General features: G+C 42.7%; 2 protein-coding genes across 2 annotated transcripts; both read right to left on the bottom strand.

Moving 5' to 3' along the window:
* Window positions 1-731: 731 nt before the first annotated feature.
* On the bottom strand, window positions 732-19,797 carry hs3st3b1b (heparan sulfate (glucosamine) 3-O-sulfotransferase 3B1b). The gene is made up of 2 exons (XM_074663697.1): window positions 18,969-19,797; window positions 732-3,657 (listed from the first exon to the last, which is right to left on the bottom strand). Exons 1-2 carry the CDS (start codon window positions 19,538-19,540, stop codon window positions 3,039-3,041), a joined length of 1,191 nt encoding a protein of 396 aa, XP_074519798.1. The 5' UTR covers window positions 19,541-19,797; the 3' UTR covers window positions 732-3,038.
* Window positions 19,798-23,276: 3,479 nt separating this feature from the next.
* Window positions 23,277-48,789, bottom strand: cox10 (cytochrome c oxidase assembly factor heme A:farnesyltransferase COX10). Its single transcript, XM_074662567.1, has 7 exons — window positions 48,615-48,789; window positions 47,380-47,510; window positions 46,786-47,182; window positions 46,432-46,556; window positions 27,787-27,857; window positions 25,162-25,394; window positions 23,277-24,547 (listed from the first exon to the last, which is right to left on the bottom strand). Exons 1-7 carry the CDS (start codon window positions 48,643-48,645, stop codon window positions 24,129-24,131), a joined length of 1,407 nt encoding a protein of 468 aa, XP_074518668.1. The 5' UTR covers window positions 48,646-48,789; the 3' UTR covers window positions 23,277-24,128.
* Between the last annotated feature and the right edge of the window lie 17,366 nt (window positions 48,790-66,155).

The raw sequence follows: 66,155 nt of genomic DNA on the forward strand, positions 1-66,155 counted from the left end.
TTATTATTATTATTAATATTATTTCCAAAAAAATATCCTTACAGGCTGAAAAAAGGTTTTGATATGAAGCCCAGGGTGGGGCACTTAAATATTTTTCTTAATACTTTCATACTATGTGTTTCAGAATGTAAATTGTACAATAAATTGATAAATTAAGGTAATTTTATTACCTTATAATTAATAAGCACTTACAATAATGACAAATAGTGAGAATCCAGCGTATCACTGATGTTACTGTTTCTATTTTTACTTCACGTTAGCTCGTCATCAGTACAATGTTTATGGATTTATTGTTTATCTGACGCCCCACCCTGAGCATGATGTCACAAAAAGTTGGCTGCTGTGGGAATATAATCCACTGAATTACCTGTTTTACTAAAGACATTAACATCTTAGAGATCCTGCTGGTGTCCCAAGTCTTTGGTCACCATAAATAACAGTTTCTTGTCCTTTAATTGTAAAAGAAGAGGAATAAAATGTAAAAAGATAAAAAAGTAATTTGAAATAAGGTTAAAAAGAGCATGGTGATAAAGCAGACCATTTCTCCAGACCAAATGAAAGAACAGTGAGTGCTCGAAAAAAAATGTGTCACAGCAACCAAATTATGCATGAGAGATTTTCTTTGCTAAGTCAGACGAGGAAACAAGTCAGGCACAAGAGGTTTTGGTAAAATATATACTTTTTTATTTATTTCTTCATACAAAGAAATCTTATGAATGTTCAGTATTTAATCATCTAGAAACATCTGTTCCATTTTTGCTTTTTGCATTGTGTAAAATTAATTCCTTTGATGTACATACCACAAAATACTCCATTTACATTTCTTTTCATCTTTGTACATACAGATTTGCTAGTCTAAATACATATTATATGTGTGTAAGACAAACATTTCTAACGTTTTGTTTTTTAGATCTCAAAACTGGTTGAATAAAACTCAACCATAGCTGATGTGGCAGCATGGAGTTGACCCACGAGAGCCCGATGTGTTTTTATTCTTTTTGTTTTTTCAGGTTTCCCCTCAGATGTGTGAACTCGGACAGAATTCAGATGCAGTTTCTCCATCAATTACAGGTGAAACGACAGACTTTCCTTCCAGAATGTGACACCTTGCTACGAGAGGTCATCATAAATGCTTATTAAATCACACATTGCACTAAGGAGAGGAGGGGGGATGGAGGCTTTCTGCTCTTAATTCTTGCAAGGAGATTCATCGCACATTCCCCAAAGAGAAGAGGAAAAGAAGTGACGTAGAGTAAAAAGCATCCATCTCTCCTCTGACAACCATTGGTTTGAGGCTAAACCAGGCAGCTGGTTTCAACTGGAAAACAAGAGAAATATCTGAACTAAGGTGATTATCTGTTAAAGACAGGAGCAGGTTAGCTGTGCTGGATACTTAAAGAGGCACAAAATTTCTTATACTTCAAGAAAAGAAAGCAGGGACAATCAAATTCAACTTTAAACTGTGACAATCAGATCTTAAAATGAGGGACTTTTCGTTGTGTACATTCAGTCCTCTGAAGCTAATAAACCCTCCTGCAACTCTTTAACGGCCTCCACGTTGAGCATGCATAGCATCACGTAGCACAGCATAGCACAGACGCCTCCCTGTGCCCTTAAAGAGACAGGTCTAACAACAATAGCCACGCAGTTTCTCCTTCTTGCATATCAAGAATTCAAGTAGAAAGACAAAAACAAAGAAGCAACGCCGAGGGAGGAGGGAGGAGCAGAGAGACTCAAGCTGTGTGGAACATGATAGTAACCCAAAAGGGGTTGTTTTTTGGCAACAAGTAGAAATAGAGGGGATAGATCTGCTGTGGAGAGATGAGATGTGTCAGGATGACAAGGGTGAATAAGGCATAAAGTATATCGGCCATGGATGATGGCACATGAGGCTTTCCGACCATCACTGGCGAGGTTAGACACTAAAACCCCGCCTGAGGCTAATCTTGCTGTGCTGAGAGTGCTTCACAGAAACCTTTCCTGTCCCTTTGATCTCTTAAGTCTAGGATCTAAGATGAGGCATGTGTTTGAAGGGGAGCGATTTCAATGAGGCGACGCCTTGGTCCTGTTGTCTGTCATCTTTATGCCTCTGCTACCTCACGTAAAGATTTTCCATTTTACCGTGGAAACAAGGCACACACACACACACACATGTACACACACGTACACACCCTCCCTGCTCTCCACAAATCAAATGCCTCTCAAGGAAATTTGATTGAGACTTTGTGTGACCTTTGAACCCAGATCTCTGCCAAATGCTGCTCCTAATGGGGAGCTGGAGAGCAGAGGCTCGATCGATCTGCACGTTACCTTTACCCGATTAGCATAATGTTAACACGGGCCCTTATGCAGTCCAGGATGGGGTCTGCCGTCTGATGGATGGGCCGTTCATTAGAGCAGGCAGCAGGAGCACTGAGAATGAAAGGGCAGCTGTATACTTAAAGCATGAGTGACACAATGAGGATCAATTAGACCTATTGATCAAGCTGTTATTGAGTGGAAAGGGACATAAGATCTGTAGCTTAGGCTGATGCAAGTGTAGGAAAATTGGATTGTAGAAAAGTTAACTGGAACATCGTGTGGTCGTGAAACAGACTCAGAATGACATGATTAAAGATGATGATGCAAAACGAGGATGTACATGAAAGGTGTTCTCCACTTCTCTGTGAGCACTCTGTACCCGTAACATGGTGCTTTTTTTTTTCTATATTTTTACTCATATTTCTTCTCCGGTCGACTCTGATTATCTGCATAACGAAGCACCGATAAATCCACTGAGTTTACAGGACCCCGAGGGAGGAGCAAGAGAACCAAAAACAAAATGAGGAATGTTAAAACAACATGTGGGCCGGATGTTCTGTACAAATATGGTTAGGCAGCTTAGTGAATTAATTGCTTAGAAATAAAAATAAATTATTATAAAATAGATTTCTGTACATTTTACATATATATAGCAATATCTCCACATCTTGCCATTGAGTCACAGAAGAAAAAACTTCAACAACTTAAAAAAAAAAAAGAGTCTTATGATTTTCACGTCAATCCCAACCAAAGTTATGTCCTGTCATCTGGTAGAACTTCATGTTGAAGGGTCTGTAAAAGTCCCGTAGCCTCTGCACCACCTCAGGGTCAATGTTCGGGTGGGTCCGCCCTTTGGTTTTGCCCAGGCAGTGAGGCTTGCTGCTGCCCTCGGCCTTTTTCAGGCATGGGAAACCCTTGGTCTGGTTAAAGTAAAAGTGTTTGTCTGTGATGATCCTCTTGAGTCCCAGGAAGTCCTGCACGCGGCCCAGCTCTCCAGCCGGGTCGCTGATGAGCCGCTCGCCGCTCACAAACAGGATCTGCTCCATGGGGAAGTACTGCAGCCAGTTGTCCAGGTGCTTGGCGTAGATGCCGATCTGGATGGCGCTCCATGAGGTGTCGATGAGACCCGTAGTCCTGTTTTTGAAGGTGAGGCTCTCAAAAGAGGGAATGTCGGGTTTCTTAGACAGAGTCTGAGTGTAGTCTGAGATAGCCCTGGTGACTGGGTCCCTCACCACCACGATCAGCTTGGTGTCCCGGGACATGGCGGAGATCCTCGCTGGAGCCTCCCTGGTCACAAAGTAGCTGGGGGTTTTCTCCATAGTGATCTGGCCCTCCAGGGTCTTGGGCATTAGATCCCTGGAAACAAAAAAAAGATGTTAGGAGGAGAGTAAGGTGGGGCGAAATCTTGCATAATGTAATCAAGTTGATGGAGTGTACAGAGCTCTGTAATCAATGAGTCACTGAGCCTGTTTAGCTTTATTACAGGGCTCTGAAAGCCTATTAGTACGGGCAGCTCTCCAACGTCAACATGCTCACTCACTCATAAGATATCTCACTCCTGACAGAAAACAGAAAACCTTTTTTAATCACGTAATCAAACACAGGAAATTTCTCAACTTGACGGACTCGGGATTTCACCATATTAGGGGTTACGTTGAGGGGTAGCCCACCTCAGCGCTGACCCAAACACAGCCAGGCCACGATGCCCCGCCTACCATCAGACCCACAAAATAATACAAGAATAAAAATTGCTTCATGACTGAAAGATGAAGAGGCCCAAATGGAATCTGTGTGTTTGGTTTTGGGCTCGGGCTGGCTGTCAAGCTCCACACAGATACGTTACATGCAGACGTATAATCAAGAAGCACTTGAGAACAACTGCTCTTAAAGGGAAAGTGAACGCACTCTGCCCTCGAAGCGTTGGGTTTCAGAGTTGGTGGCCGACCGCAGAGACTAGATTATGGTGGAGGCGATAAGAGTGGTTTGACTGGCATCGAGACGCGGATCGGCTTTCACACTCCCAAGAGGAGAGCTTCAAGTCAGTTTGATGTGCGTGGGATCAAATTATAGAGAAAGGAGTGGATGGAGACTCCGTGACATCACTTATGGGTTTGTGAACTCTTTATGGAGCCTCCAGTTTGGCTTTAGGATTTTGTCTTCTTGCATTTTTGAAACCAGATGGAACCATATTTGGACAAGACCATATTTGGACACCATGTTCGTATCTATCCTGGTTGACCGACCACCATGTTTTCAAGTGCTCCTCCAATTGTAGTCAAAATGGGATCATTATTAAACATTAGAATAGACTTTAAGTTAAGATCTCAGAAAATAAACTTGTAGTAAAGATATTTATTGAGGGAAAAAGCACAACCAAGAAGGAAGATTATTTTCTTATCTGGTTTTGTACCATCAACTTTCTTGTAACTAGGAAAGTCCCATCTGCTCCCCACTGGGCATCACCCATTGGTTTCTGAAGAGGTGCTTTGAAGCCCAATGATGGCGCTTGGTCTTTTAAAGATACTGACTCAGCCTAGCTTTCCATCAGTCTAAGATCAGAGACCAAGGCCTTGTAGCCAGGTATTGCCACATGTAACCGGGGGAATCTGCCGATAAGTGTGGCTCGAAGCGTACCAAACTTACACGGGGCAGTGTTTTTCAGACGCAAAACCTGTGCCAGCCAATCAGAAGCTGTGAGGTTTGAAAACCAAAAACTTTGTTTCCCATATGAAACCATCAAACCAGAGATTGCCAAAATCTCCCCTTTGGTCTGACTTTCAAATAACATGATTTTTAGAGACACGTGTACAAAATACATCCAGTTTCCCAGGTACCCTGTAACATATGGACATGGCCTAAGAAGTGAAGCTGCCACAGCCTAAAACCTACATGCAAACAGTAACAATGCACCCAAAACTGGGTGTACAAGGCTGTAAAGACGTTTATTTTTTGCTTGCAACATAGAGCCTAATGGAGACTCTTTGGCTTTCGCAACCAGCTTGAAGTGGCCAAAAAAGAACGACATTTTTTGCACTCTTATCTAGATATCTTGGCACTGGTTGGTCGCAGCTCCATTCAAATCAAAGGGCACTAAAACAAAATCCCACCTCCACCTACATCTGATCCCAGCAAAGAAGCCGTTCAGAGCACTCAACGACGGTGGAAACAAAGGGAGGAAAAGATAACAGAGGGCACTGGTCTATCAGGGTGAACACACACTTACTGATAAGGCTCTTGTACCCTGAGCCTCACTTTTGTAGTTACGACGGAGGAACCAACACGGTATTGTAGTCAACCCCATTCAAACCGTGTGTAATCCTAGACAAGAGTATTTACACACTGAGGAACCACTGTGTCAGGCCTGTTCTGTACAATCAGAGGTCTGTTATACTCAATTCATCCCCAGGGCTTCAGATATTTTCCCTAAAAGCCGAAATCTAGTTCATGTCCATCGAGCTCATGGCTAATTCATGAACCACCCTCTCTCCATCTAGAGAAGGGGATGTTAGAGGAGCGGAGAAATACCCAGGGTAACATCAGGTAACCAATAAAACGCCTCATGGAAACGCTGTTGGCAGATTTGTGTAATCCTAATGCAGAGCCAGTGATCTAATTATGATAATATCTGCTTGATTGCTGACACATCAGAGGGTGAATGCAGTCCGGGGCCCGAGCTCATTAATGGAGCGCTGGAATCAAAACAGATACAGCATGTGGTTTATGCAAGAGCCTGACAGATCCTTCCGCCGGCGAAAAAGCATCGCTAAAGATTTAAAAGCAAACACGCTATCAGCACACATTCATTTATCCACCACAACTTCAAACTGTTTATACAGCAGCTCCTGAATCTTTGGTTTCAACTGCACGCCATTCGTCATTCCTCCGATGCACAGAGGCGATACTCGTTGCAAGCTTTTTTTGTCATCCTTGTGCTAACATACAAAAAGAGTCCAGGGTCGACACAGAAGAGGCAAATGGCTTCCCGTCTAATCCGATTTCAGAATGACAATGCGGCGTGGAGATAGGGAGGAGGCCTGAGTTACAATGTGCATAGTGATAGATTATGCTGATCCAAGCTGAGGGAATCCTTGAGTGTTGGGGGTTGGAGGAGCGTAAAACAAGGAGATGGTTGGATTGTGAAGGAGAAAGAAAGTGGCGAGGAATGACTTAAAAAGGCGCCAAAGCGGCAAGACAAGACCCCCCAGCGAAGAAGAAAAAACAGCACCCCTGACTTGGCCCTGGCTTTTTGCAGAAAGGGGAACCAGAGAGGGGAATTTTAGTGGGAGAAGTAAGTGGCTCTTGGAGAAACAATGCCCATTATGCTCCTTTTTGATTTATGAGGTGCTGCTTTCAAAGATTCCCTCAGCAAACAGGCAATTCTGTGACACCGCGCTCCTCTTTTTTCCTGCTTTTCTTTGAAAGTAAGCCATTGTCCTTCGGCTGAGGGGTGAGCAGGGCAGTGGTCAGGGCACAGGGGGCGGGGTTGGGGGCAGGGTAGACAGGGGGCAGATAGAGGAGGGGGTGAGTGGAGCACTTTGACGTCCTTCTCAGGGTTGAGTGAGAGGAGCCTTTTGGAGGGCTCTTGAGTGGAACGTGTGCTCTGCAAACATCCCAACAAGACGACTCCTGGCGTCTGAAACAAACCGCTTTAACTTATTAAACACCTCAGCACAAAACTGTCCCGTTATCTCGTACCAAGTCACAATACTTCTATCCCTCTTGATTCTCTCTGCATCTTTGTCCGCTGAGAATACCCCCAAGTTTAAAGACATGCCAAAAACAGCGATAAGACACAAAGCAGAAGCCCTGTCAGCTTCAAACAGGGGGCCCGGCGGAGTGGCCCTTTGGCCTGTGTTTTAAAGAGCCCTCATCCTGGCAGAGATAAACAGCAGATAGGAAAAGGGTTATTTCTGTCTGATGCTTCTGCCTCCCTCCTGTCATGTTTGATTTGATGATAACAGGCTGCCACCGAGCCGTCTGTGTCACAGCATCCCTGACAAAATGACGGGGCTGCTCGGAGACAAAAGGAAAGAGCTATTTGGCGTCTGTGTGTTGATTTTTTCTGTTCGATACAAAAGGTTTTCAATTGTCTCACATGTCTGGAGGTTGAAAGCATTTGAATCTCAAATTAGGGTTTGTTTATTTGAATAAAGACAAATCAGGCGGCATTTTGTGTCTATGAGGAGAAAAGGGAGGGTGTGGCTTTACTCTCAGAGACCCTGAAAACTGTTTAACACGAAGCATGAGACTGAATCAAGTCTCTTTCCGAGATCAACATCAACCACACCTTTGCCTCTTGAGTCTTTTCGATTGATCCCCAAAATTCCCTTGACCCCCCTTTGACAGCCAGGACGTGAGGTCCGATAGCAAAGTGACACTTCACAAGTGGGAAGCAGGAGAGGAAGGAAACGAGTGAAGTAGTCCTGAAAGAGTCCCTTTCTTTCCCAAGAGCCTCTTAACTGAGCCCTTCACATGAACCGGCGTGGTCGACAAACAAGCAGGAAACACAAAGAAGCATCTTTATCCCTCGCTGGTGATAAGGATCTTGAAGCGTTAGTCCTTTCTCAGCTGAACATGCTCTTAATTTGGTCTCTGCAACACCAGAGGCGGTGAGAGCTTAAGTGCGCCCTTCGTTCGTGTTGGATGAACTCATGGATGATTTACTCGTAAATACACTTTATTAATAAATAAGAGTTTATTACAGCTGCCTCCCACAGAGAGAAAAGCCGACATGCTCTGTAATGGAGCTAAAGAGCGCATCCACACACCAACCAAACACACTACGAGGGAGGCAGGCGAGCACGCCTCTGCAGACCCGCTGAATATTTTCAAAGTAGCATTTACGCATCAACAGAAGCCAGACATTTTGAAATATACTCCAATGTGCCTGGAGTCTGACATTATGTTTAACCACAGAGCATGGCTTTGGCTGTAAATTAAAGAATAGAGAGGATGGTTTATGGCTCGCAGAGGGAGAAGACTCGCAGAAGCTTCATCTGGTCTTTCTATCGTGCTCTTCGAGTGGACTCCAGGTGTTAGAATGCGTCCACTTAGCGGTTTCTGACAGCTCATTTCCTGCCTGAGAAGACGCAGAGATCCTGAGTAAACCTGAGATCTTGCAGGAGTGCATTCAAGTAGGGATGGGTACCGAATTAGGTACTTTTAAAGGTAACGACCAAATTCTGTCAAAAGTACTGGGTACTGATTCATGTAAAATCAATAGGTACCATGTTTAGGTACCTAAATGCATTCTTGTGACTGAGGTAGTGGAAGAGTAGGCAATTTTCCATGCTGGACATGAACACAGCATTGCAAGATTACATATTGAAGAATAAATATGTTAAGTTGAAATCTTTTTTTTATTAAACAAGTTTATATTTTTTACCACATAAACACAAAAAAGTACCGAAAATTGGTACCGTTGAGTACCGGTACCGATTGCCAGGTACCGGGCATCAGTACCGTATCGTTTCAAAAGTGGAAGGTACCCATCCCTACATTCAAGTTTGTCCTATATGTCTCGATACGTGTTTTGGCACCAAAAGTGTCCGTACTTTCGCACCTGTTGTCGAGAAAGTCTCTACGACATCCGTCACACCTGCTGGTAACTCCACACCTCAAAAGAGTCGCCACACGTTGATCCTGAAGTGATGCAACACCTTCGTCTACCTGATCAGTTGTTTGTCAGAGCTCGTCCTGGGCCTGAGGTTTCAAATTAACAGACTGAAAACTGTGGAAGATGGCTGAGTGGGAGCCCCTCAGAGTCATCAGTCAGCGGAGAGGATTAATAATGCAGACTGGCCTAGTATCACTCTGATGGAGGGGCCCTACGTGGAGAAGGGGGGACACTTTCCAAGTCAGGATGTCATTAATAAGATTTAACCGGACATACAGAAGGAACTTCCAGGGGCAACGTTCGAAAACAGGATCTTGGGTCAAAGCAGAAGAAGCAGCGACCATTTCGAGCTCATCCAGAGAAACCTATTCTGGGTGCAACAGCCCTCGTCTTGTCTCTGTGACATCCTGACACCCCCTCCCTCGTGCTGGACTCCTAATCTGGTTGATAAATGCAGCTCCCAGACCCTGAACTCCATCACAGAGTTGCAGCATGTCAGAGCAGCCTGGGAATCCACTGACCCTCCATGTAAACAAAGCAGTTAACCCGGCCGATGCAGCCCGTCCATCCATCATTTCTCACTCATTCGGGAGCATTTTTATCATGGGCTCCTACAGTTTGTGTTTAGAGGAGTGTGTAGGAGAGAGAGAGTGGAAGACGGAGTCCGAAAAGATGGAGAAGAGGGGGAGTCGGGGTTGCGGTCACAGACCATCCAAACTGGTTTTGGGCTCGTATCCAGCCTGGTTTTGGAGGCAACATCAGACACTAGTGGAGGAGAATAAATAAATAGAGACCTAACCACCACATGGACTACATGTCAGACACCCCAACAGCATTTTCCCCCCAGCCACAGCCTCACATCCCTCTCCGTCATGTCTTCAGGATACTCCACTGAGCCCGAGACATGCTTCTCTTTTACCATTGTGGTCGCTTTGTGATGGGCAGCATCGCACAGGCGTGACAAGCACAAATTATTCAATTCAATAAGTAACTATCATTTTCTCAAGTCGGAAAATCTGTTTTTGAGTAGATCTGTTGCTGCTTGGCACCTTCAGGAAACAACGCAGGAATGTGTGGTGCCATAACGGCTTTTCTGGGGCCTGGAACCACATCGGGCTGCGGCCAGAGGCGGCTGCCTGGAATTACCGAGTGTTAATAACCCTGCAGTGAAGCGAGGGAGCCCACCATGTGGTATAAATAAAACAGAAGAAGCTGGTGAGAGGGATGGTGGTGGCTGGAAAAGAAGGAATACCTCCCTGCCTCCTTCTCGCTTCATGAATGTGCAACAGAAGCAACCTTTTCTTTTTTTTCTTGCTCAATTCTCCTGTCTGTGAGGAGGAGGTGAGAGATCTCTTTGTTTTGGTAACACTCAACTCAACATCTCACCACTTTGTTTGACATGTGATACAAGATGAGTCACCGGACACCGCCGCAACAATCGGGTTCCTCTTTTTGTGTTTCACTCAGCTCCTAACGCTCCTCAGACTCTCGCAAACACACCCCCCAGAAACCCAGCACTTGGCGATATTACCCAGAATTTGTTTAGCGCTAGTAATCCCCTCTAATCAGTGTGTTTGTGTTTGCATTTGGTGTTTGTGGAAGGTGTTAGCACAAAGCTAGGCACACAATCCTCCCCTCGATCAGAATCAGGGTGCAACTGACTGACAGCTCGGACGGGATAAACACATGAACCGTGAAAGGATGGAAAACAAGAGGCCAAACAACAATGAAGAGCTGCAGGTGGAGTGTGTGTATGAGTGTGTGTGTGTGTGTGTGTGTGTGTGTGTTAGCATTTGTGTGCGTTTCTGTGCAGGCAGAATCAGCCATTCTGACTGATTTCCTGACACTTGACATGCACCAAGAGGCGCACGACTCCTTGATCTAGCAACAGCAAGGATGAATAAAAGATGAAACAGACTCCAGAAGAACATAGATGCCACCACCCCCACTCCCCAGACACAAGCACAGTCACACACTGACTCACACACACACACACACTGGAGAAGAAGAAGCAAGCTAGCTACTTTGCATCCTGTTTGAATTGGCTGTCAGCCGTAACTGCCTGCACACCTTTTTGAAGACAGGTGAACTACAAAGTGTGTGTGAGAGAACGCGGGGATTTCCTCTCTACTGTATGTCACTCAGTGAGCAGAGAATCATCTTCCTGTGTGTGTGTGTGAGTGTGTGTGGACTATTATTCTGCTTCCATTAATCAACCTGCAGCTGTTGGTGCAGGTTAATGGTTTACAAATTCCCAAAGACAGCCTGCCTCCTGAGCTAACGTATAATTAGCTCGATTGAGCGGGGATAGCGCCGGTTCTGACAATTAACCTGCTTCCTTCCGAGATGGAGAGAGTGGCAGCTGAAATCCTCGGGCGATCTTTCAGTTTTCTTTGGATTTCAGCCGAGATGTTGTCTCAGAGCACCTCGAAGACAAGATAATTACCGCTAGGACGACGGCTTAACTTTTTCAGCTACGGCCAAACGGAGACAGGGGAGATAGAAGTTCAGGTTCAGGTTTTGGCGGTTTGAGGATTAGGATGACAAATGTTTTCACCCCTCTGCTGTATCTCTATCAGGTCGGAGTGAAAGAGGATCTGCTCTGACTCTGTTCCAGGGAGTGAAACAGAGAAATGGAGAGCAGACTCAAACCTACGTTAGCTTAATGCTATAATTCATCCCTTGGCTTTTGGAAGATTAATGATTTATAAATCTTTTCATTAAGTTTTTTCATCGAAAGAGCACAGTTAGGGTCAGAGAGTTCCCACAGAACGTACGATCCTCTTCAACTTTTGGTTTCAAATTATAAAATAACATTTTGTTCTGAAATGGATCAGAAAACAAACCAAAGAGTTGCAAATACATAAGATATAGCTACTTTTATTTTTCCTTCACAGCTAATAGGGATTAGCATCTCTGCTCGCTTTTCGGCAATTGGTCAACTGTTATTGACATTTTACAATGCCCATTCTTTGTATTTTTCTCCATTTCTACATCACCCACAGCACAAAACTACACCCAGAGACTATTGCTAACGTTTTGTTTTTGTTTCTTTTAGCAAGTCAATGCAGTTCCCATTCTTCTTCTCCAGTTTTCTGATACAGTTAGCAAACAGGTTTAGGACTTGCTGGTGCCACCCCCTGGTGGGAAGACCTTATTACAACGAGGCAACGATAAAAAAAAAAAAAAAAAACTTCTTGTTTTGTAAGATAATATTCTTGATAACACTTTGATTTGTGATATAGTAATGCTTCGAAAACCATTACCAATCCTTTATATCTCACCTTTTTTTTGTCATTCTGATGAAAGAATTATTGTACAAAAAAAAATATGGCTATAAGTGAAATAGTAAAGTTTCCACGATAGAAAAGGACAGAAATTGAGCAAGACCAAGTTACTCAAATAAAACATTAAACATGCAAACACATTTGATTCCCAGGCTTAATTTTCAACCATTTACAATGTAAAGTAAAAACTTCAACAGAGGAAAAATAGTTTAAGGTTAGTAAACAACGATGCAAAGTAATTTGCAGAGTAAAAACCTGAAAATGTTTAGGATGCCTGAGCAGCTACATTAAAATGTCCAACTCAGCCGAGTATTATTGTGTACAGAAACTAGGTAGAAGCATCAGGGCCGAACAGTGAAATCTGGGGTAGTAAATTCAAAGTGATGTCCAGAGTCACTAAGCCAGATTTTCAGCTTCCCCGTTTAAGAATTGCATCAGTTTTTCTGTTTTCAGAGATCCACAGCAGCTTCCAGGATCACCGTCTGATTCTGATCAGTAAAACAAGCAACAGAAAAAAACACTCATGGTGGAAAATAATTGGAAGTGAGTCGAGTTTGGCCAGGTTGTCTTGGAGTTGGGCTGAAGCGTTCTTACAGGTCTTATGAGAGCCCCCGGCAGCTCTGGGAGTTCATCTAAATGGAGAGAGTGACGAGTGTCGAGCAGCCGCGCTGCAGAGAGACAACTCAGGGCTTCTAATGAGCTCTGCTCTTTTACTGCCAGGCTAATGGAAACCTCAGGAGACCCTGGCCATTCTCTCCCTCCCTCTTTCTACTGTGAGTGTACGTGTGTCTTTTCTTCCCAGAGGCAGGCACACTCCAGCACCTTAATGGCCACCTCTGGGACTGGATACCTGGGACACATGAAGCCTGCAGGTTTACAGTCGTCATCACTTTCTCCTCTTCCTACTACACTTTCTTTTCGACTTCCCAGGAATAATTACCAAACTATATGAGCGTGTTTGTTTCTTTGTGTTTGTTTCTCCAGCCTCCAGGGGACACTCAATAATGTGTTAAAGAGTGTTTACTTAGCAGCAATGAATGACCGTTAACTCGGGAGGGGGGATGCCTGGTTCTGTTCTGACTACATCCAAATTATCACCTTGTTAAAAGCTGAATTCACACGCAGCACAGAGAGCGTTTGTAAACTGTTTCCGTCCTCCAAAACTGCTTCATTAGTCGTCTTTTGCTTTGAGTCGCCCTCTGCAGCGTCATTCGCATGTATTAGAAAGTGAATGAGCCCAAACAATAGCTCACAGGTTTTGTATTTCTCTGTTTGCATCAACCGTGTGAGTGTTTGACAGCAAGTTCCTGTCAGCCTCTGTGCCTTTTATCCCCAGCTCCAGCAGGAGGTTCCTGTCCGTGGCGGCCATATTGTCTCCCCCAGCGTGGGCAGAGACACTGAGGAGGTAAAGTAGGAGAGAAAGCTACCACTCCCCTCTCCACAGGTCTCCCCTTTCACAATTAACCGCTTGTAATTTGGGGGTGAAAGCTGCCTTTTCTCTGTTCCTCCAGCCCCCGTTGTCACTCTCTATTTCGGATGCACAGAGAGAGGGCCTCCGTTTTTTTTGCACGCTGACCAAAGCTTCTCGTGGTCAGCGAGGCCTGCAGAGAACCCCGCCCAGGATCAGACAAACCGAGCATGACATGTGACACTATTCTTACACACCAGCAGAGCACGAGCACAGCTGGGGAAACAGAGGGAGTGAGGATGATGCACAGGGTACCACAGGGAAACTCAAAGTGGAAGTTTCGCCAACACAGAGGCACACACTCAAACTGAGGATTGGAGCAGAGGATGTGAACCTGCTGTCAGCTGTACGGTTGGCCGGCCGGGCGCTGGATCCTCAGAGGAGCCGTGGAGTTCCAGGAATCAGGAAACAATCAGAGCGCCAAAGTATCTAATCATCTGATTTCATCTGTGTCCTCGCTACAGCTGTAAGTGGGTCAGAGCCACTGAAAAGACTCAGAGCTTCCTAAATCTGTCATATCCAGAGTTTTAAATCAGTCATTTATTGAAATCAGGAGGCTCAAAAACTGTGCCGTCATGCTTTTGTTCCTGCAAACCCCCTGTGGGACTTGTAGGATGCAGCAGCTCTGCAGATGGTCAGCACACACACTCTGTCAGCAAACAGACGAGGGTCTGACCCCAGTCAAAGACCCTTAACCCAGCTCTGCACAGTTCTTCCAATCAGGCCTGACCAATCAATACCCGAGCTCTCCCAGAGGAGCACGCCCACGGCGACATTTGTGTTTCAGTCTTTTGATAGAAAACTATCTGCGCCCTCACAGCTGAGCTTCTCTACCTGCTAGTTTGCAAACATCAGCTCTGTGTGTTTTTGACGCCTTTCACTGCAGCTCTATGGAACCAGGTGGCCTCTTTTAGCCACAGAGGAAGAGGAAGAAGGGCGAGGTCAGGGGACGGGTCACCTATGTGGAAATCAGTGCACCCCTGCAGCGAGGAGATAAAGGGACGTGCACCCATCCAGAACTGTCCCCGACACGGAGAGGAGCTGCAGTCTGGCTCCACAGGGGTTGGGGGCAGCCTTTAGATAACGGCTTCTTAAGACTTCTTATAGTGGAACATGATTTTTTTTTAGGGAGCCCCTTTTCGAACAATGCTCTGCTTGTGCTTTTTGTGTGTGTTTGCCACCACGAGCACCATTTAGAGACTCTGCGTCTCACCCTGTTTACCTCCACGAGGCCGGGGAGTCATATAGAGCAGTCCACCTCAACAGTTCACCCTGCATGGATTTAATTTCTGAGAAAGTTTGTCACACTACAGCAATAAACCACCTTTAAGCCTGCTGTAAACTGTGTCAGTCCACCCTCTCTAGCGTGTTGCAGGCTCCTTCTTTAAAGCTAAAGTCGCTCCGAGGGAGGAGCAGCGAGCTCAGACCAGAGCCCGCGACACGACAGCAAAACCACACTACAGTAATTATATATCAAAGCCCCTTCATAGCCAATAGCACTAAATGGAATATGAAGCGAGCAACGTGCAACCACAGACTGACAGCGAGGGACGAGGGCTGCAGTCAACAAGAGTTAGGAGTAAATAACGCTCGTCTTTTACTGAGAGTATGAGTCACACAGAGGTGACATAATCCTGAGGGCACGCTGCGTATAGACATGTACATTAAGAGTCTTATAGTTCAAAAGGTAAAGACAGCAGAGCTTAGGGGGTGAAAAGAGCAGGATAAAGGCATTCTTTGGATGAAACTACACATCAAAACCAAAACTTATCAAAACCTTAAGGCACGCTCCAACAACTCTGATTTCACAATAAAGCTTTTATAAGGTAGTCAGAAAGTCTTTTCTTTAATAAAACTAAAAGTAAGAAAACTTTTCCTTTAAGGAAAACTTTCACAAAGTTTCAAAGAAGCCAATTTTAAGAAATACGTTGTCCGATTTTTGGAGTTTATTAAAAAACTTTTATGAATTCACTTTTTGGCTTTAATATACTTAATCTTTGAGTTAAATTGTTGTCCTTTTAGTCATGATTTGTTTGCTTTAAATCACTTCAAAAAAGTGGGAAAGTAAGCTTGCAGCGTAGCTTTCCTCATTTTTTTATGTGCTCTTATTCTTTTTATTGTTAATCCTCTAGCGTCACTTTGTCTCTTGTTTTTTACACCCGTTGAAGACACTTCAAACTTTTCAAAAGCACAAAAAACTGCTTTAAAATATTTCAACAGCATTTAAGAAACATACATCCAAGAGTTTCTGCTTCACAAAAAGTTCACATAGCGGTCCCTGACCCCTCAGACGTCCTGCACATGAGTCATTAACCCTTTCAGGGATTAGCACATTGCTTTTGCCCTCGCTGTATGAACTGAAGATAAGAGCTTGATTAACTTATCGCTGTCAGATAACAACACCCAACTTTCCTCGCACAGGTGCAAACAGAAAACTTGGAATAATGAATCCCCGTTCACACCCGCCCTGTTGAGCCCTGACTCTCTCTTTTTATGTCTCTCAGTGTGTGTGTGTGTGTGTGTTCCTTGGGGCCAGTTCATGCATGACCTCACTGGGAAAATGTGTACCTCCTGATACAAGGACCCCTCGGTCAAAAGCATGAATCATGTGTTTGTCTTTGGCACAAATAAAAACTGTCAAAGTACATCAGAAATCCACAATAAGACTTGTTATCAGCACTTCCATTCACTCTGAAGCTCTCCCTCCTCCTCTGTTAAAAAAGGCCTTTCTGCTCGCTCCATGGCTGCATTTACTTGGTGGAATTCCAGCTCTAAATGTGCGTCCGTTGGGGGGGGGGAGATGGTGCAAGCTCGTTACAAAAGTGGATGGCAAAAAGAGAAAGATTGTGCAAATGAACAAACAAGGAGGGGAGTTGCTCAACTTGTTCATACACACACACACACACATACACACACTCACAGAAAAGCGTGTGTAAACGCCTCCGTATATGACCCTCGCTGTGATCAGATCATATTCCCACAGAATAGATTTCAATGCCACGCATTTTGTCACATTCCTGGGATATATCTGGTCCAAATGGGAAACTTGGGAGGGTCAGTTAGAGTAAAGCAACGTGTGCATCCTCTCCTATTAAAAAAGTCAATTCAGAACTGCAGAGCCTGCTTACACCAGCTTTTTCAAAGCAAATCCTCCATAAAAGTAGACTTCTATGATTTGAAACACTCCCTTAAAACACTTCCACAGCAGACAAACAATTTCACAGATTTTACACGCGTTAGAGATCCCGCCGCAGCTTTAAATCCCTCACATAAAGTCCTGTACACAGCTGAAGCTATCGAAAACTAAAATACAAGCTCTGCGATTGTTCTCCATGTGAGTAAGACTCTGTGAGTTTGTTTTTTGGCACCAACAGGACAAAAAAACTGGGAGTGAAATGAAAGACAATCTGCTCCCACTCTATCTCAGCAGAAAACCTTGAGTCATGACTGAAGAAGTATTAGATTTCACGGCCTAAAAAGTAGCAGACAGCACTTTTCCACAAGTCGCCGTCCAGGGAAGTTGGTCAAAGAACAGATCTCTTCTCCAAACTCCAACTTTAAAAAACAAGATCTGCAGTAAATCTGAGATTCTATCAAAGGAAGCGCAGAAAGTTGCTCAACTTAAGCAGTTGTGTCTTGAATTTGAACGCTGCCATCGCTTGCTCGGTTTTGTGCTCTTTCTTGTGCTCTTTCTTGAGTAATGTTGAGGCATATTTGCAGGTTTTTCATGTTAAACGAGAAAAAAACAGCAGTTTTTAGTTACACAATTCTATGGCACTTTTATTGATTTTAATTTAGAGAAGTTTTTTTCTGTTTTACAACTTAAGATCGAACTTTAGGAAAGTTACAAAAACTTAGGCTTTAAAAACTCTGTTTTAAAACTTCTCTGTCTGACTGAACCGATCCGTTAGCAGATAAAATACCATCTGATTAATCACTCAAAGTCATTTCTTTTCATTTCTGGGTTATGAAATAACTAAAAAAAGCAGTTAAAGACTTGAAAAGCTCAAGCAGCTCACTGCGTTGTATAATAAAGCAGTTGAAGTGTTCGTAGTTTTCCTGATACACTCATTAAGCTTTAACAGCCCCTCAGCTCCTCGTATGAACACTTTGTGATGTAAATAACCAGGATAATGTTAGTTTGTCTTCCTCTGAAGACCTAAAACGGTTTTGTTGCAGGTTTTTTGTCTTAATAGGATCCTCACTTTGTGTTGCAGATGCAGCTTTCTCACAGTGCAGGCTGTGAGGCCCTGCAGCCCATTCACATTACAATGGTGGAAGCCCATTCAGCTCTGTGGACGCTATTAGCTTAAATACCTCAGACAAAAACACTTTTATTAGAAGTTTTTGCGCAATTCCTCAAAATTGTCTCGGAGGATGGCGGATATTTTGGACTTTTGATGCAGATTTGTGTAAATTCTATTTTAAATGTTAGGTTACATTACTGTGAGATGTGAGTTTAAACATATTTTAGGTCACAATGTCCTGCACAGGCGCTCACATGCATGTCACAATGGCTTATCAAGGAGAAAAACGTGTCTAGAATGCAAAAAGCTGCTCTAAATAAATTTGTTTTATTATTTTGTAAGTTTTAAAGTCCAAAAAAATTAAAAACAGCATTTTAAATGATCAGAAGAAGCCTCAAGCCTCCTCCCTGTGAAGCTGCAGTGTTGCTCTGCGTCCAATAGAGATCACTGCACATCGCAGAAACAGGCTGAGCTCAGCGAGCAGACGCACAATGTGACACAAGTCTCTACTTTGTTAATTACTACAGAAGGTAAATAAATAGTCTACATTCAGACCAATGAATTAGAGTATATAGACCAATTAAAGAGGAATCATGTGCCCGGGCCAACAGCCTGAGGTGTAAAGGCACATTACACCAAGAATGGGTCACTTGTTATTATGTTTATTCAGCTTAAGAGGCTCAATTCACAATAATCTTTTAAGTTTATTTCACAATTCCTGTAATTAAAATTAAAAATTGCATATGACAGAATTGGTGATCAGTTAGGAGAGGATCAGTGAAAGTGGTGAGTTTTGCTCTGAAGTAATTAATGAATTAATTAACATTTCTCTGTAATTTTAAAATATGTTGTGAAAATGATTTAAATATTAATTGTCTAAATTTTGTCTCTAAAATTTCTATGCCTTTCAGCAACACTCCCCTGTTAATTATCTTTTAATCTGTTTTAATGAGCAATAAAAATCACCCTTGTGCTCGCATTTGTCATATTTTGTTCAGAACACATTCACTCCATCACCCATAAGCAGAATTAATATTTTTTTAGTTTACCTGTACCACTCCAGTCCATTGTCATAGTTTCTGTCGAAGAAGTGCGGCTCCGCTCCCACGGCTCTGATGTCCGGATGAACCCGGAGAAACTCCAGCAGAGCCCGGGTCCCTCCTTTCTTCACCCCGATGATGATCGCCTGCGGCAGCTTCTTGCTCCCGGAGCCGTTGGAGAAGCTGGACATGGCGCTGGGCTCCGGGGCTCTCTGCTGCTCGCTCCGCAGCTCCTCCCGCATCTCGTCCCAGTCCGTGTCCAGCTCGTTATTGAGCAGGTCCCTGGACGCGGCGGTCCTGATGGACGGCTCCTCGTAGTCGCTCTCTATATCCTCCCACGGCTGCGGTTTAGCCAGCAGTCTGGACACCAGACCGGGTTCTGTCCTCTTTCCCAGCCCGGAACCAGTCTCCTTGCCCCGGTAACCTTCCACCACCAAACTTGGCATGGAGGAGCAGTAGCCCACGCAGGAGTACAGCATGTAAACCCAGATGAAAAACATGATGCTGAGGAGGAGTAGTTTCTTCTTCACGGGGCTGGACCAGGGGGCATACAGGCTGTGACAAACCGGGCTATATTCCATAAGCCTGTCGGTTAAAAATCACCTCCCAGCGGCGCATATTGCCCAATTCACTCCCGGTGGCACCTCGGCAATCCTCGCAAAATTAAACACATGTTCACCTGACGCTAAGGATAAATAAAACTTGGAAATAAAAACAAAAAACTACCCTAAATAAACCCGAAGAGCATCATACATCCAGGAATGAGAAGACATGGAAGAGTTTTCAGTCATATTTGTGGCTTTAAAGTGGAAATCTGCTCCATGCTGCGTCTCCAGGCTCATCTCAGGTTTGTTATAACTGCCGTCGGAGCACGAGACCTTATACAGACACACGCGCTGGAGTGACAGCAGCGGCAGCCAATAGTAGCACTGGATTTAAATATGCACCCGTTTGTTGATAGAAGCGGACCAATCAGAGGTGGAGACGGGTGGTGCTAGCCGTGGGAGCCTTGGTATGGAGAAGGCGCGTGTGAGCCGGACTCTGCTGAGAGTTTGGAAAACTTTCTTATTGGGCACAGAAGGTTATTATCTCGCGTTATTCTCACTATGACGTTTAAAAAAGTTAGGACGATTTTAACAGAGTCCTGTTGTTTTTGCACGGGCGTGATTTGCGCTTCGTGTAACCTATTGTGACAACTTTTTTTTTAACCAAGAAAAACAAATAAATTCAAATAAAGCTTCTCAAGTATTTCAAAATTATTTAAAAAGGGGTTTAAAAACAAAATTCTGTAATTTTAACTAAAAAAATTAAGCCCAAAAACAGATCGAGTCTATTTTGAAATTCTTTCACTTAGTGTGTAAAGTTGAATTAAAACTAGTGTGGGTCACAGACTGTGAATTTGAGCCCTTTTCCCCATCTCTAAATTAAAGGGAGACCCAACTTCAACTGGTTCTTTTTTATAAATGAAATTTTATTTAATATATAATTCATTATTTAATTACTGACCATTTTACACGCTCACGCTTCATAGCTGAAAAACACGCCTGGCTATGATTGCAATGGACATTATAAATAATCCTCAATCAATGATTGACAACTCGGAGTGAACGAAAACAAAGTTTAATGGTTGTTGTTTTTTTGTTTTTTGGGGTTTTTTTTTTTTAAACTTTTTTTTAAGCCATTACATAATGAAACTCCATTTAATATCTTTATTTAACCTAGATTTGTCAATTCGGTAACCTTTTCTCTAATAATTGGCTTGTTCAACTGTTTCTTTTATCGACAAAGAAGCTTCTGCGTCTATTTGATTGTTTTATTATTTACATATAAATATCAATAGTTTAGTTATTTTGTTCTTGTGAAGAAGGATCTCAATTTAAATGTGTGAGGTCTTAATGAATTTATTAATATTGACATATTGGCCACTTATTTCAGATCTGGAACTATACAAATACGTACACTATGGGCTTATATAAAACTTTATACTGGAGAAGCAACCATGTCAAATAACTTTTATTTATTTATTTTTACTCTAAGGCGAGTTCAGCCGTCTTCAAAACACCCACATTAAATATTCTGATTGCACATGAAGAGTTCACAGAAACCACTAATTAAAACGCTCAACATAAAAAAAATCTGCTCTTAGTTCCAAACCCAGAGAAAGAAACAGGTTAGCAAAACTTTCTGTGAATGTTTAATGAGATCTGCAGATGAGTCAGAGCAGATCTGTAATTTTAACTTTCAGCCTCTCCATGAAACAACGAATGTAAACACAGGCTAAATGTGCACGGTATGAACTTCATTGCGCTTTTATTATGTATGAACATGCTGGCTTTTACGTAGTTTTGGCTGCAGTTAACGCAGTTAAAGTCACGCCGAATAACGGGCTGAGTCACTGTAATAATACTGAGTGACGAGATCATTTGGATAAAACCGCGACAGGGAGTGTACCGAGAAAAAAACACTTTTTCAAACGAGATTTGGTTTCATTAAAGTTAGTTCCTTGCATTAAAAAATCACCAAGACGACTTGTTGATTGTGGTGTAAAAGCCTCTCTGCTGTTTGTCCAGTTTCAGATTAAATTGCTTCAGGATCTCACTGCAGCTCTGAGTTTTATCCTACAACGACGCACCGTTTGAAGAGAGGCCAGAGGTCATCCGTCATCCTGAGATTTCAGCCCTGGCACTGAAGAATCCTGGAATCGGAGCTCTTGTACAGTATTTCCTCCTCTGATGTGCGGACATTAAAGCTGCAGCTCCGGGGCTTTCTGAGGAGCCTCTTCTGTTTACAGATGCAGATTTCTTTACTCCTCACTTTGTTGACTCTGGCGTTAGAGCTCAGACTCACAATGAACCAATGAATAACATGAGCGATTTGAAGGCTGATATCAGCAGTGGCATAAATGGAGACTTCCATGTTTTTATGCATGGGGGGAAATGAAATAAGGACTGTGAAATAGAAAAGAAAATATTCTTTTTCTGTTTTTCTTTTATAAAAAGGGAAATAAAATATATGTAAATGGCAAAACTATCCTGTGACTTATCATTGAACTTTTATGCAAGGTAATGTGGAGCCTCAAAGAACGTCACGGTCTAACTGCATAATTTACAAAGTTTGAAAATACCATAAAATTGCATTTAGGCATATCTGGATAGTGCTGTGCAAAAGTTTCCATCACAAAATGAAAATAAATTACAACAGCGGCACCACCTCACAGAAAAACATAGTTTAATGGAGCAATTTTTTGCATTTGCATTAATTTTATTACTCATTCCTAAGGTTTCAAGTTTCCATTTCAGCCCATAAATGACTTCCAAAACTAGATTCAATGTCACAGAATCATGACTTTATTACTCTGAATTTTCTTTAGAGGATTTTAACAGAGAGTAAAACTCTGCGCTTGCATCACTTTGCAAAATAAGTCTCAAACATCCCAGAGGATTTTAAAAAATAAAAACAGTTTGAGCAAAGACAGAGGCTTTAAAATCCAACTTTTTCTCAAAGTTTTGGCACAACAACTGAATTTCTTACAGTTTTTTGAAGAACTCCCCAGATATTCTTGAGTTATAATTTCAAAGAACAGCAGCTCAAAGTCGTCTTTTGTGTGTAAACCGCCTCAAGCGACGGTTAGGAGCTCAGCAATGTGTCTGAAATATTATTAATGAGATCAAGATTTTAACGTAACTCCAGAAAACTAAAGAGAGTGAAGTGTTCTCCTTCCTGTGAGGATCAGGAACTTGGGGGCCATCCCTGCACCTCTAGGAGCAGATGTTGTGAACCAGGACAGGCAGAGAGGACTGTCTGACATTCAATCCAAGCGCAGGTTGGGCGTACATGTGTGTTTGTCCCCTGACTGTAACAGCTGGCTCTGTTGCACCCTCTGATATGAAACTCCGTATCCGGTCGAACACTTTACGAGGATGTCGATCCGTTTCAGGTCTCCGGCCTTGGCTAAGTCTCTCAGCCCCCCTCTTTTATGGAGCGAGGATGGCAGCAACGCGAAGGGGCGGCTTGTTTTTGCGACTGCGGTGATGGAAATGTAACCAAATACCAAAACTAGGGGTAAAGGGCGGAAGGGGAGCACATGTTGACTGACAGGTGCAGAGGTGGCCTGTTAAAGAGCGCTTACAGGAGGGGCGAGGATTGTGCTTAAAGCCAAAGATCCACTGAGGCTTTAATTGAAACTTAAATCCAAATATAAGGTGGAGTCTGCACCGCCACCTAACGAGACGTGGTTGAGGTTTGTGTGTGGTTTGATGTGAGTGCAAACAGCAGGAGAGTAAATGATGACACAGGAGACTGAGTTACAATCATGACGTGTTTATTGTCAGAGAATATCTGCCCTTGTGTTTCCCACAGAGGTTAAATATTCCCTTTGTTTTGGTGCATCACAACCGTGTTGAATTAACCGTGTTGCGTTATACAAATGAGCCATCAGTGTGTTTGCTGTGCAGCGAAAGACAATGAGGCGTAGAAACTGTCAAGTAACAGGGTTGAGGTCAAAGTCAAACAGCTTTGTTAGAATAAGTTTATATTCGCTCTATTTTTACACTCTGGAAACAAACTTAAATCCTCTCATTGCATTTTTGTTAAAGCTGTTTCCTAGAAGTCAACTAAAAATCATCAACAGACTCATTTTTTCTCAGTCGAATCATTCTTTTGTTTTTAAGCTGCGTTAAGTGTGAACACCATGGTAGGCAGTAAACAGGCGAACCAAAACAAAAAGAAATCATTGCTTTGGTTTAGCAGCTACTTCAGATTCGACTGACAGAAATCCTGAGCAGGAAACAGCGCTAACTTGAACTTAGCCACGCAAACCTCTTCTTCCTCTATGCTGCATTTGTACGATGCATTGTGAACCTTCTGACAAAGATCTCTGTGGATCTAGAGGAGCAATTTACACTGTACAAGGTCCTTTCATATAGTACAACATCAAGAGGAACTGCCCCTACATAAATAAATACAGAATATATACAGTGAGCACACACTCTTTGAAATGTGTTATAATTCTGTGTTTTCTGTTTGATCCACACACTTCCAGCTCATATTTCCTGATCAGCTCTGAGCACCGAGAAGTTTAAACAGATTAAATAATGCGTCCATCATCCAGCTGCTCTGAGAATAAGTGGTTAAAGAGGACACTTAAATGAAGGGTCTGTATCTATGAGGCTAGCTCTGCAGCGTCACAGGTGAAGAAGCTGTGCTCTCGGGATCTTTTCGTTGCTTTTTGCAGGTGAGCGCCAGCAGCAGCAGCATGGGCAGGTGCCACAGGCTGCAGAAGAACAGCTTGCGGGCGCTGTTGCGGTCTCCTTTATAGTAGAACCGGAAGGCCAAGTAGCTGATGTACAGGTTGATGGGGAGGGAGATGACGGGGAACGTCCAGGTGGTGACGTCCATGACGGGCGCTAACGTGGAGAGGCCGATCAGACCCACACTGTGACGCAGGGCCACGCGCTTGCACATGCCAGGGTGGGTGACGGACATCATGCGGTAGCCGCCGCGCGAGTAGTCTTCCCTCAAGTTCCAGCTGAGGGCGTTGAAGTGGGGGAACTGCCAGCTGTACAGGAAACCACCCAGCAACAAGGCACCTGCAGGGGGTAGATGAAAGAGCGCGGAGGGAGAGGATTAATGATCTGAGTGAGGGACTGAAATTAATGTGCTGCTCCTTTAATTCACACTCAACACGCTGAATTAAAGGCCAGGAGACGCCGTAAAACTTTTAAGCTGTGAACTTTGGAAGAAAAGCAACAATTTCTTAATCATACAGACTTTATTTTTTCAACTAAACATTTGAAAGAAATCATAATTCAAAGCGTTCATGGAAAGGTTGATGTTAATGGACTCGTGTCTTGAAATCAGCTCTGATCACATTAAATAAACCTCCTTTCATGGTACACATCAAAAGCTAGTAAATCCATTAAACATGAGCTAAGAGCCAACTAAATATTTGTTTCATGATTGTTCACTTGTGTGAGCTCTTCTCAGGGACACGCCGACCACTTTATGAAACACACTTCACCCAGTTGCCATAACAGAACACTTCACATGTCCAACAAACACGCAGAATGAGCCTCTCAGACGCCGTGTTCTGATACAGCTCTTCAGTCTGCTGGCTCTCGAATTCAGTGACCTCTCCGCTGAGAGGAAACATGATGACAAGCATTTATTTTACACACCTCACACCTCAGCTGTGTGTTCATACCTGGCTCCAGACATCCTGTAGCAGCCGTCCAGCCCATGACCGGAGGGATCGCTCCCACCACGGCTCCCACCCAGGTGTTGGTGATGCTGAGCCTCTTGAGTGGAGTGTAGCAGCAGGTGTAGAGGAAGATGTTGAGGGCGCCCAGGAAGCCTGTGAGCGGGTTCACAGCCAGCGTGAGCAGCGTGACTCCAGGGACTCCACAGGCCAGAGCAAAGCAGACGGCGTGGAGGGGACTAATGGAGAGGAAAATCAGTCAAATCAGAAAAGAAGGGGAAAAATGCACGGAGGAAGGTTTGAAAAGATGAGGATTGTTTGATAAAATGTCAGCTACAATACGAGGATCAGGCTCAGACAAAAGGCCGGCTCTGCCCGCAGAAAGACGGGGAGGATAAAAGTTTGAGGGCTTGTGCAGACAGCAGACAGGACGAAGATAGCTCCACATGTTTATCAAACACACACGTGTAGCTCTACGGGGGCCACACACTGACAGTCGGCGCCCGAGCATGGCCGAGCCTCAAACGGGAAGCTCATCTGATAAGAGTTTAGGAAAAAAGTAGCCCTGCGAGATGAAGAGCATGTGCACACTCCAGAGATCAAAACTAGCAGAAGAAAAACCACCAAGGCTCAGGCTTTTAGCCGGATCAAGACTCCCTCCTCCTCCTCCTCCTCCTCCTCTTCTCGTCTTTTATTGAAAGCAGTGATGGCGAGGTCTGGTTCAAATTCACCAGTAAATGCTCCATAAATTAAAGAGAAGGAGAGATTAAATCTTGACCTTTTTTCTTTAAAATGCAGAGAGAAATCTTCTATTTTGAGGCATTAATGTGATTAGTGGTGTCACGTTTGTTTGATGTGGGCTGAGGTGGGGCTGGTGACAATGTGGCTCAGCGGGGTTCAAGGGGAGGGAGTGTGTCACACAGCCTGAGGTGGGTCGTTAGATCTTGAAAATCTTGAAAAACTGAGAAAAGTCTGACCCTGAAATTTTCCAAGAATGGATTTTTCTCATCTGCCTTGAAGCTGACAATGAAGAGTCAAACACTGAAGACTGTTTCTTTTGCCTTTACATCAATCTGAAGTGCTATGTTCTGAATTTGCAGCTTTCTGAAGTCTCCTCTCAGCCTCACATCTGCCTCTACAGCAGATAACACAAGTGAGGAGATGTGATGTCTCAGAGACACGACACACGGCTCGTGTCAGAGACGGCCTGAAAGTGTTTAGACAGAGACGACGTCTTCAATCAGCGTTTCAAGAGCATGAGAGTTCACATTTAAACAGCATGTCAGCGGAGAATGCCTCAAACTAGGAGGAGATAGCTGAGGGTCAAAGTCCAGGTCTGTTACTCTCAAACTGTTGAGTCATAAAGTGGTGACACTGCTGTTTAAACTAAAGCTGTATGAACTCTTAGAAAGCGTTTTTTGTTCTCCTGAATAAAAGCTGAAGGACAGATATGAGGCATTTCCTGGCAGATGAAGGCTGATGTGGACATGCTGTTTGTTGGTGTGTTTTCTGCTTCAAGCGTCACTGAGTCTCTGTTTGTATGTCCGGAGACGGGCTTATCCGGAGCACGACCATGCTCGTAGTTCACTGAGCTCTAATGCAGAGGTTATCTGAGATCTAAACAGAGGAGGTAGCAGAGGGAGGATGGTGAGAAGGTAAACTACACCCTGACCTCAGCCTCATCCATCCTGCTTCCTTATCTGATAACAAGCTGTTATTACACCTGACAGGTGTAGAGCAGAAGATGGTTACTGCTGCTTCTTGTTGCTCTATCTGGCATAAGATCCGTAACGACAAACCAGAGTAGGGGGTGAAATCAGCATTGATGTGATCTTATTCAACCCTGTGAGGTCGTCGGACACATTTTGGGAGATTGTGAAATGTGTTGATAGGCCGAGTAAATCCAGAGTTATGATAAACAATGAACCTGTGCTTTTTGCGGGATGCTGTTGCGTTTTGTGTAGGATGAAACAGTAAAAACAGGTGAATTTGTTGAGAGTGCTAGCAAGAAGAAAACCCACAACACTCATTTCCTATAGGCTGAAAGTGCATCACATCAGCCAATCACAAAATTACATGTTTTCTAGGAGATAGGGGAAGATTTGGGAGATACATGAGTGGGGGAGACACAGTATGTGCAGAAGTGAGATTTGATCAATTTGTGACTTTTAGCGTGTTTGGATTACATTGTTGGTGTGTAGTGAAGTGCGTTTAGTGTGTAGTTAAGTTGTTGTCATGACAATTATTCTGTAAAATCCTAACATAACACCAGTAGGGATGGGTACCTTTCACATTTGAGACAATACGGTACCCATGCCCAATACCTGGCAATGGGTACTTAATGGTACCATTTTCCGGCACTTTTTTTTGTTTATGTGGTAAAAAATATCAACCTCATAAAATTTAATGATAATATAAATCTCAAATTTCTCAATTTAACAATTTTTTTTCTTCAATATATATTAAACTTGCAATGCTAGGTTCATGTCCAGCATGTAAAATTGCCTAGTCTTCAAGTCCCTCACAGTCACAGGAAATATAACAGTTAAATCAAACATGGTCAAAAATGGCCAACTGACCCTTTGACCCTTCAAAATAAAACAATCATAAAAAAAGATGTTCCAGCTGTACCTGATCTGTCCTCTGACGAGTGGACGATTCTTTGTGCGGTTCATGTTGGAGTCGAAGGGCACCTCAAAGTACTGCAGAGACACAAAGACAGAAGGAGATTAATGCAAAACAAACACAAACAAATCTCTTGTAGCATGCACAAAAACACTACATCAGGAAGAAATGAGACAAAAAAGGAAAAAGTGCAGAGATGTAAATTGAGAAATTTTTAAAAATTCAGCGATCATCAGAGAAATCAAAAGATTCTTGTTGTAATACTTGAGGTGCTGCAAAGGAGGGCCATCATGATAATGTGGATGTTTGTCTGCAGCATCAGATGTGTTGCTTCTTTAGCATTCACCTCTGAGTCTTACGATTCAACATCTGGAGAATAACAAAACGTGAGGAGCTGCTTCGAAAACATCAAATCTCAGAACCAAGTCTTCACCCTTTACTCGCAGAGTAAATGAACTGGAGGTGGGAGGTGGTGCTGGTGGTGCTGGTGGTGCAGGTTGGGGGCGTTCTGGGGTACAAATATGTGAAAAACTACTTATACTCCTGTTTTATGATCTGCTCTGGAGGAGTACGCTTCAAAGTGCTCCCATGAGATCGGCAATGTGTGACTAAAATGCAAACACATGGGGTGCTTAAACGCAGGAACTGGCTAATCTGTGTGTGCTTGTGTGTGTGTGTGAGCAACCAACATAGATGTGTGTGTGTGTGTGTGTGTGTGTGTGTGTGTGTGTGTGTGTGTGTGTGTGTGTGTGTGTGTGTGTTCGACTGCCTGCATAAGAGCCTTTGACTAATGAAGAAACCAGATAAAGCACTTAGAGCAGGAATATCTGGATCCATATCTCCTGAAATATGGTCCACATAAAATATCTAATAAACACATAATCTACTTTTCTCCTTTTAAACCCCACTACCCAGGATTCATTGCACTCAGTATGTCTGAAAGGCACCGTATGATTAGAGAAACTCCAGAGGCAGGCCAAGAATCTCATCTCTCATCTTTCTATTTCGTAGAACATTAAGCTCAGAGCGGCTGTTTAGCTCTGATGAACAAGATTTGTCACAACACAAGGAGGAAACTTAGAGGTAGTGTCAAGCACAAAGCCTCCTTAAATAGATCAAAGATGTTTCTAGAAACTGCACAGGCGACCAGAAAGACGTTAAACTTTCTTCCAGCTCCAGGGAAAATCTCCTGCTTCCTTTCAGGGGTGCATCAGCTCGCGGGGATGCAGCAGACCGGGTCTGCCTAATGGACAGCTGTGTTACATGTCCCTGGGACCCCAAAAGCCCAGGCTGAGGTGTTAATTCTATTTCCTGGGGTCAGGAAATGCGTCAGGAGGTCAGAGGCTGCACGAGAGAGATATGCACTTTGTGGCCGGGCCAGAGTGGAGCGGTGCTGGAGCGGTGCTGAAGCAGGCCTCAGACGGGCCCGGGGCCAAGCCCGCTGCAGCTCCGCTCCCATAAAAAGGTTGGACTTGGTTTCCAAGAACATCATACAAATAAAAAACTAGTCTGTGTGCATAACGCTGCTCTGTGCATTGAGCCCCTGCAGAGCTTTAATGCACCTGTGCAGTAAATAAAAGACGAAAGAGCAGGAACTTAAGCAAACACAAGATCTTCAGTGTTTGGATGAAGTTGTTTTTAGTGCACACGGATGATCTGACGTAAATGTAAAAGTCGGTCCGCCCTGCTGTGTTGTCGTTTCACAGTTTGTCCAGTTCTGCTCTCGTCCCTCCTTCTCCCTCTTTTAAGTCGTCATCTGGTTCACATCAGCGGCCCTCTCAGCTCCGTGTCATTATTTCCGACCGACGCTGCCATGTGTTACAGCAACGGCATTAAAATGATTGGGCCGTTTGTGTTTCGTGTGGATGCCTGTGCGCTGCTCCAGGTAGGTCTGCAGGTCAGGATCAGGATTAGTGCTGCACGATTTGGAGAAAAGGTGCGATTGGCAATTAGGTGGACAATATTGCGATTGCGATTTAATAAAAAAATTTGTGTCATGAGTCTACAGACTTGCTTGGTTATGGAGAAAAATCAAGAAAAAAGCAGAGATGGATTACTTAGGATTTTAATTGTGTAATAATTCTCAAAATATCCAAACTTACTGTATACAAACAGCAATGTACAGCACAACAGTACTGTTTTGTTTGTATTCAAAATAGCACATTTATGCCACTTTTGCTTTGAGAGATTGCGATAATCTCTTTTGCGATTACATAATTGCATGTGCTGACATTGCGATTGCGATAATCATGCAGCACTAATCAGGATGCTTCACTATAGATGTTAAACAAGGCATCTATCTGCAAAAAACCCAGGTTACTAAGCTGTAAATAATCATCATATTTATTTTTATAACTTGTAATAAAAGAAAAAAAGAAAAAAATACTGTGCTGAGCCAAAAATGAGTCTTTTTTTAATAAAATACATCACAGATTGTTTCAGAGAGCTGTCAGTGTTTGAGGGTGAGTTGAGGTGATCTTTTTTATTATTTTCACTGTTAACGTGTTTGTTTTGTATCTCCCTGCGTCACTCACTGACCCACCATGACACATCAAATTAAAGGCTACTGTTCCTACTGTGAGCTCTGAAGTCCACTCATGATTCACTCAACGACAGAAAAGCTGGATAGGAAGGGGACACACTTGAAAGTAGGCAAAACCACAGCAAATAAACAAAGGATCACACAACAATAGTTTCATCAAAAACCACTTGAATCAACACCAAACCTCCACCCTCAGCACCGCATTAAAAAACAGACTGAACCGGAAGTTACGGTGTCTGCTGCTGCTTTCAATTACGCACATAAACCCAGAACTATAACGACAATTATCAGCCAGATGATGAGGTTGGAAAAGAGGCAGAGACCAAAGAGAGGAGTGGAGGAGAGGGGGAGTTCAGCTGCCAGATCCTTGGAGCTATCAAAGACTGAACGTGATCCACCACCAACCACCAACCGCCGGGCTGATAACAGGCTGCAGGAAGGCATTTCCTTTTCTTATACAGAAGAAACAGCAGGGGCCTGAGTATCGCTTTGTTTGGCAAAGTGTGTAAAACGTTAACTTGATTGCAAATACGACTTAAGGATTTACAAACTAAAACTCAGACATTCCCTATCAGGATAAAAGTTGTTTTATAATCTTCTATCTGAGCGTAAAAATATCAATAAGAAGTTGGAAAAAAGGGAGATAAAGTAACTACATGTTATGCATTCACTGTTTACTCACACACATCTGAGCAGCTGTGTGTCTTCAGCATCAGCTGCTCTAAACTCTGCATCTCTCCATTCAAGAAAACCCAGGTGCACGAGCAAAACCCGACAAGAAGCCCGAGTCGTCACTCATCAGTGTGTCACCTGGATCTGAACAGCAGAATCAAACATCCACAGAAAGCTGCGCACAGTGCCGCTCCGACACATGCGAGCCAAGTCTACTTGAAAAAAAAAAAACACACAAGGGCTCTCAAAGCCTCCCTTCAACGCTGACTGTGAACCGTCTCTGATCAGCCACTTGACAAACAAGCAGCCAAAAGATTTACATAGATTAAGCTCTGCTCAGAAGTCAATTCAACCGCGCTGGCAGACGTTTGTGACATATTGAAGTCAAATCAAAGAAAAGAAAAGTCACAAAAACAGACGGAACATGCAGCAGAGGCATGCAGCAGTTTGGCACTTTAAGGTTATTCCACCGTGCTCCTGGAGAGCCCCGGTTTGCTGCTCTGTCACTGAAATGCCACTGAGCTGTCAAAGTAATAATCTCAGAAATATGTGAACAATGCTTTGATTTTACAACGGCTCCCCAGAACACTTTACGTACTTAATACAATGTTAGCAGGGACCTGTGCATGTCTGAGTGGAAACAGAAGAATGAAAGCAGGAAGTTAAGAAGCAGAAGGGATGAGTTTGAAGATGGAGATGCAAAGACATGGCGGAAAATTTGGTGATACAGTGACTCAAAACTCAATCTGTTGCATATATCTGATATAAAATGTGGTCCCACGTGTAAATGAAGCACTTGAACAACATTAAATAAAATTACCTGAAGACTATCTGGAGTAAGATGGGTCTGGTTAATAGGTTCATTTAGCAACACTCTTGCAGGTCTGAAGACGATCTTTTTGGGCTTGTCATATTTGGATGTTACGCTTTGTGTGTCCTCCACTGCTTAACAGCTGTTAAATTTCTCTGATAAACTACTGTCTTAAAATGTGCAGTTGAAAAATAACTTTGCCTACTTTTAGGTGGTATTCAGACCTGGACTGTTTGGTCCACTTTAAACAGCAGGTCCGGACTTTCCATGCAGGTATGCATAGACACAAACGAACCCTGGTGCAGACCAAACAATCAGACCGAGACCTCCTTTTTAAGGTGGTCTTGGTCCGCTTCCAAACGAACTCTGTTGCGGTTTGTGGTTCTCCGGTGCAGGTCTGAATACAAACCAAGGTCCATCCGAACTAACTACAGGATACATGCGCCTTTTTGGCCTATAAAGCCACCGTAACCTAACCGTCTTTGGTTCATACCTGATCCTCCGTCTTCTGTTTAGTCACTCTGTTGCTAGCATGTTGTGGGTCACGACACGCAAAGGAACGGCTTCGCTGTTCCAAAAATTTGAAACGGTGTTGTTAAGCCTGCTTTAAGGGAGCTGCTCTTGAAACTGAAAATGATTTTGCAGCTCTAATAAGAGCACAAACACACGTTTACCTCCATTTCTGGGTCTGTACTCTGTGTGCCGCTTTTGTCAGTGCTGTCCAATGAGAGCAGTGATCGTCACACACGTGGATGTGTTTACAGAATATAGTCCACTTGCAAAAAGTACAATCTGAATACGAACCGCACCAAACGAAAAAATAAAGTCCGCTTTTGGTCCGGACCAAACAAGTGGACCAAAGGACTTTTCTGGTCTGAATACAGCCTTACTCTCATCACTGTGTCTTTCCATCTTTCACCCACCTGGTCCTGTGGTCGTGAGCAACAGTTTGCCTGAAGAGGAAACACTTTCTTGTCTCTGCCTTGAACAGGTATTAGCATTTTAGCGCTAAACCCTAAAAGACATTCCCACTTTCTTTTACATGGATTTCAAAGAAGAAAAACATGCTTTCATTTCAGTAAATATGATAATTTTGTTTCCCATTAAGCTAAAAACACATCAATTGAATGATTAAATATTCTACACTGAAGGTTTTCGAACAGTTTCGTTGAAAATAAAGTTGGAAAAGGAAAATTCAAGCTTTCCAGAAAATCATTACCGTGTTAAAAGAGCACAGCGTGCATCTCCACCCCTCAATTTCCTGAGTGCTGAAAAACAATATCTAGTTTACTGTATCTGCAGTGGATGTGAAAGATAAAAACAGGAGACATGCATCTGTCTGTGGAATGCTGCAGAGAGGCAGCTGGCAGATGTTCCTGAGGTTCCTCGGCCTCTGAGAACCTTTGATGTGATAAAATGATAGGGACAGTTATAAAAGAACGACATACAAACATAATCACAAGCTACAACATCTTCTCATAGATCAGGAATCCAGTGACTTGCACATGTGTGCATTGTTATGTTCTGCTGTATTTTGCATGCAGAGAAGTGTAAACGACCCAAACATTGCTCCTCTAACAACACACATTAGTCTCCTTCCGCTCCTCCTCGGCACCACAGCACAGACTGCACTTCTCCGTCTGGCCAAACAGCGGATCACATCTCCCTTTGAGCTGAACCCACACCTCTCCACCCTCTCTTTTTAGTGGTCTGTGTGGAGCTGTTGGCGGCGGTTCAGCTGGCACAGCCTCGGCCTTGATTAATGGTCTGAGTGTGGGACAGTGAAGTGCTAAACTGTCCTTATGTTAATCAGCCAATTAATGCAGAGCAGAGCCACGTTACCTCTGCCCCGATCAGCCCTTCTGCCTGCGGAGATGTGGGCAGGATCTGGGAACACTTAGTGCACTGTAGAGACATGATGCACTGAAATGTCTGAGTCACAAAACAAGGATGAAGAGGATTATTCTTAAAACGCTGCTTTTCTTCAAAGGAGGCTTTGATGGCGTCATCAGGAAAGAAAGGATTCGGTTTTAGATTCCAGATAAATGAGCATTTGTGTTAAATAATATCACTTTTCAATCAGTAATGCTGTGTCATGACCTGGCCACAGCGCCCCCTGGTGAGAGGGAGGACAAGTTAAACTCTCAGTGACTCACTCTGCACCAGATAAATTAATGTTCTTACGAATATCACTCATTGGTGATTTTACTGAACTCTACACACACTTGACTGCTCTCTCCACACTGCATCCATAAAACCAGGCCGTGTGAGTGTGTGGTCACTTGTTTAAAAAGAAATAAACAGTCTCTTTCCGCCATCAGTGGGCATTCCCAAATATCTGTGAGGGTGTTACTGACATGACATGCAGTTTGAAAGCCTCTCAACAGTTTGGGTGCAGTCGGAGAAGAGACATGTGCATGACCGTGTGTATGTTTGAGGGAATGCGAGTGTTTGGATTTTTTCTTCTGCAGCTGTGTCCGACCACAGGAAGACATGAACGGGTGTGAAAGTGTGTGTGTGGCTCTCATGCTGCACAGATAAAGCTCCAGTCTGGATGATCATGAAGAAATAAGAAGTAAGGAAGCATAGGAAGGCCTTCACTGTGACCTAGAGCAGAGAGCAGCGCGTCATCAAGACATTCAACAAGTCTTTAAGATCGAAATGAGGACAACCTCAGAGGGAGAAGAATTTAATCCTCATATTTTTGGACAAATAACAGCTTTCTGTGCAGTGAGCTGTAGGGCAACTATGTAACAACTATTCAGTTTGAGGTATTTTTCTTCTTCTTATCTCCAGTTTGTGGTGAGCACAGTGGCATGCTGGGACATGGGTCACAGGTGCCTTAATGCCGGCTTTGTCCAAGGAAGGTTTGTTTGTGAAAACATGCTGCTGATCCAAAACTCTGAACACAAAGCGGGCTGTTCAAACAGGAGTCTGTTCTCCCTGCGGCATGTTTCTGTAAACTAGAGCTCTGATAACACACATTCAGTTCACTAAAGGTGATTTTTTTTAGCGTTTAAATCTCTTCTTGGCCCTGTTCTTTAAGGATTACTGCAACTCATTCAGCTTCCAGTCATTAAAAGTCCAAAAACATGAACATAGAAAAAGATTTAACCCCGCTGATATGGAGCTAAAACATCTGCTGATGCATCCAAAACAAGAGAACAGACTGTAAACAGTGGGGGAAAAAAAGCAGGAGTGAATTATTTATCCGTGAGCTTCAGTCTTGTTTTCCTGAGTTAACAGGATGGGATCGTGTGAACAGGGTGACAAAGTTCCTGTCAGAGTCGGTCCTCCTCCACTGCCCGAGCTGTGCCCCTGAGACCCATCCTTCTCCCTGCCATATTCTCCATGTCCCCTCGCCTCTCTCCCTATCCTCTTAAGTAGAAAACAACCAGTTGGCTTCTTGACAGGTTGTTAAAGTGAGATGTCAACCATCTGTCGGCGAATGTGCGGGGACATCTTCGTGTCAGGATTTAACATGAGAGTGAGCCCAGATTGGGAAGAGTTGGTGTTTCTAACGATGTTTCCTATTGATGTCAAAGCTTTGTTAGCTTTGGTTATAGACAGAAACAAAGACTACATAAGGAAAAAAGGTCAGTTTATGCATAAAAAAAAACTTGTTTATCCTGACTTTTCCAAAAGAAAATCAAATTTGGACACAGGGGAGCAGTTTATATAACGACCTTTCAGAGTTTAACACCTCCAGGCTTTTACCAGGAGCAGTGAATCTGAAATGAATTTCATTCTCCAAAAAAGGGGGTAAAACCTGACAGAACACCAGTGCTTCAGGCTTTTTGGATACCCATATTTTTGGGGACCCCTGGTCTAGAAAGATCTCAAAAAATCAAAACAAAAAAATTGCTAATCTTACCTAATTGCTTAGTAACACACTGCACAGTTGTTTTCTGAAGCTAAGATTCATTTCCTCGTAGAAAAGGATGAAACAGTCCTGAACAAAGAGATCATTTCAAAGAGCTGAAGTGCCTTTAACAACAGTGTGCTCCTGAAACGTGAACCACTCTTCCTCCACCCACCCCGACTCTTCATTGGCAATTACCAGCAGGGCAGCATGCAGATAAAAGGTCTACAAGTAGGAGGGAGAGCAGAGCACAGGACAGCCCTTCATACACACACACACACGGTACCACTACAGAGCACAGCGGAAACGTTTAATCCCCAGGATATGGGTTAGTGAGACAAAGAGGTTCAGAGTAACACACACAAGTGTGGGTTAGAAGTACTCGAGCACCTCGATGTCTATGATTCTCGGTGATTACAGTTGTGTAGGTGTGAAATGAAGGGGAACACAGCAGTGGTTACTTCTTTGTACTTGAATGAAGGACTACATGGTCATACGAACACAGGCAGAATAATTCAAGGCTGTTTTTGTGATGATAGCCGTTATGACGAATGCAAGTGGGCAGACAGATAATGCCATAAAAGTATGAGTAACACAAAAAATGAAAAGCTGGATGCCATTAAAACTTACATAACAAATGTGCAAAACAAAATTGATCACAGCGGCCATTGAGAAGAAAAAAAACCCCACAGTTAAGAGTAGTTGTATAATTTTGATTTATACCATACGCTGACGATGCAGTGATGTTTCCAAATCTGTTTTTTAAGTGAAGTAAGATCTAAAGGAGTAAAACTGTCTAAAACTTACAGAAGTTAAGACATGAGGCTGAAAACAACTCCATCTTTGATCTCAAAGGCTGGTTTGGGTAAAGTTTTTCTGCGTATGAGGAGCAGAAGAGGATTAGGACAGGTAGAGTTCAGACTGCTTACATCCTCAGACACACTCTTTGGTCTTTGTAATGAACAGTAATCAACCGACAGACTGCAGTGTCATCATAAGACAGTGGTGTTTCCTTTGAAACAGAGACAGACATTAGTCCACACCCATCCCAGCTGGATGACTTCCCCAGGTAGGAGAAGACTGGAGGAAGGCGACAGGTGGACGAAGAACAAGAGACAAGAAAATAAACTTATTGAACCATCTTTTGTGCTCTTTTGTGTAGAGACTACACCGCCTGCAAAAGCAAAAACTGAGACACCAGATATCTTTCTCAAAAGGGTAAAAAAGAAATACTTTTTATGCTGAAGATAACCTGTAACTTCCTCAGCTATTCCAAGTATGCCGTCTGATTACACGATGAAGCACTGAAGACTTGGGTGGCGGTTAAGATTCAGGAAACTTAGTCTGATAATAGTCATTGGGGACCGGCTAAAAGCCTTCTTTGAAATTCAAGTACAACGAGCAGAAGCTGAAATGATTACTTCAACTACAGAGGAGTGAGAAATTACAGTGAGTTTAAATGTGGGGTGTCTGCGTGGTAATAATGTGATGTCATCATAATTTGAGGTGGAACTGAGCACTTTATAGCAGCGTTCGATTTTTCATAAACAGATAAGACGCAGTGCGGTTCCTTTCTGTGAATGTTACTCAGGTTTCAGGATCTGAAGTAAAAGAAATGTTTCAAATTTTTAATATTACTGTTTTTTTAGCAAATCAAGACAAGAAAGTGTTCAAAACATTAGCATAAGCCGATGGCCACATGAATGCTAATCCCTTTTTAATTAATCCAGCAATTAGTCAGCTTTAAGATATAATACTCCTCTTTTTAAGCTAATGTCAGGATGAAAGCTTAATTGTTTTAATCCTTTATGCGCTGTTCACAATTTACAAAAAGAAAAAGTAGTCACATGTTGCACAAACTGTAGTTTAACAGCTTTGTGTTAAGGCTTATTAACTCATATTCACTTATAAGCTGCCTGAAAATGTGACACACACCTAAAAACATCTCTCGATGCATGTTTTCCAGCATTGATGTCCCCTTGATTAAAATTAGCATTCGGTGTTAGCTCACGGGCACGCCATAAACAGGCCTGCTTTTGTTAATTATCCTCGGATCTCAGCTTTACAAAGAGTGTTCCTGCTCGCCTTTGGCTAAATTACCTTCAGCATGAGAGGGTGAACTTGAGTTTTGTGGAAAATAAATCCAACATCTGATCTTTATCCCTGTAAGACACCATTTCCCATGTATTAGTTTGCTACCAATAAACAAAAACATGTCCAGCTGTTTGTGTTTGTGCTGACATACTTTTTCACAGGCAGTAATAACAGAGAAACAAACGCGTCAGCTGGAGTGTCGTAGTTGGTCTAACAGCGTTTACTCAGCTTGCATGAGGTCAGGCATTCCCTCATGCAGCGAGAGGTGTAGAAAGGTAAAGACACGGAAAGGTTCAGTGGAGACAGACAGAGCTGAGGTGGGTGGTTTCCCCTCCTCTGACTCAGGTCTTGAAGGTGTCTGCGTCCTGCCTCATGGGCCACTGAAGCTCATAATCACGGTGTTTTGTCAGAAACTAGAGGCTAATCAGGGAGGTGGAGAAGGAGGGGCTCCACCTGCCCATCAGTCAGTCACTCAGGTTTATCCCCTCAGGTGGAGGTGACTCTATTGTGGAGAGGTGTGTTTGCCCAAACAAGCTGCGGCGCTGAGAGACACCTCGCGTGTGAGCGCTGTGATCTTGACAAAGGATGACGACGTGATGCTGACGAGTGGCGTTCTTGTCTTCCTTTGAAGGAGGGTCAGGGTGTTTGTGTTAAGAGAGGATCAAGTTCAAGAGGATGAAAAAGAAAATATAGTTAAGAGATCAGTGGGGACGGGAGCCCCTGGGGCTTACAAGATGCCTTTGATAACAAATGTGCAGTTTTAAAATTGTTTAAATTCAGGTGAGATTCTGCCTGAACATCCTCATATCCTGCTTCAAGTTTTTTTTAATGACTTCTGGATGTTTTGTCTTGTTTTTTAATACCTGTCTCTCATATGAGACTGTAAATGTTGATGTTTGTTTCTAGGGATGCACCGATTTGGATGTCCAGTATTAATATTGCTGTTATGGCTGATAAATAACTTTTACCAAAATCAATATTGGTAAAAAAAGAAAAAAAAATATCAACACAGATGTGTCAAGGTGGTTCAGAGAGAAAGAGTGGCAGAATTGTGAGAAAAAACGGCCATGGAGAGGATCAAAGGATGGAGCCCCCGCAATCAAAAAAGTATGTTTCGTCTCTTTGGTTGTTGCTGATGCTCTGAAAATGGCCGTCAGGTAATGAGTAAATATTGACCTACTTTTACACATCAGCTGATACCAATATGTTAAAAAAAATGACCAACAATCAGCTGATACCGATAATGATACCAATGAATCGTGCAACCCTATTTGTTTGCCTTTTAACATTTTAAACCAAGTTCTGATTTAAAGTTATTAAAATAAATAAATCAGACCTTACAGTTACCATCCTCAGTACATTTTTTCTCCTTTCTCCAGGATTTAAATGAGCAAAACAACTGCTTTATTATCCCAAAAATAATCAACTTAATGCTCTTTAAATAAAAACATGTGTGTCTTACCACAGCTATACTGGCTCTATTTCCTGATACTGGTTATGTAAAATAAAGTGATCATTATTAATAACCCACTTTTTGATGTTGTTCAATTGAAAAGCCATGATAAAAATTAGGGCTGAACAATTTTAGAAAATAATCTAATTGCGATTCTTTCAGACCAATATTGGGATTGTGATTTAGCATACGATATTTGGGGGGGCCTTTATCTTCTGCATTGTTCAGTTAACACAAGTTTTAAGTCATTTTATAGTATGAATAACCAACAAAAGATATTGTTAGCATTTAAACAAGTATTTTTGCATTTCTTAATTGAAAAAGAACACTGAAATTTTACTGACCTCCAGTTGTCAGTAAGAGTAACAAACCATACAGAAAAAAGGGACCAAGGGGTATGGCTCTACGATCTACTGGATGGATCTTTGTAGCCCACAGGGTTTTTTTAGCCAGAAAAAAAACAGCATTTTGACTTTTGTTGGTTTTAAGGGAGAACAAGTGCAACATACTATATTCCCTCCAGGTCTGTGTACATGAAACTTTTTTTTTAAATTGCAGCCTTTGCGATCTGAAAATTGCACTCTATTACATTGTGATGTCGGTTTAAAATCGATTCATTATTCAGCCCTAATAAAAATAACTGAATGTAAAACTTAGAACCAGATTTTCCCCTCTCTCTGTATATTTCCTCCTCAGCCACACTCTGCCTGGTAACAGTGTTTGCTCTGTCTCCCCTCAGGCGTTATCTCTGGGGGTATGTAATAGATGGATTTACCCTCCATGACTTTATCAGAGGGAAGCATCTGTCTCCGTCTGAAGCTGCAGGAGATTCATTTACACGGTTTGAAGCGGATTGTCACCCTGTAGTCGACAGAGACAAAAGCCTTTATAAGAATTAACTATTTAACAGAGCTGTCTGGTTAAGTATTCACTTTAATCCAGTGACCACAGACAGATACCCATCAAGTCTTTTTAGTGCTGTGCAATTAAAAAAGAATTTCATCTTCCTCCCAGGCTGAGTAACAGCTTGGATGAGAGCAGGGAACAAAAAAATTATTGGTATGGATGTCAAAGATCAGCTCCTCTTTTGTTTTAACAAAGCTGTCAGAAAACAGGGATTTTCATTTTAAATCAGCAGTTCGGCTAATCCTCTGATGAGTTCAGCCCAAAAAAGGCCAAAAACACGACCCTGAGGCAGAGAAAAAACACTTCTGACCAATTTTAGCACACAGCTAGTGAAACTAATATGACAAGCGCTGACGCTTTTTACAACTTCATCTGTTTTTAGGCACCTTTGAAGTTTCTCACACAAGTTAAACTGACAGAACACCTTCAGTACAGGGATGATTTTGAAGGTTTCTCCTGCAATTCATCAAATGAACTCTGGTAGGAGAGCAGCAGGGGGGTGATTCTCAAGGAGAAAGGAAGAAATTGCACAAAAAATACGGCTATGTCATCATGGTGGAGGTATCCTGCAGTATGCGTTTGAAAGCGTATCTTCTGTCGCTGCTTCCCAGCAGGGAGCAGACTCCAATCCAGCGGTGGAAGGTTTTCATTGTCTTTGAAGGGCGGTTTTAGCAGCGAGGAGGTCGTGTTTCAACTAATGATCCTCTTAAGAGGCACCCCAAACTACAACGAGCACAGCCCTGTTCTGAAAATTGGCGAGGCAGCCTTGACTGTTGGGGGGAACAGAAACTGTGCCGCCAGCTCAGCCTGAGGTAGACGACCACCACCCACTGAGCGCTATCTGCACCCCCAGTCTGTTCACAGAGCGCTAACAGAAAATATTGGTGTAGTAAAGCTAGCGAGGAAGAGTGCAGTATGAGCCAACTTTGTGAGAGGTGAAGGGAGTAAATCAAATATAGAGCCGTGTGACATAAAACTTACAGACAGCAGAAGCTGGAGCTGTTGGATTAAAAAGATTTGCTGACTGTAAATTGTTTTAATTTCAAATCAACAAACCGGAGAGGATGGATGTCCTAAAATTCAAGCACATAAGAGTTTCTCTGAAGCCTTGAACATTTCTTGCAAGAGCTACAAGGTAACTTTGACTTTATGTAGGACGTGAAAAGTGCTTTATGTCGACATGTCCGATTACTTTGTCCCCCCTAAAAATAGAGGACGATGTACGAGAGGGGAACATCCTAAATCTTCAGCTAGTGAGGACGTAAACAGCCTCGAATAAAAGCTAACAGTAAGCATTCAGAGTTTTACATGAGTGTTTCATTTTAGATCAAATACAGTGAAGCACGAAGCCAGAATGAAAAAAAAGTGTCACAACCATTATATAAACATTACACAGTTTCACCCTCTTGATGTTAACCCATTCATCCAAGTGTAATTGAAAGACTTTCACCAAGTGCAGCTTGTAAATGTGCTCCAGTAGAGCTTTATGTACATCTGCCTTAAGGGTGAGCTCAATAGAAAGCATGACCAAAGAAAACTTCCAACCTCAAGTGTTTGCATCAATGCCTCACGCTGCAAACAATAGGAAATGTGGTCAAGATCATGGCCTGGTTTGCATTAGGGAGCTCAAAATAGCATCCTGTGGTGCCATTAGACTCTCAGGAGCCTTTTAAAATTTAAAGCACGAGCTCCCACTTGATGGGTTGATTTTATATGACAGGGCATTTTGTACAAAGACTAATAGAAACCCTGAGAGCAATCAATTTGAGTTTTCGTCTTTATTTGGATGGTTAAACGCTTTTAGCTGTACAAATTATCTAAATTGTGTCAAAATGATAATTTAACTTTTTGCATCACTTTGATGTCCTAAAGAAAAAAGGCTCATTTGCTTCTCTGATTACATAAAAAGTGAAATCCTTTGCCTTCTGATAATGTTTAGAAAAAGGATATCTCTTTAAAACGTAAATACAACATTGCTGATAACGCGCATGTGCTCAGTCATGCACCTACACTGTAAGAGAGTGACCAAGAAGGCATGCAGCAGGGTAAATAATGCATGCCTGCACAGGACAGGAGAGGAGGGCGTAGCTCCGAGTGGTAGCACAGGATGGGCTGGGGGCTTGTGGGGGCTCGCTTGTGCGTGCCAGCTTCAGACAGCTCACCACACGAGAGACGCAGACACAAAAGCAGACCGACTGTCATGGTCACGAAAGCGGGAATGACAGTCGGCGGCCGCGAAGCACGCCAGCTCCAGTTTTCGTCAAAACAAACACAGAGCTGACATGGTGTGACTTACACTGCAGCCACTGTCAAAACAGCAGAGAAGGACTTCTGTGACAGGAACAAAGCAGATCTGGTCTTTGAGTCACTGCTGGGGGCTTCAGGCTCCTGAATGAAACTTTCGTCTGACCCAATTATCCAATTAGCTGAGGTAGCTGCTGGACTGGAAGGTGATGACGGCTGGAGCACCTGGGAAGGTGAAGCCTGGTGTGGGGCCCAGGGGTCTTTAAAAAACATCTCTTTATGTTTCACATGAAGTCCATACAGGATCCAGGGATAGTCTCACTGCCTGCCAAGAACATTTCATTACTACCAGCTCATGAGTGCTACTTGAACTGGATGCCTTAACAACGACGTCCCTTTGCAGTCGGAGCTGACTGTCCTTCCTGATTTCATCTGAAGACATGACAGCATTAAGACTCCTGACTGTGGTGAGAAACTGTAGACGCCGAATGCCTTTGTTACGTGACTTCGAGTGCTTACACCCTTCCGTCAGTTTCCTAAATGGAGAAACATTTTAAAGGAAACCACAACATTTCTGTTTGCCCTGCGGCCACTTCCCAATGGGACAAAGAGCAGCCTTGGCTTTTGACAGCTCCTATGAAGGTCTGGCTGCCACTTTCTAGAGCCAAAGCGTTTTTCATCCCCTTCAGGCATTTTCCTCTTTTCCTGGAGGTAATTCGACAGCTGTGTGGCCGCAGACTCGCACACTCCTCAGCCTCTTTAGATGCAGAGCATTAAGGGATTAGGGCCGAGCAGCAGAATCTATAGGAAGTCATCCTCAGCTGAGTCTTTCTCTGCCTTGATTTGTTTGTCAAGCTTTTGTTTGATTCTTCGTATGAAAAAGACGTTTAGCTTTGATCACGGCTAACCACGCCAACACTGAAGCACCTGTTTTAGAGATGAAAGAGAGTTAAATTAAAGAAATAATAAAACTGGCAGATGATCTGAAGGGGAAATTTAGATTATTTTTCTTCTTTACTCTACTTTTCTTTGAGGGATTAGGAAAAACAAACATGAGAAAAGTGTTGAGATCAATCACACGCAGGTGCGGGTGTGCCTTAAAAAAAGAGCGTGTTAGTGTGTTGTAAAAAAGCTCAGAGTACGCCATAGTGGCAGCGCAACAGGCAATTACGTGTCACACATGACATCCTCCGTGCCTGTGTGTGTATAATTAGAGCCAGGAAAATGACATTCTTCTCCAAACAAAGCAACACCAACATCGTACGTACAGAGACACATACTTTTCATACCAGACGAGCAGCGGGAGACAAGAAACAACCAAAAACAAATACACTTACTCTCCTTAATGAGGTCTATCCTTTCAACCACCTCTGACATCAAAGATGTCCTCTCGCACGACACTGTCAAAAAAAACTCCTTCAAAGTCAGCCTCACTTCAAAACAGGTGGCTAATTTTCTAAACAATAATCCCATCTCCAATTCTGGCCAATTAAGAGCACGATGACACGCAAAATGTCCCTACATAGAGAGAGGGATTAGAGAGCAGAATGTGGAGGCTCGGGCTCACATACCAGATACCGGCCACAAAAAAGGAGCTCTTGGCCTCAAACGGAGGGAGCTCTGATGAATTTCAGGCTAATACACACACACACACACACACACACATACCACCATTATGAAAACAGAGAGAAATATTCCACCAGGATCTCTTTACAATTCAGTGTGTATTTATCTACAGAAACCATGAGAAGCATTCCTACAATACCAGACATACAGCGCCTTTTAGCTGCATGGTTAATGAGAAACGAAGGCTGGAATGATTTCACATATCCTGACCTAACTCCGTTTTTAGCTTAATTTCCAGGCAAATCTCCCCAAATCTTGCTTTGATTTGTGATTTTAAGTTAGACTAATAAAGATGTCAAACTTCTGCAGATGCCACAAAATAACAATTTCCAGAAATAATGATCTCTGACAGTTTGAACTTCCATCAGGTTTTGACACACACTGATCTGATTTGCTCCTAAATTTGGAGCCTCTTCTGCTCTCAACTTCCTCTTTTTCTCTAAGTTTGAAACCAGACCTGCCCGAAGAAAGCCAGAAGACGCCGTGAAAGGCAAACAACATTGTTCCAATGAAATATGAAGCCGTGTGGTATCCTAACCTCAGGCTGCGTTAGAGGAGAAAATGAAGACTGACAGGCCTGATGTGAGGGTGGGCCCGCAGATAAAGGGACACCCAGGGTACAAACAGTGAACAGAGGCAGCCGCCTCTTCATCACTCATCGCTCTGAACGTCTCAGAGCTCCAGTCTACACCACTCTCAGCGGCAGGAGGAGAGGGGGGCATTTTTCAAATACCTGAAGGGTATTTACACACCTGCTCAGCGTGACGTGGAGGAGCACTGAGGAGTTAGTGGAGCTCTGTTTCAGAAAAATACCATTTTTAACCTGAACAGTGGGCTGATTGACACGATTCAGACACGACAACAACAAAAAAACTGTGCTAACATTTGCAGATTTATATCCACAGAAGCCACCCTGAGGTGACACAGAGGGGAGTTCACACTTTATCTCCATTACAGTGAGCGACTTCAGGTTCAGGATCATTCATATCAGTCTCATGAAGAACTCCGGCATTGTTGTAAAACCATTACAGAAGCTCTGGTGTCAGTTTTTCCTCCTCATTCACAGATCTGAACCCCTCTGGCTCCAAGTGTTTGTAGAGACACTGATTGCTGAGCTTTGACAAACACTGAACAGTCAGAAAACTCATTTTTGTCATCGTTGTGATTTATTTGAAAGTAGCTGATTTTTGGAGGCCAATCAATTGTATCTCTGCATGAAAAGCCAATTCTCCATTCCCAGTGCATCAGAGGAATCACAACACTGTAAAACACAATGTAGACAGCTGCAGTAACACTCATGGAGGGACTTAGTGGGGGGTTGTTGGCCCTTAGGGCAGGAACTTGCAGCGTAATCACGGCCTTTGCCAAATTACAGGGTGAAGACACGACTACGCAGAGTTCAATCTGAGGCTGAGGGAGAGGTCACCCATTATACTAATATCCGTGAGTCACGGAGCAAATTCCTGCGTATGATGACAACATTGGACAACACAAGGAGGCTCTACTTATATAACTAGCTCTGAGTGTCTGTGCTCACTGGATCTCTTTGGTTTAAGACTTAAAAAAAGCTTTCAGTGGGGAAGTAATAACAGCGTTACAGTCAGCTAGGTGCATTTTTGGACTACGTAGTAAAAGAGGAATGCAGAATGAAAAATGGGGAACATTTCTTAGAACAAAGGGGTGAATTTGAGTGTTACAACAGTGGACGCAAGACTCCGTCAACAAGTTAACTAATGTTCTTGTACGACAAGAAAGGAAATGTGTTATTCGTTTTAATACCAACAGATATCCTTCCAGCTCCGAGTCGAGTCCTCACCACTTTCTTTCCAAAAGGAAATTGGTGCTTAAAACCAAACAGATTTACGACTGAGAACATGTGTGCTGTTTACTGCAATTCTTGAAGCAATTACACAAACCATGTGTTTGGGATTGTCAAGGATTTCTGTAATGTGAGTTAAAAGTTGTGTTTACTTATTTATTTTGCACTGTGTTTATAAGATACACCTGCTGTAACTCTTCCTCCAATAACTTTTACAGTATCTGTCTTACAACCATAGAGCAAATGTTAAAAGATATTCCTAAAAGATGCCGAGTTTGTGTTCAATCCCATGACATACGTGCTACTGCAATCCCACCGTCACCAGCCTTAAATCAAAGTTTCTTTCCTCTCGGTCTTAATTATCATCACAAATATAACTAACTCAACACATCAGAAGCATTTAATCACTGACATAACTTCTGTCAGCCAGCAGAATTTGATTTCCACTCTTTCTGCTTCAGATGCACTGATAACAAAGGGTACTTTCAGCCAAATCTGACAGTTCAACAAATTACATCTCCGTCCATCACTGAGTGACTTCATGAGGTTTGATCCTGAAAAGTCAGAGTGCAAACCTCATCGACAGCTCTACAAGTGTAGAAACTCCTTTAGAGGAACTGACCTGGTTGATGGAATTGGCAGTACAAGAGGCCAGGCCTGTTCCCAGAGACGACACGAAGAACAAGGCCGGGTCAAAGGGCACCGGAGCCATCGCAAATCCAGCTGCTGCAGTTGTTACGACCAGGGCTGAAATCAATAATCAAGAGTAAGACATACATTTAAAAAACAAATTTAAAATAGTCTTTCTATAAGTGCTGCCTAACATAATCAAGATATGGGCGAGAGTGGTTTATGATAAAAGGAGTGTGGATTGAAGGGGAGAAAAGATGTAGCTTAACTTGTTCTCTTTGTGCATTAACCCACCTATAGGTGTTTTATATTATCTGACTACATGCGGATGTTTTGTTCACTTTACCTGTAAGCTTGATTTTTGCAAGCTTGGCATAGATATCCGGCAAATCCGCCACATCAACTTTCAGCATCTTCCACTGTTTGTCCAGTCGCGCCTCTCTCGCCTCTTCCGACTCCACTTGGACATGAGGCGTCTCCTCCGAGGTCATAACCGTACTGGACTCAGACTCTTTATGTAGCCCCACATCTCCTGAGGTAGCCTTCAAGGTGGGTTCTTCCAGCTGGGTCTTACTGGTGACATCCTCTGGCTGTGAAACTGTGTCTGTGACAACAGGATCAATTGTTGGTATTCTTTGCACCTGCCGCTCGATGCTGTCATCTCTCTCATCCACTATGGTCAGGACGGGAGCCTGTTTGGGGATGGCTCGCTGGTGAAGCTCGCTGTTCTTTTTGGTTACATACTGAAAAGTAAATACACAGACAACATGAAATATAAGAACTTATTTTGGGGCAATTATATTAAATGTAGAAAAAACTGCAGATCCCAGGGTATGGTAAAGAATATTTAATAATAGACAGTTCCACCATTTACCACTGCAAAGGCAGCAAAAATAATCAAAAACTACAACAAATATGATACTGATCTTTCCAAAGTTACCTGGCGTTTCAGAAAGTTGAGATGCTGATACGTCAGCCAGTTTGACGGATCTCTTCTGTGCAGCTGAATAAGTCTTTGAGTGCTGTGGTTACATTGAATTAGTTGCTGCTTGACACTCACCCCTACTAAACCTATAAGAAAAAAATAATAATAATAAAAAAAACAAAAAAAAACAAGAGAGATTAAAAAAAAGACAGAGCTTCAACCACCTGAGGTAAGGATCAAAACAAGACATTTTAAATCTATGCAATATTTCTTTTACTTTTCTGGATGATTTCTAGACCTAACTAGGTAATTACTTCAAAATGCGTGACACTTTTAACAAAAAAAAATCCTTAATTGATGCAGTTTGAATAAAAAGTAAAGTCACATACAATTAAAAAACAAAACTTTAAAAAGAACGACATAAGCCATAAGATTTAAACTTGCTGGGACAGTCACTGCATCATGTAAACAATAAATAAAATACAATACAATCAGACGAATTGGAAGAGGTCTAAGCATAAAATATAATTCAGTTTAGCTGTCAATGACTCCAACTATCCACAGTAGAAAATCATATAAACAACTCAAAATGGGAGCCCACAGGTCAAACTTGTGCCACTATTTCCTCACATGCTCATATTTTGTTGACAGAAAACAATGGATCGTCTGAGGTGTAGCAAACATACAGATACATTACGGTATATACAGATACAAATCAGTTATAGGGAGGAAAACGTAACACTTTCACGGAGGTTACAATGTCGCAAAATGTTGTGAACATTAACATTTCTATTAAGGTTTTTAAAATTAATATAAATTGTGGGTGGACATAAACTGTTGTGAGTATTTTTGAGAATCAAATAAGAGGATGTACGATTGTGGGTTTAAAATAGAGATATCTTCACACCGACTTGCCTATGGTAGTTACATACCTCACATAAACATCACTGAATACACTCGTTTTGCCCTCTATTTGTCAAAGCATTGGTTAAACTTAATAGGGAGAGTGATCTCGTAATAATTCAGGTATTCATTATCTGATTTTGGTATTTACAGATGTGTCTGACTTCTATTTAAGGTCACAGCTAGCTTTCAAAATAACATCTCAAGTTCTATAAGGAAGGCTACATGCTAAAGCTAACAACTAGCTTCCGCCTCAGCTTCACCGCTTTGGTTCAGCTGTATAAGTTAAAACAGACTGTAATATTAAAGTACGTTCTGTATTATTTCATATCTGGTTTTTCTATTACCTGACAGTCTGCTACATGGCGTTTTGAACATGTTCTCGGAGCATAAAGCCGGCTTTCGATCACCTCGTCCGACCCCTTCACATGCAGCGCGCCGCCATTTTGACCTCGTTAGGTAAAGAGGAACGCTTCCGGGGTACGCAACGTAACGTTACGTCAACTGCTGGAGCACAGCCACAGCCAGTGGTGTATGGAAGAATACGTGTATTTAAAATGGACTAAAATATTAAAATGAAGCAGGTGTTCAAAAATAACTGAGGTTTTTGTTTTTCTTTACGGTTAAAAACGGATAACAAATTAGTCCTGCTTTTCTAAATGTAACATTACGGTTTTTGCTGTTAATATGAAACGTTTGCCATGCGTTTAGCAATACTGTTTGTTTTTGTATTGTCTTCTCCGGCCTGATGAAGTAAGTGAAAAGACGAATTTTATTAAATTATACATTATTTTTTAGATAGTCTAAGTAAGAACTTACATTGATAATGGTATCTACTTTAGTGTTATGTTTGCCATAATGTAAGTTTTGGGCCACAGCATCCTTGCACACTAAAACTTCTAATATGGGAAGAAAGACAGGGGGGAACACCAGGTCTTCCTGGGCTGGGGGCCACAGCATCTGTACATGGGGCACATGACTTAATCACTGAGTTATTAGTTAGAAGATGACATCACGTGTTAATGAAGCTGTATGCCATTAAACTGAATAATAGTGTTTCTGAAGAATGACATTTCATTCGATAAGAATAATAATTGTATCATCTTTGTTTATATAGCATTATTGAAGGAACCCAAGACTGCTTTACAATGGTTAACAATAAAAAATAGAAAATAAAAAAAAAACAATAGTAACAAGAAAATATATTGTACATTTCATAAAATAAATTAATCTCTCACCATGGTCACACTTATTTCAGACAACATTATAAGCTAACACAAAGGAAGTTTTTTTTGCACAGTCAACACCTGAATAACTTCACTTAATTCAGTTGGGTGTTATTTCTCCAGAAAGGATACCAGAAGACTTTTGTCAAAGACAGATAAGTCTGAGTTGTAGACATGATTCACCCAATACAAAATTGCAGTCTAATTCAGTGTCTGGCCTTTTGTCTCCTGCCCTTGTTTGTCCTCTGACTGGCCCAGCTGTTGGGCCGGTTATTTATGTGTATGATCATGCTGTTGGCCCTGGCTGCCACGGCCAACAAGATGGAAACTGTCTGATTAATACTCTCTCTAGTGCTTTCACTTTGCAGCCATGCTTCACTGAAACAAAGATAATAAAACAGTATGATTGTCTGTTTTGTAGCAGTGTTTCATTTCCTTGAACAATAACATTTTACTGACCCTGGAGGATGATTATAATGCTGCTTAGATCATTTTCAATAAAAAAGAAGTCCTTGTTGGCTTTCTGCTAATTCAATTTAAGATGATCTAATTCTGCAGCTATGTGCAGTACATGTAAGGTTCATGCACACGATCAAAGAAATTGCATGATTTGTTTTATGACTGCCCACGTTGAAAATATCCTCCATGATAACAGGTGTCTGCTGTGAACTGAAATCCTGCTGCAATCAGGGCCAGGGATCCAATTCTCCTGATTCATCTCATCCATTCCCCTCTACAGCCGGCCCCTCCTTCCCTGCTAAGATTACACAGTGTAATCTTCATGCACCATCAAGATGCAGTGGCTGATGAATGCCAACAATACACACAAGGCCATCGCAGATCCTGCACAACAGCACCTTTATTACCGGAGATAACCATTATGTGCTGTTCGACAAGATTTCATTCCACACTGACCCGGTCAAACTCTTTGGGTTTGGTTTTTATGCGAGTGCTGAAAAAGAAGGTTTATTGCTCAGGTTTTACACCCTGTTATTTATTTCTAAAGTAGTGTTACACGCTTTCAAAGTAACATGTTTGCTTCTGCAGGAGTACGGTTTCTGAGAGGAGTGTCAAACCTGCCAAGTTTATGGCTGTGCAGGGCGCTGTGTCAAACCATAATCTTTTGTAGAGCAATCTGTAGGCTACCACGAGAGATGAGTGACATGCTTAACAGACTGACAGGGCCTCACATTAACAAACATGCTCATTCATGAGGACGCAGCCCATCCCTCCCCGTCCGTCTCAGGATTGGAATGGAATAATATTTGTTTATTGCATCAAGGACTAGTTTATTCACTGCCAGTGAGTGTGAGAGCTGGAGAGGCCCAAGGGAATCAAATACAAGTAACAGACCTTCTCTGTCTGTCTGTCTGTCTGTTTGTCTGTAAAATAGTGTCAAAGCTCAATATATGAGGTATATAATTTGGCTTTAGGCTTTATTGTATGTTTTATTCATGTATTTACATCCAGGATATCTTTGATTCAAAGACAATATTTTTTTCTTGAAAAATGTTAGAGCAAAAATGTTACCAGGGATTCTGCTTTCATATGGAGGTAGATAATATATTTTGTTATACAGGGTTGTCAGCGAAATGAGGTTATTCTGAAACCCCCTTATCCTGGATTTGGTAAATTCCCTGCTTAAGTCAAGAAGCTCCACTTGTTTAGATAATAGCACGATGCTCTCCAGTGAACAGAAACAAAGCCAAACATACTTTTAATGCCTTTGACCATAAGGTGGCTCTAAAGACAGGACCTAAAGAACAGATGGACCGAGCTGGAGTGGAATGGCTCAGTAACAATAGGAGGAGTTTGTGAGGTCTGGTCAACCCAGAGGGCTCTTTCAGAGGCTCTTTACAGTTGTTTTAGCTCTGGTGGTGGTCCCGGTATGATGGCCTTTTATCACACTGCTTTCACTGCAGCTTGAAAAAAAAATGAAACGGCCATAAAAATCCTCTCCAGAGAGAAACAAAGACACAAAAGAAGTCAGGGTGTGTATTGTGTGAGGGTGATGACATATAGTTTTTCAGGGTAAAAGCAGGCTGATGTCAAGGAGTGCTTGGTCTGAGGGGGTGTCTTATTGAAGGATAGGTTTGGGATTTTGTCTCTTTGTGGTGATAGTTAAATATTACTTAAAAGAGCATAATGAACAACTCTTAAAGACTGTAGAAGTTTAGCATGGAATGGTATTACTGCAGATACGACACTAAGAAGATCACCTCACAATGCGTAAACAAAAATCTGAGTGTTAAACAAAATTGTGACATCTGTTCAATCCTTGGGTGAAATACTAGTATCTGAGTGTAATCATTGCCAAACAGTCTGTATTAAAACAGGGACAGCACAACAGGTCCCCCAAAGGGAAGCCAAAACCTTTAAAGCTCCCCTTAGTGACTGGCTACAGTATAGGTCATTAAGCTGGTCAGGCTTTAGCTCCAACAACGCAATACAGCGGCGCCCACTGAGGTGGTATTTTGGCTTCACCTTTTCACCATAGGGGGACACAGAAGTGTATCATCCATAAAAACGCATACAAATCCATTCGATGTCTACAAAACTTACGTAACTGTATGTAAGCAACAACGCTATGGACTGGGGTTTAACATGTTAAGGTTTATAAAAGTTTGAACAAAGCTTGACAATAAAAATAAAAAAGAGAGGCTGATGTGTTTTCTGCATGAAAGAACCAACACCAGCTCATCATACTTTGTGGTCTCCCCAGTTGTTCAAAATTGTATATTTTAGTATCAAGTGAAGCAAAAACAAATAATACTGAAGGAGAGAGCAGGTGTCAGTAAGATTGATGAGCTAGCCCTGCGTTAGGATCTCTGGCTGTCTGGTTAGCTGTGAGGTTGTCGTGTCAGGAGGAAAACAGGTCCCTTTAGTAATTTCAGGGGTCCAGGAATTTACCCAGATTTCTATTTAAAAACAGCTCTGTGGCACTTTGTGGTGAAAAGGTGACATGTTGAATCAATTGAAGGTAGCCTGGGCCCCAAGGTTGTATAAGCAAAGAGCTGAAGGGTCATTAATGGACAATAATAAGAAAGGCCCCGTTAGCCTGAGCTAAAGACCCACATATGGCCCTCACAAAATTGCAGAATCATTTTTTACTCTATGTGTCTCACACTGGGGGACACACTCCAAGCCTTTAATGAGAACCCGCCCCCTCCTCCAAGGAAGCTCCAATAAACAGCACAGTCAAATAACCGAGGCCTCCCAGACCTGTCATCGCTCTAGTTCATCTGCTCTGATTTACAAGCACTGTCCCAGAGGCTTTAGTGCCATCACTAATCCCACAGGGATGACCATCTGAGCGGCAGTGGAGTCAGACCTTCCTAGAAAAAACAAAAAGAGGCAGACAGTGCTGCATAACTCCAAGCAGAAACAGATGCAGAGACGCTGCTCTGTTTATAATTGATGTTCAAGGGCAGTGTCTTGTTGTCATAGCTTGTCTAATGAGCCCCCGCCTGGCGCCCTGTTGCTCGTCAACCACAGGGTGTCAGATGAAGCAGCCACCCACTACCAACCTAACCTCAGTACGATGGCACCATACTGGAGCACTGACATCATCCGAGGAATTTCCATGAGGGGGCAGACTCTTAAAATCCTACACAACTTCTTTTTAAAGGTATTCTCAGCTGGTGAAGCATCCCAAACCTCCAAAGCTGAGCTGTAGCGCTCCTCAGCTGCTCTTTAGAGTCCTGGACTCTTTACATGGACAACAGGTATCTTCAGATCCCATGGCCGCCAGTGTTTACGTCTGGGATCCCTGGTGTCTTTGTGGGCCTCTGGGGCTAAGCCTCTAATTGGCCATGGCTCATCAATCAAAGAGAGAAACCCCTTTTCACCCAAAGTCTCATCCAAACAGCGAAGAGGAAGGAGACGGATGGAATGGACTTTAGGCTTCCCAAAGGCCTAAAAGGAGGCTTTGGGAAGGGCGAGTGGTTTTTGAGAAACCGCACTTCTTCCAAGCGAACGTTGACCCATGTTTGCGTCTGTCCTATGTCTTTCTTGACAAGCATCACCACTTCACCCAAGAAATGAGAAAACTTTGGATGTATCAGCCTAGTTACTCCTTCTGTTGTGGTCCATTTAGAGCTTTTTAATAAGGCACACGATGCTGTTAACCAAGCGACAAATCTCGTTACATGTGTTTAATATTTTTTCAAGGAAAACAGACAAACATCTGGCTTCACTTTGTTCCTCACTTGCTGCTCCACTTGACCTCACGTTGATTTATTGAGCTGGTAAGAACAAGACTTTACGACTTTATTATCTCAGTTTGGTGCTCGTGCCTGCCAAGTGGGCGGAGAGCTCTTCGTGAGACATCAGACAAGGTGACAGACACTTGGGAGCTCGCTGGTTGAGCATGCCCAGGATCATAATCCAGACTCACTCCAGACAGGGTCAGAGGGGTCATAAAAACTCCTCAGCATTGTGCAGCCGTTATTTGGTTTGGCTGAACTCTCAAAGTCCAGGATTTGGCCGCAGCATAACGCCAAGCCCACAAATTTGTCAAGAGGAATAAGGAAATGTCCACAGCACATGCGGTTTATGGGGTCACTGCGGAGTCTCCACATTTCTTCACATCCAGAGATGGCATGCCCAACATTGAATGTGTTTTTTCCATTAGTCTGGGTGTGTTATTATCTTTCATCCAGTCATTGATTTCCTCACAAGTCAGGTTATCTGTTGTGTCCGTTCATGGGAATTCAGGCCATGGAGGTCAAGGAGGTTTGATGAAGAGCAAGTCAAACAAAAAGTGGGTTACTGTGCTTCTATTTGCAATATCATAAACATAAATACACACACTGTAGCCACTCCGTGTCCAATTCTCTCCAGTAACTGAGAGTAATCAGCTGTGTCATCCTCGCTATAAATCTCCAAGTCCAGCGGTGGCTCCCAGCCCAGATGGGAATAGGCCTTGCTCACTCGCACTTGCCTCTGTGTCATAAATCCACGCCTGTCTTTGCAGGATCGGTTTCCTGCTCTGTGTGTATCTCCCAACAGAGGAGAACATTGGGGAGGTGAGGAGATTGCAAGACCACAGCCTCCTAAAGGAGTCAATTTCTAGGATGGACTGTGTCTTCCTGCCCTGCTGAAATAACGTTGGGGTTTGAGGCAATCTTTTACAATCAGATGCAGATTTGCAGCTTGGTCTCTTGAGCTTGAGGTCAGAGAAGGATAAGAAACAATGAACATATTACTCAAAAATGCAAATATTTCCTTCTTTAAAACTCTTCCCAATTCTCTGGATTCACACTACACCTGCAAATATCATTCAAGCCCCTGTGCAGGTGGGTAAATTGGCTTTAAGCTTCCATGAATGAAACTTTTTATACCCCCGTCACACTCTCCCCATAATGAACCATCCCTTATTCTCTGAGAAATTGTTCAATTCCCAGCGGAAGCCAGTTACTTTAACACACCGTGTGATCGCCCTCATGTCGAAGGTGGACCCTCCTGACTGCAGGTCAGTGTGCACGCCTGCTCTCATGACAGAGTCTTGGCAGCTGCGGTCTTGAGGGTCTTGTAAGGCAGAAAATATGGAACATTCCTGGATGCTGCTCTTATCTGTGGGGACAAAGCTGTTCGATACATTACTGTGGCAGTCTGAGCTCCCACTCTGGAGGTGGTCTCCTCATCACCCAACCCCCAACAACCTCGCAGATACAGGGGTGTAACACGAGGGAAAGAAGCTGCTGTGGTAAGATTACATTCTGCATTACACCGACTGTAATCCAATTTATCAGGGGGATTGAATTATTTCATTATAACCAAATGTTATTAAAAATAAAACTCGTTATAAGCAACAGACTGCAATCAGACTGTTTTGCAAGATAAAAGTTTGACTTTCTGATTGGATACCGTTTTTAGATGGAGCTCACATTACTTTTAAGAAAGTGTTTCTTAAAATAAGGACAAAGAAAGTAGGAATAGGACTAAGAAGCTTGTTTTGAAGCTGCAACACCACACACGGCTCTGAACCCCCTCGTGTTTTCAGAAAGTGCCAGAATGACTAAGTGCATAAGAAAAGCGCGGTGGCAGAAAACGAGGGAATCCTATCAGTGCATGAATTTAATTACCTCTCAGCTGGCTCCACATAATGAGGAAAAAAAGGTGGATGTGTGAGAGAATTGCATAATTCATTTTGCTTTTCTCATTTAAACCTGCCCCAGCCTCGCCTGCACGTCTGCACACCCCGTATCTACAGCCCGGTGCCACATCCGTTTGAACTATGATCAATAATTTCCTTTCAACCAAAAACATCGGCAGAGCTGGAATTATCTCTGCGGTATGCAGAGCTGAGGGAGAAGTACAGGTGGTTGAATCAGCTTTAATGTTGGCTGTTTCTTTCTCTAATTCTTCCTCTGCTGCTGTAATAAAAGGAAGAGCATAACTGTGCACACCACGGTAAAGACTGTGGAGTAACATTAATACCTGGCCTCTTTACAGCTGCCTGGGGTAGGCAATAAAAGCTGTGGTAGTCCATTTTCTAATTAGCTTGTGATGTCAGCTAAAACATACGAGCAAATGCAACAAATGTATGCTGAAAATTTCATTGTATGAAGCTGATTTTAATGCAGCATATAAAAATATTCTGGTTTCTCATTTGAACCACGTTACTCGACACTGAATTTGTAAAACCCCCTGGTGGGTTGTTGGTTTTAAGCTCATCGTTCCATACGCCTGACTTCTAACTGGTGCCACAAACATCCCAATAGGATGTAATTTCCAGTAAACAAACTCACATAAGCTGGGTTTACACATTTGCTTATCTTCTCTGGTTTACCAGACTGACATTACCACCGTTTACTGCTCAGCTGTCCTCAACTCCAACACAAGCCATAAAAACAGCTCAGAAATCACCAACTTTAGACTGACAGCTCAAAGACTCGGTAACAGAGCAGATTAAAGTCTTGGTTGTAAGATTTCTGGCTGTCTGTTTCGACAGAGTGTATCCACTGGATGATGAAACCAGAGCGTATTCTCATGAGGAATTTATCTGTAAGTGGCATATCCAAGTCCTCAAATTTAACAACAAAACAGGTTACGCTGACATTCCAAGCAACCCTTGTGGGCATTTTCCAGATTTGCAAACCAATTTTCAACCTTAATCTATTTGGAGGAATTGCATTTGCTAAATAAAAAGAGTTGTTGCCAATGTTCTCTGCGCCTCTGGGAGTAGAAAATCAAAATTTGTTGTGTTTCTGACTACCAGCTGACTGCAAATTGGGTATTTTTCCTCTTAGATTTCCAGCCCCTACAATTCATGAGTTGCTATGTAGCAACAAAAATATATCAGTAACAGAAAACATATATACATACCAAGGCATACAGTGCGTTCTGTTTCTCTATCATGTTCAGAAAAGTGCAAAGATGATAAGATTTCATTAAATTACAACAACAGACACCACAAAATTTTGGACACCCAAGGTCAAATGTGTTAAAATGTATTCAAAGTTTGGTTAAGTTAAAAATGAAGTCACTTTGGAAGTATGAAAAGTTCAGTTCTTCCAGTGTCCTCTAGGGGCAGGCCCTTAAATGCAAAAGATTTAGGGCATAACTGAACACATAGCCTGGTACTTTAATCAGTTTTGGCTTCTTAACATAGTGTCTGTGTTTGTAAAAGCTATAGGGGGAGTTAACTTTACTTATTTTTGGTTATATATCTGATATGACTGACATTTTGTTTGGGAAGCTGCAGGGCTTTGGTCTCAACAATAGCTTAATGACAGTTTCTAGATGGAGTTAGTATTCCTATGTGGGAAAAGTCAAATCTTAGCTTTAAAGGTGAAATATTATACTTTTAAAAACACTTCAAAGAACAAAAACAGCATGATAATTAATTCAGGCCTGCTGAAAAATCCCTCTATTTCACTGCATCGTTTCATCCTCTGGAACAGAATATGCAAATGAGCTCAGGTTTACCCCGCCCCTTCAGGAAGTAACCTGCAGTCCAAGCATTCCATTACCATGGTACCTTTACCACAAACTAACAATCTCCCAGACATGGAAGCATCATTCAAAAGTGGATTTTGTAATATGTCCCCTTCAAACACCAATTAGTGGTGTCACTGCACCTATGTCCATGTTTTGAACAGTCCATGCAAGGATTCTCGGTCAACCAAAGATTGGTTTCCTCCTGGATGTAACCCCACATTGTGTGGTTGTTGATAAACAGAAGCCAAACAGTTCATCTCCCTGCAGGTCTTTGTCTTTCAAAAGACCTCTGGGTTTATTTCAGCTCATTTACAGATCAGTAAAGCTTTCATTGGGCTGAATTCCACAGTTTTCACAATAAACCTCCAATCGCCTGACATTATGAGGTCTGTGTCTCCACACTAAACGTTTTACACGTGGTTTGAATGTTTGTGTGTGTATTTTTGCACCAATATCAGAGAAGTGTGTGTGTGAGCGTGTGTGTGCGTGCAGTTGTTTGAAACTTGACCCGGGGGCCAGTTGGATCCATGAAGGGCCTCTTTCATGTCCCCTTCCCATCCGGTGTCTGACTTGAATTGTCCTGCTTGAACCAAGTGTTTCCTCATGCCAAATATTTGCTCAGCTTCTTAGGAATATTAAACAGGTTGTTCTGGAGAGGTGAGACACATGGATCATTTCTCACACCTGTGTGTGCATGTGTGTTAGTGTGTGTGTGTTGTCAGTCAAACGCCTGCGAATCAACAGGAAACAAACACCCTGTCGGCTTGTTTTTCTCACATCTCCCACACACGGCTCGTCAGAGACATTCAGGAGAAATCCATATGAAATTGCATCATATGTTTATGCGCATGTAATATCAGTCTCAGCAGATTTGTTTTGTTCTCCCAAACTTCATTCATTCAGTTTCTTTTCGAGACATCTGTTTCCAGGTGGGATTGCCATTACTGTTGCACACGCAGTAGGAGGACAACAGGAATAGAAGGACATTCCGTACTCGGGAATCTCAGGATACTTTATAGGACTTCAGAGCTGTTGTGACGTCTCCTGTGCTGTGAATACAATCTTCATCGCCAGCATTTCTGCAAAAAAACAACGCTAAGAAATAGTGTCTGTCTGGAAGCTGTGAATTAAGCAAGGACAACGGAAGGATGTGTACAAATCCAGATGGAGAAGAGAAACTTTCTGGAGCATTTCACAAATTTATTGTCACAGAAAAACAACAAGACGAGGTGCACAAGTTTTCTGTATGATCTACTGAGCATGTTTCTGTGTGCGCAAATGGTATCGAGTCCCAAAAAGGCCCATTCAAAAAATGATGCTGTGCAGATGTGTGTTGTGGTGCAATCTTTCAGTCCAGATTCAGGTGTGCACACACTTCGCGGGGACTGTAAATACTGTCTGACTAATTTGATTTAAACTGAAATGAAAAGCATGTTGTGACCTTTAGATGAAAAACAGCTGTGTGTTAGATGTGGTAGCCAGGTTGAGCAGCCATGCTCCCCGTCTGTGTGAGTATGTGTGAGTATGTAGCATATTTTCTGCAGCTGCAGAACTTTAAGCTCAGATGTGATAGTTTCACAATTTGTATGCACAGGCTAATGTGCTGGAAATTTCATACATGCTCAGACAATGTTCTAAAAGCTTTGTAGAGGGGGGACGCAGACTGCCCTGCACTTCTTGATTTTCCTTTTTGTTTTGTGTTCGCTGTGCTTAATGAATGAACCTGGCAACGGCGTGTTTTTTTTACTGAAAAAACAAGTGAAGTACTTTGTGTGAACGTTGCACTGTTTTCCACCTCCCTTTGAACTGTCGCCAAAGAGCGCTTCGCATAGTGAGATACCATAGACTGTATAAAACATGGACGTAGTCTCGCCGACGTCACCCGTCTGTTACTGAAAGGGAAAATGAAGCACATTGGCTATAGCGGCCATATTGGTAGTGGCAAGGGCTTCGCCTACAGCCATAGGGCGCTGGCTGTCACGTGACCCTCACCTGTGCCTCTCATTGGGGGAGCTTGTGATCTTAATATCTTCTGAACAGCCGTGTTAGAAAAAAATTCACTCCCCGTACAGTGGGTGCCGGTAGTAAAATTAGCGACTCAGACAGGAGACGTTTTTTGAACCTGGCTGTAAATAGTTTAATTTCTGATTTGGAAACAGCTTTTTTTTGGCTTGGTGTGTATGTGACTTCCGCTACTTCCGGAGCCAGCCTCAAGCAAACACTCGAGGAACAGCAGATTTTAGCACTTCTGCATTGTTACATATTCCCAGACCGGACGTTGCTGCTTGTGAGATACTGAGGGAGGTTTGAAAGACAACAGCCATGGTTAGGCCTCTATCCATATCATTTCAAGGATGTCATCTCCAGCATCAATGATCACTTCCTTCTGATAGGACTTGGAGATAGCTTTGTGGAACTGCTATGTCTGGTGTTTCAGGAAGCGCACTTTCAGGTTGAAAGAGAAGCTTTTACTTTGAAGAGGTGCTCCTGTCCTCCTCTCTTCCTGCCTTTCTTGTCTCTTTTTTACCTCCATTTTCCTGTTTTTCACACTTGCCACACTTATCTGTCTTCTCCTTGTTCTTGTCTACCTCTCTGCCATTTTGAAAGTCAGATTTTAAAAGTAAACAAGTTGGAGGGAGTTCCGGAATCTGCTGTTGTCCACTGATCTTGATGAAGGGCATGGAATCCCTGTGATGTCACAGTGGTTCTGAAGTCTATATACCTACCCTAACCTTACCCTCATCATTTCATTCCACTCAGATCTAATTCAGAGGACTGCTTGCACGATTACAATCGACAATATAAAGAAAATGAGCTCAAACACACAGAGGAGAAGGTGTGCTAGACGTGGTGCTGCATCAGCCCACGCTGAAGAGCCAACTCAACCGTTGAATGGAGCCACAAGTTCAACCCAAAGCCCTCAGCCAGAGCAGGCAGAGGGGGCTGCAGGGTGGCAGAGCCAGACAGCTCAAGGACAGCAAAGCCAGGGAGCTCAAGGACAGCAAATCCAGGGAACTCGAGGACAGCAAGACGAGAGGATGAGGATGAGTTACACTATCCACAATTACAAATACAGGGTGAACCGCCTGGAGGGACTCATGGAACTCAGAGAAAATGGGTTCAAAGATGAACTCCAGGAGCAGATCGAAACAATCTCTAAACAGGAGACTGAGATCACCAACCTAAAAAATAAGCTCAAGTTTAAGGAGGACCAAATGGAGGCTGCCCAGCGCCTCAACAAGGAGCAGATGGACACCATTTCTGCTCAGCTGCAGGCCGAGATGCAGAAAGTCTCTGAGCTCAAACAAGAGATGTTCAAGGCATCTCTTGAGAGCCAGAAATCTGCTTCTCAGCATAAAAGCACCGAAATGATGCTTGGGACTGTGAAACAACTGGTTCAACAGAGGGACCGTGTCATCCAGGACCTCAGACAGGAGAAGGAGGGACTCTCTACCCAACTAATCCAGACCTTAGCCCAGCTCAGGAGGCAAGAAACTCAGAGCCAAACACAGGATCCTTGGGAACTGAAATATAAAGCTCGGGAGAAGCAGTTCGCCAAGGAGAAGGAGGAGAGAGAAAAGGAATTTTCCTCTTTAATCAGTAATTTCGAACAGGAGAAGAGGGCTCTGGAAGAGAGAAATGAAATGTTGACCAACAGAGTGGCTGAATTTGAGAGGGAGAGTGGGTCCACAAACTCCAGAATCCTTGAGCTTGAGACAGAAATTGTCAGACTGTCTGAGCAGGAGGCCACTTTGACCACCGAGGCTCAAAAGGCTGGGGTGGAAAAAGAAGAAATGACTGATAGAATTGAGACTCTGAAGACCAAAACCAGAGAGCTGGAGGAGAAGAAGACGCATCTGGAGGAGAAAAACCAGACTTTGACCAACAGGGTCTCAAAGTCTGAGGAGGACATCAGATCTTTAAAAAACAGAGTCAGTGATCTCATGATTCTAAACAGAAGACTGTCTGATGTGGAGACCACCTTGACCACCAAAGTCGAGGCAGCTGATGTGGAAAAGGAGGAGATGACCAAAAAAGAAAAGACTCTGTTGGTCAGAATGGCAGAACTGGAGGAGGAGAAGCAGCAGGAAATCTCTGAGCTCAGAGACCAGATAATCAGTGAGTCTCAGGAGAAAGAGAGGGCTGTTTCTGGACTCAAAGAGAGCCAGGTGATGCTGGAGAAGGTTATACAAAAACTTCACCAGAGGGACAGCATCATACAAGACCTCAAAAATGAGAAGGAGGGTCTTTCTCAGAAACTCTCCCAAGAGATGGAGGAGAAACAAAAAGAGTTTACCTCTCAGGTAAACAAGATGGAGGAAGAGAAGAGGAGTCTGGAGGAGAGTATTGAGACTTTGACCAACAAAGTCACTGAGTCTGAGGAGAAAATCAGCTCAACGGAGACCAGAATCCAGGAGTTAAAGAAGCAAAACCTCAGCCTGTGTGAGGTAGTGACCTCTTTAACCACCAAGGCCCGAGTAGCCAAGGTGGAAAAAGAGGAAATCACTGAGAAAAATGAGACTCTGATGGCCAAAACTAGAGAGCTGGAAGAGACTATCACAGACCTGGAGGGAAGGAACCAGATCCTGATCAACAAAGTCAAAGAAGTGGAAGATGACAACAAATCCACAAACTCCAGACTCCAGGAGCTAGAGACGCAAAACACCAGAACGTCTGAGCTTGTGACTACTTTAACCACCAAAGCTGCGGAAGCTGAGGAGGAAAAAAAGGAGATGATCGAGAAAGAAACGACCCTCAAGGACCAAATCCAAGAGCTGGAGAAGGAGAAGGCCGAGCTGGTTCAGATCATTACCAAGAAGAAGAGAAGTTTGTGGTGTAAGATCTTCAAAACAGAGACGGAGGAAGAACAGACACTCAGAAGTCACCTCAAAGAAAAAAAGAAAGAACTGGTAGCTCTCAGAAAACAAGAGGAGAAGGAAAAACAAAAACAGCTGCACGATGGGGCAACAGATAGTGCTGCAGCCTCACAGTAAGAAGGTCACCGGTCCAATTCCCAGATTGGCTGGTGGGTCTTTCTGTGCGGAGTGTGCACGTTCTCCCCGTGCATGTGTGGGTTCTCTCCGGGTGTTCCGGCTTCCCCACAGACTAAAAACAAAAAAAGACACAGAAACAAAAAAAGACAACAAAACAAAAAAAGACAACAAAACAATATATATATATATAATTCACCCCCATATCTGTTTGTGTTTGCCTCTTGAAGTGTATGTGTATTTACGGTAACAAAATAATGAAACTGTTGCAAATTTAAAAATATCAAATAAAAAATCAAACAATATATCTGCCTTTTTTATCTGCAATTTTTTTTTACAGTTTTTGAACAGAAACGCATTTATTAAAAGTCACTCAGTCTAAATAATGTTGATGTAAATAGTTTAATAATAAATAATGTCATGTCAAAGCATTTTTTTTTTAAACTTATTCTTTATTTTAATTCACTAATGCATACAACAATAACAGTTCTTCAATTTTTCTTTTTTTGATTAAAGGGGACATATCATGCTTGTTTCTCCTTTTCACTATGCCAGACTAGGATGCCTGTAAAGCATTTCTGCCCTCAGTACAAGTCATTTAGTTCCTTCATTTCTCCACAATAGCGTTCTCAATATCCTCATTTTAGGCCATTCTGAAGATCTCGTTGAAATGCTCCGTTTCGAGAATGACCTCCAGTAACCTCGCAACGTCACAGCCCTTTGTGCTCTGATTGGTCAGTTCTATCAGAGGGGCGGAGGGGGTAGAGCCAGGGGGCGGTTTTTGCAGCATGGCAGTATTTACAAAATCGCCACATTGAGTGGAGCAGACCGAGCGAGTTTGCTGTTTGCCAAAACTTCACGGCATTGATAGCAGTAATAAAATGGCAGAGTGTAGGATACGTCCTTTTGTATTGGACCCCGAGTCAGACCCAGACGGTTCTGCAGCTCAGGAGGAAGAAAATCCACCTCCACACAGATCATCTCAGGATGCTTCAGTGTGGTGAGTCAAACCGGTACTGTAACATGTATAGTTTATACATTTATACTCGGCTCTTGGTGGGTGTATCCCTCGGTGGCAGTTGTGTGACTAACTGACATCACAGAGGAGGAGCTGCTTTATCAGGTTACTCCAGTTAAAAGAGAGGATCCTCGTGTCGTCATGAAGGCCGACATCTCGCAGCCAACTGGCAATGACCTATTTTCAGAGGCATCTAATCTCGTTCTAGGATATCAGAAAAAATACAATATCTCATTTTTTGAAAATTGAGGGGGTGTAAGGTCTTGTTTTCAACTTTATAATTTTATATGTAAGTATTAAATCACGGATCAGCATGATATGTCCCCTTTAATGCTGTAACTATATGTTTACAACTTTTATAGGCACAAAAAAAAGAAGTGTGTGTATGTGGGTATGTACGTAGCGAGGAGCAACATCCACGTCAACGAGCAACGTCAGTAAAAATGAAGCCTAAGCAGAAGTGCTAAAAGTCGCTGTTCGTTGAGAACCTGCTTGAGGTGGGAAGTCACGAGGAGTGTTTCTGATCACAGCAGGAGCATCACTTTCTGCTCCTCGGCTGCAGATGTGATTCCAACACAGTGATTTGTGTTTTCCTCCAGAGTGGAAACAGAAGGTGTTCCTTTTATTGACTCGTCTTATCATGACAACATTTGTCTACTTATTAAATTGTGTTAAAGAGGTCTGGTGCAAAAACCACTTTTCTTTTTCTCACCAGCTGTGAGGTAGTTCCCACTGCTGGAAGACGTTTTCTATAAACAAAGTGTTTACTGGCAGCTTTTTCAGGCTTGTGAGAGAAACCAGAAGAGGTCACACTTCGCAGCCATGAAAGCAGAAAAAAGAAAACATGCTGTATCTCAGGAAAGAAGTGAAACAGCCTCATGCTATGGCACCATAACTACATAACAGACCACTTTTTGGACGTTCTGTGTGATGTTGCTCAGCGAAAGAGATGGCAAGTGAGAGCAGCCTTCATGTGATTTCTTACTAGTCTGACTTCATGTAACAAAACTGCTGATATGAAACGATTTATAGTGTGTCATCTTATCTTTTCCTTCACTAACCTGGTTTTCGAGCATCTGTGTTGATTCTGACTGTTTCACGTGTAGAATATGCTCCACAGACTTAGCATGCATGCTTAACACTCGTGCTAGTGAGCCTCAAATACTTGCTGATTCCCTCCAGCTCATGAATAACTCAGCCACTTTCCTCATGTTTAATTCAGCCCCGGCAAAGCTGTTGACACATGCTTAAAGCCAACTGCCCATTGCTTTTTATTGCACTTTTATCACCGCTCGGAGAGCAGATGAAGTGTTGCTGCATGTTCAAAGTGTGATCGTTAGAAAACACCTTCGTCAGCAGAGGGAATTCCAACCTGCACTTTCTGCTGGCTTAGGAATCATGTAATATTACGTCTAATTGGTTTCTGTAAAAGTGCTTGTGTGTTTTCATGAGCGGCGACTTGTGCTGTTGAGAAACTGTTTTCATTATATTAGTCGTGATGATTTGTCGGGTACCCCAGTGAAATCTGTCACGTTATGACATAAATTTATGGTTTTGTGATTGCCTCATCTGGCACGGTGACCATAGAAACAGACAGGATGATCAGGCAGTCTGGCCTTAGCTTAGCCATGGATATGTCAAACCTGCTTTCAGGTGAGATCATCGACTCTTATGTTGTGAAAGGTGAAATGACTATTTATGTAAATGGAGTTTGGTGCCTTGAAGAAGTAACAGTCATTGGTTTTCCTTTATGAATAAAATCCTTGTTGAGTTATTCCCACTTTTGCAGATTTAATAATATTGTCAGCTTTTGTCTTCATGTTCCTGAGTGTGTCTAGCTGCAGCAGTGAAAACACTGCTAATGTCTCCATGTTGTTCTGCCTGGGTGGGCAGAGGACCTTGAGGTAATCTCTGTCACACAGCTGCCACCAGCGGCGGATAAACTAGCGCCAGTTAAACGACAGTTGACCCGCGGAGTGTGGGAGGATTAATCTGTGACACAGGTGTCATGTTTCATACCTTCACATATCCATAACTAGCTGAGAAAGAACAGGAAGGAGCCATATGTGCAGGAACGGGCTCAGACAGATCCTTAAAGATTAGCTTGTGTACATTTAAAAGCCCATTTAGCTTCAGCTGGTTTGTTCAGCATCAGCCAATGAGGTTTGACCTTTGACCCCACAGGTAAACAGAAGTGAGTGAAAATAATAAGATTATATTGAAGACAAGTTGGCCTTTAATAGATATGCTACTCTTTCCATGTTGCGTCCGTTTATGGTAATGAAACGTCATCATATCTGACACATGGATGTGATTTAGTTACAGATATGGAAATAAAATGAAAAGTACAGTAATAGAACTGTAATTCTATCGACTTTTTCATCAGTTATCACCTCAGAAAGCTGGCTGAAGCTGATACTACAGCTTCAGGAAGGAAATAGCATCCTCCATGTTGTCTTCTGATATGATATCACGTAAATTTAGCAGCATGCAGTGGTGGTATCTCCCTGGAACGTATTTGCAGTATTCCTGAAAATGATGATGTGGGCTGGACTACATTTTACTATCAGTCAGAGACTAATTACACTTCGAATTCCCCTCCTCCTCCTCCTTACTGCTCTGTCTTTTCCAAAACACACATCCATCTCCTTTCATTGGCAGCTTTATGTGTGAGTTCACGCATCCACATACTTACTGTGTCTTATTTTC

This window comes from Halichoeres trimaculatus, unplaced genomic scaffold (assembly GCF_033239565.1).
Source record: "Halichoeres trimaculatus isolate MK-OKI-2021-1 unplaced genomic scaffold, fHalTri1.1 fHalTri1_scaffold_23, whole genome shotgun sequence".
Lineage (NCBI taxonomy): Eukaryota > Metazoa > Chordata > Actinopteri > Labriformes > Labridae > Halichoeres > Halichoeres trimaculatus.

What these genes read in the sequence shown, in the direction of transcription:
- hs3st3b1b (XM_074663697.1), bottom strand. Translation starts at nt 19,540, where the DNA reads ATGGAATATAGCCCGGTTTGTCACAGCCTGTATGCCCCCTGGTCCAGC. An exon ending in AATGGACTGGAGTGGTACAG is followed by an intron (nt 3,658 to 18,968) that starts GTAAACTAAAAA and finishes TTTTGTTTCCAG; the next exon opens with GGATCTAATGCCCAAGACCC.
- cox10 (XM_074662567.1), bottom strand. Translation starts at nt 48,645, where the DNA reads ATGTTCAAAACGCCATGTAGCAGACTGTCAG. An exon ending in TGCAAAAATCAAGCTTACAG is followed by an intron (nt 46,557 to 46,785) that starts GTAAAGTGAACA and finishes TATTGATTTCAG; the next exon opens with CCCTGGTCGTAACAACTGCA. An exon ending in CTGCCAATTCCATCAACCAG is followed by an intron (nt 27,858 to 46,431) that starts GTCAGTTCCTCT and finishes GTGTCTCTGCAG; the next exon opens with TACTTTGAGGTGCCCTTCGA.